Below are 72089 nucleotides of genomic sequence, written 5' to 3' on the forward strand. Positions count from 1 at the left end.
AGTGCCTGTGGGTGGAGGTTGAATTAACTAAATTAGGACAATGCATTGAAACTGTGAGTTTTAAGCCCACTAGATAGTGGAAAAACCATCTTTTCTAAAAGCCCACTCGAGGGTGGCAAAACCTGCATTTTAGCTTACTTGCGAGTAACAAACCATCTTCAAAAACGAACATGCAAAGTTTTGTTCCAATTTAGGCGATTTGGTCTATATTTGTTTGCTGTGCGCATAACATGGTAATTCTAGGCTAATAAATGGAATAAGAATACATAACGTTTTCAAAAACGGATATCACGGTTAGTAGAGGCCGATCTTCGGATCGGGCGAGAGGGGGTGCTCATAGCTGACCTTCCCCAATCGTACCCAAGCTCCCGAGCCGAGGCAACTTTGGTGATGACGGACACGTGGCCTTTGGCACCGAGTCAGGGTTTCCTAAATTCCCCCATAAAAAATATTTAGGTGGCGACTCTGTATCTGGCAAAGCAGTCCATGTTTGGCACTTCTTTCTAAAAATCTATTTTCCAAAACGATTTGCCGGATTTGGTCTCTTTGGTTCAGATTAAGAACCGTGACACAAATTGAGTCCGAACTGTAGCAATGCCCACGGGCACGTCCACAGTAGGCCTTTTCCCCTGCACTTTACACACAACACTCTTTATAATTCTTGATCTATATTTTTCATTCATGGATTCTAACTTCATCATCGGAATGTCGTCAGCCGGTAATCCCGATTGAGTGGCATCAACTATATTTATCTCTTGCAGGTTCATGGGAATATCTTCGTTGAATCTCAACAACAGTCCATGTGAGGATTATTCTGGGACTCATAGCACCGATAGCAGATAAGTTGATAGAAAATAGATTGAGATAGTTTGCTCATGTTCAACGGAGACCAACAGAGGTAGTAGTGAAGAGAAACGATGTAGTGATGGTAGATAGAAGTGTTAGGGGAAGAAGTAGACCTAGATTGACGTTGGCTAGTGTAGCAAATAAAGATATGAGTCTAATTTGACTAACAAAATGGCCTTTGATAGAGCTGCGTAGAGAAGAAGGATTTATGTAGCCGTTCTCATTTGATGGGACTTAAGGTTTGGTTTGGTTTAATCAAGGCATTGGTTAATAATCTGACTCCGGATAGAATCTTCGTTGCTAGGTCTTGGAGCGCCCGTGATAGAGAACAAATATTGCATCTATATTTTTCTTAATTTGTTCTGCCATTGAAATACCTCGTAATCGCTCGATGGATGGAAATAAGTTGGATATGGAATCGCAAATCTCTATTGGTTTCGACTTAGGAATTTGATTCGATTATCAAAATCATCATGTTTTTGGATTCAGGTAGTGACATGAGTTTGTTTCCCCAATCAGAATCATTGTCAGTTTGTCTTCTAAAATCTCGTGCAACCTTTCCCGCAACAAAGAAATGATCCCTTCCACCCATAGATTTCCACCAAGTCAATGGATGTTGAATCTCTTATTGAAGTGTTGAAAGACCAAAGGTATCGACCGATGTCAAGGCCAGCGATAGAATGATACATAAATGAACTAAGCCAAAGATGAATTGTTGGTTAAGCACTTGTAGTTGTCCATTCTGTTATGGAAAATCACTTCCAGTAAAAACTGGTTTGTTTCAAACCAACTGACGTTGTTTTGGAAAATCCCATGAAAATTTGCAGCACAATGTACTTGCAAATATCAAACCATCTGATTAGTGATGAACAATTCTTTAGAATGTCTGTGTTGAATCTGCTAGGAAGATCACAAACATAGATATATCAATATGAACATGAATCCAAAACATGTTTCGAGACAAGTTGAGTTGTGTTCTTAACCTGTTTAACTCCATCCTTGCTATCGGTAACTCCGTTTTCCTCATTCTCAGTGAGAGAATGAGACGTGAGCACTATAGGAAATTAGAGATTTAATGGCATTTAATTAACGACGTTTTATTAAATGTCACTTTTTCTAATAATTAACGGCGTTTTTTAAACGTCGCATTTGATATGAATCAAAACGACCCTGTTTTATTAATAGAAGGCGTTTTGAAGCGCCTCTAAATCCTGTCTCCCAACAAACACTATTTTGTCTCTCTAAACCTTTATTTCAAAACCCACCACTATCTAGTTCAAATCTATCACTCACTCAAATCTCTCACTCTCTTGCTCTCTCTCGATTCTTCTTCAGAGCGATTGCGATTTCGAAATTTCTCAAAGCCAACCTATCTGCATCCGTATGGCTTCAATCTCATAGTTTCTCAGAGCGATTACGATTTCGATTTTGAAGTTCGATTTCGAGCACTGTCGTCTACAATATCAGAAAAACCAATCGAATTCTTCAAAATCTGCTTCAGTTCCGTGATTTATCTCAGAATGACATCTCGGCGATTTCGATTTTGATTTCGAAGCTCTCTGTTTCTCTATTTCGAAGGTCTCTCTCTCTCTCTCTCTCTTTCTCTCGATTTCGAAGGTCTCTCTTTTGATTTGGTTATTGATTTTTGTTTGTGCAGATCAAGGCATTGGATATGCGGAGATCAAGGCATTGAGAGACGGCAGAAAGGTTTGAATCTACCGCTTTATCTCTCTCTCTCTCTCTCTCTCTCTTTCTCTATATATATATATGACTATTGTAAATTTGATTTAATGATTCTGTTTTGTTTGTGCTGGTTGTTGATTCTATTTTGTTTGTGTTGGTTCAGTGATTATATATATATATATATATATGTGGAGAAGTGGTTTGGAAATACTCTTCTGATCCTGGGGAATGCTCGTGATCCTCTTTCGGTCACCTAAAAAGGAATATACACTCCGGCGAGGGTGCCAGAATTAGCACTCCGACGGACAAGTCAGTAACCACACTCAGGAATACTTATATTATAAGTTAAGCACTACAATTCTCACATACCTCTTTCTGGCTGATGTTCTTTTATTTATATCTTTTCTTCCATGGGCCTCGGGATTAGGTTCATTTCCACTCATATTCGGCACATCCTATAATAGACCGACCCTCACTCGGCCTCTTGCCTAATCGGCTATTTGGCCGAATAGGGTTGGATTTGAACGTGCGAGCCAATTGCCGAGTGCTTCGAATCTCTACTCTCCGAGATTCGACTATCCGGAATGTCTACGACTTCCTCTTCTCGGCCCCCACAATATATATGTATATTATAACCCTCTTCTATTTTGTTGATTTGGTTGTTGCCAAGTTTTGATTCTGTAATGCGATAGTATTGCTCTGTTTCAGTGATTGAGGTTTTGTTTGTGTGAAATGTTTTGATGTTCTTGATGCTACTAGTTGACTTGGTTTATCATGAATTTGCTATGTTCAATGATCCACTAATCTAGTTATAGTTGGTGGTCAATAGTGTTGAATCAGTTTTGTAATTTGAGTTATTCAAACTTGAAATCTTGATTTCTAGCTTAATCTTGAGTTACCTGTAAACATATTGGTGATTTTGAAATGCATTTGAATTAATAGCATATATCCATTTCCCATTTTGATGTCTTTAGCTTCTATTGTTGTTGGTGAGTTGGACTCTTGAAGAAGCTCAGTACAAGGAAGAGAGTAAGAAAGAGAGAAGAAAATTCTTCTATGTTTTCTTGGGAAAATAATGTGAAGGAAACCTTTTTCAAGGCTACTCTCTCCCTGTTGTTCACATACACACACACACACAAACACACATATACACACACATATATATATATTAGGGTCTTGAAGAGGAAGAATAAGATTCTGTCAAAAGGATTCACATACAGAGTGTGAACATAGATTGGTTAGAGGAAAATGTCAATGTGAATTGGTGTGAAAGTGTTATGAACTCTTATGCATAGCTGTCTTTCTTTCATTTAATTTGTTAAAAAAAAATTAAGAAAACTCGTCAACACCATTATTGCTTGTTTCTTAATTGGAATTATTTGTTGTATTTTGTTTTCTTTTTAAGAGAGAGAGAGAGGAGGGGAAAAAAAACATGTAGGTAGTGTCAATCTGTCATGTAGATTTAGATGATATATTTTGTTTACTTTGTCATAATGAATTTGGTTTTTATGTTTTGGGAATCTTCCTTCACTTTGTATATAATTCCATTGGGTTTATTCTAAAATTTTCTGAAAATTTAACTAATCAAATTTTGTTGATCAGCATTATGCAAAGGCTGGGCTTAAAACATGCTTGGTGATACAATCCCAAGATCCTACTGCTGACTATCTTCTAAATTGTATGGTTGGAACTTCTCCAATCACATGCAACAACAACCTTTCGGCTGTAGGCTGGAAACTACTAAAGTGTGTTTTTCTATCTTCCTACACATTTCCCTATATCTGATAAATTGTTCCCAATAATTGTAGATGCTACTTGAACCTCTCAATCAGCTGAAGCAAGTAGATGCTTGTCTTAATATGACCCAATGAGTGCTTGAAGGGGTGGCTATGTAACAATCATTTTGATTATTTGGATTTCTTGTGTCTGAAAGACATTGTTTCCTCAATTATGCTTTTATTCATGGGCAGTTCTCATGTTTTCTTTTTTTTTTTTTTTTGGTGATATGGTAGGTGGTTAGAGAAGAGCTTGAGGTTCTCCCTAGCATGGATTCTATATTTTCAGCCTTAGCACTTCAGAGGCTTGTAGGATTCTCCGGGAATGTTACTCAAAGAAACCAGTAGGAAGATAAATTTGATGTAATTGTATATGATGGTATTAGTGCTGAAGAAACTATACGGATGATTGGCGCAACTAGCAAAGCAAGGTTAGGAAGAACTCTCTCTCTCTCTCTCTCTCTCTCTCTCTCTCTCTCTATCTATCTTCATGTGATTCTCTTAATCTTCGTGGAATCACATGTTTCTGTACAGATTGTAATTGAAGTATTTTCGGAACTTGGCTGAAAAGACTAACCTTGGGAGGTTGGCATTGACTGATGATATTGAAGGTAATGCAGTCATTTTGTTTTAAGAGGAAGTTTACCTTACTGTTTGTATTTTTTACTTTGTTTAATTCAATTCATTTTGCTTAGTAGAGTTTACCAAATATGGATGTTTGCACTGCTTTTGCAGTTGCGTTTAATGCGAACACCACTCAGAACTATGTTGGTTCTAGAAGTTTTATTCAAGAAACACAAGTGAGTTTCTAAACCTCTTCCTTGCATTTTTCGCTCATCATTCTTCATCACAACAACTGAAACCACTGCTCGTGCCACAGGGATCACATTTGTCTAAAACAGTGATAGTTAATCTATTCGATGCCTTTAGAGATTTGCTCTACACCGACCTTTTGTCATGTCTTATTTGCCTCATGTCAACTTGTATTATTGTTACATTCATCAGTTGCTGGGTATTGCAAATATTGATTTCTCTGTATTCACGTCTCATCTTGGTACTATTTTTGTAGATAACTAGTTCAATTTTAGGTAATTTGTTGGATGTTGTTGAGGAGGTACAGGTAACATGTGTTGAGCTTCAAAATCTAACCTACTCAAGTTTTTGTCCTCCATCTGGTAATATATATCCCTGCGTTTTTGTTACCTAGATGTGATGCTCGTTGACAAAATTAAATGTTTGATTCTATTGTGTTAAGCGACAATTAAGATCATCCTTGACAATTAAGGTCAACATAGTTCAATGCTACGCAGATAAAAGTTAATTTGTTACCTAGATGTGATACTTTTTTTTTTTTGTGTGTGTGTGTGTGTGCATGTGTAATGATTTATAATTGCTTAATCCATTCTTACATTAAGGAAAAGAAAAAAAACTATCCATGTTTAAATGCCTAAGTCGATTAATTTTCATTCATTCTATTAATATAAAAGAGGGCAGGGCATAGTCTTTGGCATCATAGAAATTTGTTCCTTCTTATTTTTATTTTTTTAATGTTACCTCTATTCATTACGAAAATATTACATATTTTGTCATGCATATGGATCTGTAGATTTTAATTTTATTCTATTGATTCTTGCAGTTGAGCAGCTTGAACTACATCTTCACTTCATTGATTTTAGCAGTGGTAGAAAGGTGGCCTTGATTCTTAACATTTCATGTTTAAAATGGTATAATTTCGTGCTTCAACTCAAATTTAGCAATGGCTCGACTTCTTGAGTTCCTTAGTCAAACTTGCAAAGCATCAGCAATGCATTTTTTAATCTTAGTTTTACCATATAACTATTGGTTGTTAGAGATGTTCGATTTATGTAGGAGAAGATGGTCTTGCATGGTGCATGCAGTAGATCTCTTCCTATTAGTCGAACAATCTGGATTAGATGTTTAATTCTAGAATGATTTGGCATTGAACCAAATTACTATTTGAGAATTGAGTTGAAAATAGATTTGGCAATCTGCTTAAAATCTTTTTAAAGTTTGATGGACCTGAAAACTTCCCACTGGAACACTTGCACATGAAGATGGGCACACTCTGTTGTAAACTTTCATAACAACTGCTTCTGTGTGAGCTTTAAATCTCTAATCTTTCCAATGTGTTTACTTTCTTATCAAAAGCTACTAGCCTATCATCCGTGCTATGTACGCGATAATTATAGATATTTATATTTGTTTTAGATTTTTTTTTGATATATAAATTATGTTTTTTAAGATTTTTTATAAAAATAATTTAACAATCTTATCACTAACCATAGTGTATGAGAGAAGTTGAAAAAGATACTGCAGTAATTACACACAGGTTGTATCTATAATTATTTGTATGAGGGGATTTTAAATGCTGATTAGGAGATTTTGACCAAATCAATAAATGCAGACATGTGGAAAGACATGTGGATTGAAAAAAATTAATAAATGATGATCAAGGGATTTTGACCAAATCAATAAATGAAGTTCTTTTTTTAAATAAAAAATTAAAAAAATTCAGATTGGGATATTGAAGCTCCCATAGGCCTTAGGGTTAAAAACTCCCTTTTGCTTAATATATAGTATACAACGTCAACTCCAAAGTATTTATTATGGTGGTACTTTCATTGATCTATAACTATATATGTATATATGTAACTGTTAGCACAAACATGCCCTAGAAAAGGATTTTATGTTACTAGAGATGGGGTCCTTTCATCGTGTAGAATACGTTTGGAATAAGAAAGCGACATTCCATAACTGTACAATGACATTTTTTTTATGACGTTTTTTGAAAACGTCGTGAAATCTGTCCAGATTTTTCAAATTCCAAAAAAATTAAACTAAAAAATCATCTAGTTTTGTGCGCTGGTTATTTCTTTTAAACAGTGGCTGAACTCAAGGCTATGATGTTCTTCTATTCTAATTGAACAGAGGCGTGACTTTAGGAAGAGAGAGAACTCGAGGCATTGGATCTTCGATCTCCATCAATTCTTCGGTTGTTCGATCTGAAAAATCTTGTTCTACTCTTGATTTGAGTGTATATCTTCCAGATTGTTTGAATCCCTATGATCTAAATCGATCTAGGGCTCAAGGTTAGGGTTTTTTGATATAGATTTGCTACATTCACACAAGATCTATAAAATTTCATGGTTAAAACTAACAATTTGGAATTGTTTTCTCTCGATTTAATTGATTTCCAGTTTTTTTTTTTTTTTTTTTTGCTTTTGTTTTGTGTTTTCTCCTTTTGTTTTTGTTCCTTTACTCTTTCTAGTCCTTGTGTGGAAAACTCTTCTCTTTAGTTGATTTGGAATTGTTTCCTCTCGATTTAATGAAGGGCTAAGTTTCAAATTTTGCTAAGACAAACTTAAGTAGAGAACATAATTACAATAGCTGAAAGAAAACTATATACAAATTTGACTTTGGTTTCTAAGAAAAAGTGAAGGAAATGAAATTTCAAGATTGAGCTGTTCTTGTTTTGGCTTGAAAAGAATAAGAAAACTCATAAGAACTTAGTCAAATAGTTCAATTAGGCTGAGTTGTGACAGGTTGGTGTACTCATTGCATTAATAACATCTGATTTGGGTTCTCTTAAAGACATTGTGAGTGAAAACATATCAAAGGATCGTGGATTCAGGGCACTTTCTGAGGCAAGCTACTCTTCACTAAGCAAACGTGAGCTTTATGTTCGACACAGTTAAGCATGTATATTAATTCGTTATAACTATAATGAATTTCACTTCAAAAGTGACAACTTATCCAATTTTTATTTTATTTTATTTGCAAACATATTATTTTTTGAGATTGCACTTAGTATGAGACAAGATTTACCAGTTTTTGAAACAATATTGTGTTTTTTCATTTTTTTTGGGTGGAAATTCTGTATGATGGTCATTTTAGCATCTCTGACTTTCATTTCTCTTGTAGGTGGTTGGAACAATATGCATCCTCTTCACTCTATCCCCTGAACTTGCACCACTTCTGGGGCTACTTATGCTTATTGTGTTTGTTTTAGTTGGTAATTTTTTGTTTTTTGTTTTTTGTTTTTTGTTTTTTTTTTGATTAGCAACAAAAGAAATTTTATTAGAAAGTAATAGTTTGTTCTATAATTTGTCTTTGAATTTCATGTTGTTTTCCTTCGCCATAAACATGCAACAGAAAAACTGTCTAGGGTTTTGTTTTCTCCTTTTTCATATTTTACAAATTCTTGGAAATCTTAAGCTGTGGATTTATATGCATTAAGATGTTGGGTAATTGTCTAATTGATGATGTTTCTATTGACAGGGTAAACAAGTACAATAAGTTTGAAGCCTAAACAAAGCTGTGGGAAGGACAACACAGCCTTTTTTATATGACTCGTGCCCGTATTTATCTTGATTTTAAGTTAGTATGATGTTGGTCACTAATAATTTTATTTTATTTTTGCCACTGAACCTGTAGAATCCTATAATATGATAATCACATTATGATCTGCACTGAAATTAAGGAGCTTCTCTAGCCCTAATATCTGTCTGGGGAGGCATTGATTTTCAAAGTGCTACATGGAGGACCTGGGGTAATGAGAGATAATTAATGAAGATCCAATTCTGCAGTGTAAGTGAACACTGAGAAACTTTAATATTACATCAGGTATCCAGGTCCACGGCCAATGCATTGTGTGCTTTTGCCTTTGTAGGGTACTGATATGCTCACCACAGAGGAAGTAAAGTACACCTGCTGTGTTTTTTGACCCCAAACTCTTGGTTTCCTTTTCCATTTATGAATGTAGAAAACTCCATGATTTACGAAAGGACTAACAATATTCATCCCTAAAAGGCCCTCTTTGTTGTTAGTGCTTGTAAAAGAGTGTTCATCACACTTATCCAACATCAGTAATCTATTTTTATATGCTGAAAATGTCAATTTAACTTTGAACAACTGTCACTTTGGAAATTATCTTCACTAGTTCCGATATGGTCAAGGTAGTCGTTTACTATCTTCATTACTTTGGAAAATTTTTAGTCAACAAATTCATGCTCTGTGCTGAGCATGAATATGTTTAAAATATTTTGTTTCCAGATTTTTATATTCATATGAATCTGAAATATTTAATCCAGCATTATTCTAATGAGAAGTCTTTTTTCTTCTATGATTTTAGGAGTTCAATAAGTATTATGACACAGAACCAGCTAAATACATCAGGCAATATAAAGGAATCAAACCAAGGATAGGGGCACCATACTCTTGTGATATCAGCTATGAACGATTTCTTGGGCCCGAGGTTTGTTCCTATTTTCTTTTCAATTTTTGCTTCTTTTGAACATCACAATGTATTTTAGTGGAATGATGAATCCAACACATCTCCGAATTTGATAAACACATTTTGGCTTGATTTGAAAGTCATGTTGAAAGTACTATATGGTTTTATTCTTGTTTTATTTTTGGAGATGGTGTTTTTTTAAAAAAGAAAAAAAAATTGTAATTTCATTCATTGGTAGCCTAGTTTAACTGAGAAGTGAAAATACATTCCACATGATTCTCATGACTTTGCTTGTTCATTTACCTTCTAATTGAAAGATCTTGCCATCCTCAGGGGTAGTTCAGTTATAGTGATTAGTCCCTCTTCTTGATTATTTATGAGCAAACAAAGATATGCTGACTATATTTACAATCGCGAGCTTATAGTGGGCAGTCCCTCTTCACCAGTCTCTCTATATTTCACTATAATTACGAGGTTGTCTTCTGGGATCTGCTGCCGCCCTTTGTACTGTCGTTGTTAATGCCCCCTAGTCTGTATAGTAAGAACATTTTAATATTATAATATAAACAAATCAAAATAATGTCGTTGTTAATGCCCCCTAGTCTGGATTCATTTTGGTCTATGTTGCTCTTCTTGTTATATCAAAATAATGTTATCATGTCACCTGTTCCTTATGGAATAAATATGTTAAATATATAAATGAAGTTGGAGCTGGTAAGATTGCAGATTGCACCTCTGTGACAGACATTTGTAACAGAAAGCTGATAGGTAGAGAAAATGCTTGATATGCATATTGCATCAAAATCTCCCAAAGAAGATAACACTTGGATTTAGAAGTTTGCAATCGTTTTTTATTTTTTCCATTTTCCTTTTCTTTCTCTTGTTTCTATAGTTGTTCAGGTACCTTCCTGGGATTCCTGTTCGAATTTGACTTATTATCTTTTATTCTTCCTGCTTATTAGGTATTCACTTGTCTAGAAGGGGTATGCTTTTATCAAAGAAAGATACTAAAACCTATCTTTATCAATCAATCTCGCTCATCTCAAAGATGCGGTATCACATCCAATTTGGGCTTTTTTACATGCTACCTTCAGCAAGAATTCTATGTAAGTTTGTTTCCAGCATTATGTTAAGAGTTACATCCTTCCTTGTTTTAGTTTTATTTCTTACCAATTATTTTCATGCATTTTTTGTCTTTAACGTGTAATTGCTCTATCATTTACAACCAAACCGTAAACTATATTCATATATCATCCTCATTGTAGTGTGCTTATTTTAATTTCTTGTTTGATTTTTTGTCTTCCGTATTATCTTTGATTGTTGTTCGAGCCATCTCTATTGTTGTTCGCCGATTTGGTCGCTTTCTTCGTGAACTATCTCACAGTACTCAATCTACTGCTGTCGTCGCTGCCTCAATTGCTAAGGTTTGTTGGCACATAGCGAAGGTATAGGTATAGTGGTTGCAAATTAAAACCACCCCAAAATAACATTCAAATTAACTGTCGAGTTTTGTTAATCACTCTGTTTTTAGTTTTTCTAGAGGGAATCTCTGAGTTCTACAGAAAATGATATAATATATTGTTATTGAAATAATGGCATTTAAAGTTTTTTGAGGAAAACTTCAAGTGTATTTATTTTATTTTATTTTATTTCAAGGACTCTACTGTAGAGCTCTTCATGGGCATCTTCTTACTGTCTGTCTTTGCTGTAATTAGTAATATAGAATTCGACTATTGACTCACTGGAATTGTTTTCAGTGTTTTTGGTTTTTGGTTTCTTCTTTTGCTTTTAAAGTTATGATTTTGGGGGATATGGTTTTAGAGATGGTTTAGAGATGGTTTTTGTTTAACCTATCAAAGTTATCATTTTACCTACCCAACTTCTGCTACATAATCTGATTCATCTATTTATTATTAGGATATAAAAGCATACCTCATCAAGATAACTAAATGTCATTTGTTATCATCACTATCATAGTTCTCTCCACTTAGCTCAACATAACAATGCACCAATTTTACTTGTTAGTTTGACTTAAAATCAATTCTCTTGCAGGTCTGCTGTTCTTTTATCCTCGGGTTTAGATTTCTTGTCCATTAATTAAGACTCTATTGTGATTGTCCTGATTGATTCTGTGTTTTTGCTATTTGTTTTATTTTCTCATTCCATTCTAATGTTGAACATTAGCACAATAATTTGGATGCTGAAGGTTCTTTGTGTTACATTAGAAGGAATTTCACAAACTTAATAGATTTTGTGTGGTAGTGATATGTTTCGCAACTTGCTTTAAAGCTGATATTTTCTACAAAATTTGTTTCTTCATGTAAAATTTAGGCAACTTGAGATAAGCTTTTCCTTCATAAAAGGTATACCTTATTTTACATAGATTAATGTTACACTTCTCTCTCAGCTAGGCTTACGTGATGCACGTCTTTTATGGGTAGAATTGGGATGTCTCTGAATTTGGGTCTGGCAATTTTAGAAATTTTATGTTTCTTTGCATAGAAACTGAATTGGGTTTTTTTGGGTATTGATTGATACTATGGGTGAAATTGAGGAAACTTCAGAATCTGTGTCTACTAGAGAATTGTGTTCCCAAGCTGTGAAAGCTAAGTCTTTTCATGAGGATAGTTTTTGCAAACAAGTGACTCATTTTGGGGAGGTTGGTCTTGGGTTCTTCTTTCATGCCTCGCTCAAACAGTTTGGAAAGGTTCTAAAAAAAATCTCATATTTACATACATCTATATACATTGACATTTATGTGTTTTGCAAATGTTTTTTTAATTTATTGCTCTCATCTCCTCTTTGTAATAGTGGATGGGTAGGACTAAGAAGAATAGTGGATGGGTAGGACTAAGAAGAAAGCTCTTCTCGCTGCGCTGGACAAGATCAAGGAAGGTGAGATATTGGAGTTTCTGTTTTTATTTTTTGTTTTTTATTCATCATTCTGATTTTTGTTTCCATTTTTTTGGGTGTATTGGGCTTTTAGAGATAGGTTTTTGTTTATTCTCTATTTTTTTTTTAATTCATCACTCAGATTTTGGTTATCTTTACCTTTTGGCAGAGCTAATGCTTTTTGGATTTATCTTTCTTCCATGTTCATCACATTTCTTAGGATTCAACAAAGTACTGTTATGTGACTGCAAACCTTAAGAGATCTCATTTGTGCACACAATTGACAAAAAGACGAGATAGTAACAAATTGGACAGGCACCGCGACACTTGCATTGAAAAGCAAGTGCTCATCATCTGAATCAATAACATGAAATTTCTAGTGCACTTGGATTTATGATTATTGCTTCTTGTTTGTTGAGTGCATACAGAGAATGCACACAATGTACTTCTCTCATATTCTGACATGTTTTCGTCTCTGTCCCCCTGTCTGTCTCTCTCTATATATAGGTATACCTATTGAACATTGGATTTGTTGAATAAGATGGTAGAGGTTGCAACAGCTAAACTGGTAAAGTGTTTCACCTTTCTAGTGCATCATATGACTTCATACATGAGTACTGGTAACACAATACAAATGTCAAAATATCACCTTTTTTCTCAGCCTGCTGTTTATGCTCACTCTTTATTCTCTTGATTTTTATTTATGCACATACATGCCTAATTATGTGTGTAGGGTCAGTCATTTGGTGGAACAAATGATTCCCAGAAATCTGTATTTGATTTGGTAGACTTTGCAGGGGATTTAACTGTTGAGGAGGACACAAATAGGTATGATTCTTCCCTATGGCAATGCAAGCACAAAATTATGGATTTTTGAACTTCGGTCACTAAATAAATCATCTAGCGCCAAAAGTATTTGCTTATTTATACATGTATAAATTATGTAATGGGGAGGCAGTATGCCTATTCTTCACTTCACATCCTGAGGATAAATGCTATGTGGATTGCAGATGTAATGTATTGTAGTTATTTGTTTGTTTGTTTGTTTGTTGTTAACCAAATTGTATATTAATGTTTGTTTGTTTGTTGTTATCCAAAGTATAGTGATCCCAGGTTTACCCTTGTTGTACAGTGATCCGGACATGTGTCCGTGGATGTTGGTAGTTGTTTATTTTCTAGTTTGCATCCTCTTTACTTTGTATATTGAGTTATGGGATGTGTTGGGCAGGTTTGCTACAGGTTGGTTGCGTTTGGGAGCCTAGTGTTGCTGCCCAGAATTTTGGTCCTTCGCTCGAGCGAGGAGTTTGTCGCTCGAGCGAGAGTGGTGTTGCGTCTGGTTCTGGACCTGAGAGTTGCATTTCCTGGCTCGAGCGAGCTTTTCGTGGCTCGAGCGGTCTGGGTTTTTCTTCGCTCGATCGAGAACTTCTTGGCTCGAGCGAGAGTTTTCTGTGTCTGGTCGCTCGAGCGACCAATCCTTCGCTCGAGCGAGCGTGTTTTATATCAGCGGACAGCAGCGTCTAAAACATCACTTTTTCAGTCCCTTTCTTTGATTAAACCCTAAATCCGACACCCTCTCTCTCTAAACTTGCACTCTCTCTAAGGTTTGATCTCCCTAGGGTGTTAATCTAGCCTAGGGCCTTTGTTAAAAAGATAGAGGGCGTTGAGAGCTTCGATTTAATCTGAAAAAGTTTGGATTTGGAGCAAGTTGATCTTGGAGTCTTCATCTCCATTTTGGCTTAAACTTCAAGGTAGGGATAACCTACTCCTCTCTATGGGTTTTGTCTTTAAATTTTGGTATTTTGAGATGTTGGGTTTGGTTTGGTAATTTTGTGAAAGTTTGGGGCTTTTGTGTAATTTTACAAAAGTTGGGGTTTTATTCATAATAAACCTGAATGCATGTTTGGCATAGAGAAATTGAATGAATGTTAAATCATTGATGAAAATGGGACCTAAGGGTTGAAATAGTAATTATGGATAATGGCCTAATTACATTGTTTAATTAATTGGGATAATTAATTGATGAGAAATGAGGAAATGAAATGTTGATTGAATATCCATTTGTGCATTTATTTTCTGTTTTAGAAATAACTGCTTTGGGCTATCGGTGGAGGATAGTCGTGATTGTTGTAGACAATGTATGTTGATTAGGCAAACTGAAACTAATCAATGGAATGTGTTATGGAACTTGACAGTTGCTAGAATACATTAATTGTTTGTATTGTGTGATTGTATATAGAACCAATGTGTTTATATACGTTATGTGTAGAGGAGGAGATAGGGGATGTACTCCGCGGTTTAGGGGAAGATAGGGGATGGACCTCTAAACCGGATAGGTATTTGGAGGAGATAGGGGATGTACTCCGTAGACAGAGCTCATATGCTTGTCTAGAGAAGTGAAGATAGAGCTCATATGCTTATCTTTGTGAAGTGAAGTGTGGATACAGCTTGTATGCTTATCTGTGGATATTGTTGATATACATATCTGTTGTAGAGTGTGGATACAGCTTGTATGCTTATCTGTGGATATTGTTGATATACATATCTGTTGAGAATGTGGATATAGCTTTTATACTTATCTGAATGTGAGATATAGTTTTTATACATATCTGTGGAAATGATGATAGAGCTAGCATGCTTATCTGTTGAAAAAGGGAAAATGAAAAGTAATTGGGACTTGTAAGTCGTTGACATAAATATGTAATTTATGTGATTGAATCAGTGTTGACCAACTATCAATTGCTAATGTTTTAGTCATTGTCCATGGTTGGTTTAGTGTATTTCTACTGGGCTGTGGCTCACCCTATATGGGAATATCATTTTCAGGTGCAGGAAGCATGCCACCTCCAAGGACATAGCTGGGAGGCTAGTGGCGGACATAGTTTTGTCGTTTTACTGTTGATGTATTACATGTAATTTCAAGCCAAGGGCTTAATGTGTAAACGAGTTAGAACTCTTTGTTGTAACCAAGTGTTAACTTGGAAAGCTGTAAGCCCGTAGGGCATTTTGTTATGAGGTTAACATGTAATACTTATGTCTTGGAATTCTAATGAATGAAAGGAATGCAGTTAGTTTAAATGTAAATGCATGTCTTACCTGATGGGTTTATTGTTATTATTTTGGGGGCGTTACAACTTGGTATCAGAGCGTACCGGGTTCGAATACTTTGGGTACGTGGGAAGTGATTAGGATCACAATGGGTTTGTCTCGCTTGATAGAGACTTAGATGTAGTATCATATGCTATGTGCTTAAATGCTAACATGCTTATGTGACTATGTGGGTATGGGATTTAATTTCTAGGATGTTGATTGGATCCTTGAGTTTCTGGAAGTCTTGTTGGAAAAGCACTTGATCAATGCTGTTTCTAACCGGAACTCTAGTAACGTCTTGGGACTATCATTATCCGGAAATGAAATTCGTAAGTGTTTATGTGTTTATGTGCTTATGTGGAGTGAATTACAGTTGTCCATGCATTAGGACGTGAGTGATTAGTTTCGGCACACCTATGAATGTGCTAACGTTCTGTGTTGCCTTTATTAGGATGTCAGGACGAGGAAGAGGTGCTAGGCGTGGTAGACCTGCGAGGCAGGAAGTACCGTTACAGGGTGAGATTCCGGCAGTGCAGGAGGGAGTTGGACAGGCCAATGTGGCCGAGCCAGTGGGTCAGCAGGCTATGGGTGCCTTGGCCAGAGAGATAGCAGGAGCTTTGGGTATTCTTAGAGCTGGGAATCAGGCAGCTGAGACAGGGCCTTCCTTCTTGAAAAGGGAGTTCTTCCAGTGTAATCCGGACGAGTTTATCGGGGATCCTAAAGAGCCGCTTAAGGCAGATGAATGGCTCGAACAGACAACGAAGACGTTTGAGATGCTTGGCATCGAGGACGGAGCACTGAAAGTGACCTTGGCATCCTTCCAGCTGAAGGGAGATGCGGGTCAATGGTGGAAGTACGAGAAAGCTCGTGTTGGTGGTACTTGGGAGGCGTTTGTGAATGCTTTTCAGGAGAGGTTTTTATCAGCAGTAGCAAGGGAGAAGCTGAGAGATCAGTTTAGTCGGCTTAATCAGCAGGGCTTGTCAGTGGCCGAGTTTGAGGCTACTTTTACCAGTCTGTCTAGGTTTGCACCTGAACTAGTGGCGTCTGAGGAACGCCGTTGCTATGAGTTTGAGCGGAAGTTGAGGCGGGGCCTCAAGTTGAGAGTTGGTGGGTCTTATATTCGAGAGTATAGACACCTAGTGGACGCTGCAGCTCATATGGAGCTTATGATGCAGGAGGAGGATGAGGGTCAGAGAGGCTCCAAGAGGAGCCAGGATAGTCAGAGTGATGGCAGGAGGCAGAGGGGTTATAACCCTCAGCAGTCTCAGGGTGCAGTCTCTAGATCGACCTTTCCAGTGCCGAGTGTAGGCTCGGGGAGAGGCAGTCAGGGGGAATTCACTTGTTACAAGTGTGGCCAGCTGGGTCACAAGGTTTCTGTTTGCCCGCAGAAGGGTGGGGGTCAGAAAGCTGCTTCTTCTTCAGCTAGACCGCAGAGTCAGAGTTTGGGCAGGGGGCAGCTCTTGATTTGTTATCAGTGTGGACAACCTGGGCACATGAAGAGGTTTTGCCCACAGTTGAGTGCCACTTCGGGAGCGTCTGGTTCTAGGCAGACGCAGGGTTTTCAGCCAGCTCAGTCTGTGCAGGCCTCGAGGGCCAATCCGGGAGCTTCGTCATCCCAGTCTGTGCAGCAGTCTTTTGCTCCGAGAGGTGAGCAGGTAGACCAGGGGCCTACGGGGCGCGTGTATGCTGTTACCGCGCAGGATTTAGTACCAGCTCCATCAGTAGTGAGAGGTACTTTTTTATTTTGCAACTCGGTTGCTAATGTGTTGATAGACACGGGTGCATCTCATTCTTTTGTATCTGCTGCATTTGCATCTGTTTTGGAATTGGAGTTAGCACAGTTAGCATCTCCTATTTGTGTGGTATCGCCTTTGGGTGGTGAGTTGATCCTGAAACAGGGTGTTAGAGGATGTGATATAGAGGTCGCCGATTATAGGCTTCCTTTTCCGTTTGTTGTCATGCCCATGAAGGGTTTTGATGTTATTTTGGGTATGGACTGGTTATCGTCATACCGGGCTGTTATTGATTGCTACCGCCAGAGGGTCACGTTATGTACCTTGAGCGGGGAGTGGTTCCATTTCTTGGGAGACCGGGTTGGTAGTGTTTTGCCACCGGGGTATGATTCGCGAGGGCGAAGTGAGCTTAGTAGTCTACTTGCTAGCTTTGAGAGTGGTGAGAGTGGTGAGACCCAGCATGTATTGCCGAGGGTGGTTTGTGAGTATTCGGATGTCTTTCCCGAAGATCTTGTTAGTTTGCCACCTCACCGAGAGATAGAGTTCTCTATTGATTTAGTGCCTGGTACGGCACCGATTTCTATGGCACCTTACCGTTTTGCTCCAGCAGAGTTGGTTGAGTTGAAAGTTCAGCTCCAGGAATTGCTTGATAAGGGCTTTGTTCGCCCTAGTGTTTCACCGTGGGGAGCACCGGCACTCTTTGTTAAAAAGAAAGATGGTGCCTTGAGATTGTGTATAGACTACCGGAAGTTGAATCGGGCTACGGTTAAGAATAAGTACCCTATGCCCCGTATAGATGATTTGTTTGACCAGTTGAAGGGTTCCCGTTGTTTCTCTAAGATAGACTTGAGATCGGGTTACCATCAGTTGAGGGTCAGGGAGGAAGATGTTCCTAAGACGGCATTTCGTACGCGGTATGGCCATTATGAGTTTTTGGTGATGCCATTTGGGCTTACCAATGCACCGGCAGTCTTTATGGACTTGATGAACCGGATTTTCCGGGAGTTCTTAGACCGCTTTGTGGTTGTTTTTGTGGACGATATCCTTATCTATTCGTCATCTAAGGAGGAGCACGAGGAACACTTGAGAGTGGTGCTTGAGTTACTTAGAGCCCATAGGCTGTATGCCAAGTTTGGGAAGTGTGAGTTCTGGCTGGGGGAAGTCAAGTTCTTAGGCCATGTGGTATCCGGGGAAGGGGTGTCTGTTGATACATCCAAGGTTGAGGCAGTGCAAGATTGGGCACAGCCTAAGAGTGTATTTGAGATCCGCAGTTTTCTGGGATTAGCTGGGTATTACCGTCGGTTTGTGAAGGATTTCTCCAGGTTAGCGTCACCGTTGACTAGGCTGACTCGGAAGGGAGTCAAGTTTGTGTGGAGTGAGACTTGTGAAAAGTCGTTCCAAGAGTTGAAAGTTAGATTGACCACCGCTCCGGTGTTGATTATTCCGGAGAGAGGGTTGGGTTATGCGGTTTATTGTGATGCCTCACGAGAGGGTTTGGGTTGTGTGTTGATGCAAGAGGGGAAAGTGGTAGCTTATGGCTCACGTCAGTTGAAAATACACGAGAAGAATTACCCCACACATGACCTAGAGTTAGCAGCTGTGATCTTTGCCTTGAAAATCTGGAGGCACTACCTTTATGGTGAGAGGTTCGAGGTATTCTCGGATCATAAGAGTTTGAAGTATCTGTTTACACAGAGAGACTTGAATTTGAGGCAGAGGAGATGGATGGAGTTCATCGAGGATTATGATTTTGAGTTGCATTATCATCCGGGAAAGGCCAATGTTGTGGCCGATGCCCTTAGTAGGAAAACCATTAGTGATGTAGCTTGTATAGCCATCCGGGAATGGGAGATGTTGGGAGCACTTGGCGAGTTTGATTTGCTACTGGGCGAATCTGTTGAGGCTGCGGCCTTGTTTTCTGTTGTTGCGCAGCCTACACTTGTGACTAGAGTGTTAGAGGCACAGAGAGGTGACCTTGAGGTAGAATCCCTCCGAGAGAAGATCTCCAGTGGGAAGACTGAGAAGGGTTTGACGGTGTATCCCGACCTGAGTGTGAGATACCGAGACCGTTTGTTTGTACCGGAGGCTTGCCGTGAGGAAGTACTCCGAGAGTTTCACCATTCGCGCCTTGCGGTGCATCCGGGAGGTACTAAGATGTATCTGGATTTGGGTCGCCAGTTTTGGTGGCGGGGTATGAAGAGAGATGTGGCTGTTTTCGTATCGAAGTGCCTTACTTGCCAGCAAGTGAAGGCCGAGCATCAGAGGCCAGCGGGTTTGTTGCAACCCTTGCCTATTGCCGAGTGGAAGTGGGAGCATGTCACTATGGACTTCGTTGTAGGTCTTCCGAGGACTCAGCGGGGTAGTGATGCTATTTGGGTGGTTGTAGACCGGTTGACTAAGTCGGCGCACTTTATTCCTATGCGCGTGAGAGATTCGGTAGATCATCTTGCCGATTTGTATATTCGGGACGTAGTGAGATTGCACGGGGTCCCAGTGACGATTGTCTCAGATAGAGATCCTCGTTTTACTGCTAGGTTGTGGCAGAGTTTGCAGAGTGCCTTGGGCACTAAGTTGACCTTTAGTACGGCTTATCATCCTCAGACTGACGGGCAGTCCGAGCGTACTATTCAGATCCTCGAGGATATGCTTCGGGGTTGTGTCCTGGATTTCAGTGGGACGTGGGAGAGGCACTTGCCATTGGTAGAGTTTGCCTACAACAACAGTTTTCAGTCTAGCGTCGGTATGGCACCGTTTGAGGCCTTGTATGGCCGACCGTGTAGGTCTCCAGTGTGTTGGGCCGAGGTGGGTGATGCACCTTTGTTGGGTCCGGAGTTGGTTAGGGAGACGACGGAGAAAGTTGAGCTTATCCGTAGGAGGCTTGTTACAGCCCAGAGTCGACAAAAGAGTTATGCCGACCGTAGGAGGAGGCCTTTGGCGTTTGAGGTAGGTGATCATGTCTTTCTGAAGATATCACCTAGGCGAGGCCTGATGAGGTTTGGGAAGAGTGGGAAGTTGTCCCCTCGGTTTATTGGTCCTTTTGAGATCCTTGAGAGGATAGGTGAGGTTGCTTATCGGTTAGCCTTACCGCCGCAGTTGTCCGGAGTGCATGATGTGTTTCATGTGAGTATGCTTCGGAAGTATGAACCAGATCCATCACATGTGTTGGATTGGACTAATTTAGAGGTAGATGAGGATGCCTCGTATGAGGAGAGACCAGTTCGGGTCTTGGATAGGCGGGATCAGGTCCTGCGTGGCAAGACCATTCCTTTGGTGAAAGTCTTGTGGAAACATCACGGAGTGGAGGAAGCCACTTGGGAACGTGAGTTGGAAGTCCGTGAGAAATATCCGGACTTGTTTGTTGATATGTAATCTTATATTTAAATTTTCCGTTTGTTGAACTTAAGAGCTTTTATATATGTCTTAAGTTGTAAAACATTGAAAATGTTTTGGTTATTGGAAATATGTTTTGGGAACTTGCCTCATATGTTAGTTGGATATAACATTATATCTGTTGAATATATTGTTGAAATTGGAAAGTTAGTGCATAATGTTGATGCATGTTGAAATTACATATGTTGTTTACATATTGTGATATGTCTCTTGTTAAAGGGATGGGATGACCGGTAATGGGTCGAATTGTTGAATGTTCAAGTGTAACATTGTTTAAAATGAAGAAAAACTTGTTTTTGAAAACTTGTGCTTAATTTCGGGGACGAAATTCTTTAAGGGGGGGAGGTTATAGTGATCCCAGGTTTACCCTTGTTGTACAGTGATCCGGACATGTGTCCGTGGATGTTGGTAGTTGTTTATTTTCTAGTTTGCATCCTCTTTACTTTGTATATTGAGTTATGGGATGTGTTGGGCAGGTTTGCTACAGGTTGGTTGCGTTTGGGAGCCTAGTGTTGCTGCCCAGAATTTTGGTCCTTCGCTCGAGCGAGGAGTTTGTCGCTCGAGCGAGAGTGGTGTTGCGTCTGGTTCTGGACCTGAGAGTTGCATTTCCTGGCTCGAGCGAGCTTTTCGTGGCTCGAGCGGTCTGGGTTTTTCTTCGCTCGATCGAGAACTTCTTGGCTCGAGCGAGAGTTTTCTGTGTCTGGTCGCTCGAGCGACCAATCCTTCGCTCGAGCGAGCGTGTTTTATATCAGCGGACAGCAGCGTCTAAAACATCACTTTTTCAGTCCCTTTCTTTGATTAAACCCTAAATCCGACACCCTCTCTCTCTAAACTTGCACTCTCTCTAAGGTTTGATCTCCCTAGGGTGTTAATCTAGCCTAGGGCCTTTGTTAAAAAGATAGAGGGCGTTGAGAGCTTCGATTTAATCTGAAAAAGTTTGGATTTGGAGCAAGTTGATCTTGGAGTCTTCATCTCCATTTTGGCTTAAACTTCAAGGTAGGGATAACCTACTCCTCTCTATGGGTTTTGTCTTTAAATTTTGGTATTTTGAGATGTTGGGTTTGGTTTGGTAATTTTGTGAAAGTTTGGGGCTTTTGTGTAATTTTACAAAAGTTGGGGTTTTATTCATAATAAACCTGAATGCATGTTTGGCATAGAGAAATTGAATGAATGTTAAATCATTGATGAAAATGGGACCTAAGGGTTGAAATAGTAATTATGGATAATGGCCTAATTACATTGTTTAATTAATTGGGATAATTAATTGATGAGAAATGAGGAAATGAAATGTTGATTGAATATCCATTTGTGCATTTATTTTCTGTTTTAGAAATAACTGCTTTGGGCTATCGGTGGAGGATAGTCGTGATTGTTGTAGACAATGTATGTTGATTAGGCAAACTGAAACTAATCAATGGAATGTGTTATGGAACTTGACAGTTGCTAGAATACATTAATTGTTTGTATTGTGTGATTGTATATAGAACCAATGTGTTTATATACGTTATGTGTAGAGGAGGAGATAGGGGATGTACTCCGCGGTTTAGGGGAAGATAGGGGATGGACCTCTAAACCGGATAGGTATTTGGAGGAGATAGGGGATGTACTCCGTAGACAGAGCTCATATGCTTGTCTAGAGAAGTGAAGATAGAGCTCATATGCTTATCTTTGTGAAGTGAAGTGTGGATACAGCTTGTATGCTTATCTGTGGATATTGTTGATATACATATCTGTTGTAGAGTGTGGATACAGCTTGTATGCTTATCTGTGGATATTGTTGATATACATATCTGTTGAGAATGTGGATATAGCTTTTATACTTATCTGAATGTGAGATATAGTTTTTATACATATCTGTGGAAATGATGATAGAGCTAGCATGCTTATCTGTTGAAAAAGGGAAAATGAAAAGTAATTGGGACTTGTAAGTCGTTGACATAAATATGTAATTTATGTGATTGAATCAGTGTTGACCAACTATCAATTGCTAATGTTTTAGTCATTGTCCATGGTTGGTTTAGTGTATTTCTACTGGGCTGTGGCTCACCCTATATGGGAATATCATTTTCAGGTGCAGGAAGCATGCCACCTCCAAGGACATAGCTGGGAGGCTAGTGGCGGACATAGTTTTGTCGTTTTACTGTTGATGTATTACATGTAATTTCAAGCCAAGGGCTTAATGTGTAAACGAGTTAGAACTCTTTGTTGTAACCAAGTGTTAACTTGGAAAGCTGTAAGCCCGTAGGGCATTTTGTTATGAGGTTAACATGTAATACTTATGTCTTGGAATTCTAATGAATGAAAGGAATGCAGTTAGTTTAAATGTAAATGCATGTCTTACCTGATGGGTTTATTGTTATTATTTTGGGGGCGTTACACAAAGTGTATATTAATTGAAGGTTGAACCATGAGGTGCTGTGATACAATGAAGAATAATCTAAAACTTCACCAATTCGGTACCTTATTAGTCTGTGAAAGTCTGGAATCTGATTGAGTATTATGTATGTTGATTACATTGTCTTGAATTTGGAAAGAGTATCATGTATCATGTATCTTGTATGTTGAATCAGAAATAGTAAACTACTGGTGATGCAGATATGTTTATTTTTTACCCATCTTTTGTGGATTGTGTTCTCTTTGTTGTTTCTACCTCTAATTTAATGAATTTGAGCATTAGCATAAAGCTCTTGTATTCAATCAATTAGTATCCTTATGGTGTATTTTGAAAAACATAAAAATAAAAAGAAAAAAAAAGCATATTATTGCTATTTTTCAACTTTATTACAGGTACTTTTTTTAGTTATAACTCAAAGAATTAGTACAATTTCAAAAAAGAATAAACATGAAGCTATAACTACCTTTTTCAAAACGCCATTATAGTATAGTGCCAGAGATTATATTTTTAAAATAGAAAAAAGTTATCACGGCGTTTTTAAAACGTCGCAAAATACTGGCGTGATGTCATTTTATGATTATGTAGCATTTAGCGGCGTTTGTAGAAAACGCCACCTATACTAATATAACGACGCTTTTAAAGCGCCATGAAGATACAGCGATGGCCGCATCTTCGGCGCTTAGTACTAAACGTCGCAAAAAGTATTAGCAGTGTTTTTTAAACGCCTCTAAAAGTCAAATTTCCAGCTGTTGGAGTCTTGAAAAATGAATGAATTTTTGCATAGTTGGCAAAGAAATTGTTGTTGTTGCTACCTGAAAATGAAGCTGAAGAGAAAAAACAAAGCAATAGAAACCGTGAAATGAAGAAGAAAACGAAACCAAACCAGGAATTGTTGTTGCAGGTGGTGAGATTGATAGAATTCTTCATGTGACTTGTATTGATTTTTTAATTAAAACAATCTCTGTTAGACAATGGCTCAATCAAAATGTGACCAACAGAGAGAGATTGACAGAGTTTTAAATAGCAGTATTAGGAGATTAATTAGTAATAGTATTGGTAGTGTTGAGAATATGTATGGGTAATCAATCATTAATATTTATTTTTTTTAAAATAAAATAATTAATAGCTGCAAGAAAAAACTTTAATATAACCATTAGTCAACTATGTTTTCATACTTACTGTGAATCAACTGATACTCATGTAATTTTCATTTTCAGCTATATATCATTATCCTATTTTAACTTATTTTCTTAAAAGAAGTTAACTAATTGTGTTTTGTTGTAATTTTAAATTTATTTATTTACTTTTAGATTATTTAATTAAAAAAAAAGTGAGATTATGGCTGAGCAAAAAAAGAAAAATCGCAAATCGATCCGATCAAAACTAAACTGCTCGATTTAGTATGGTTTTCTCACTCGACGATTTGGCCTTGAATTTTAAAATATTTAAACTGTACTTCATGATTCAATCTGTGATTTTATAATTATATACCATACCGATTATATATATATAATTTGTTAACCACCATAAACACTCAAATATCTTACTAAACATATACATGAGTCACATTTCGGTACTTTTACAAGTACGTTATTGGATAGTGGTGGAACTAATTCTAAACATTTATGTAAACAATTCTTAGGTTGTAAATAATATTTTAGGATTATATTGTGAATGATAATAATATTTCTAAAAATCATCGCCCCAAACCGAGCCGTGCAGATTCTTTGGGAAGTTAGAGACGTGCTATAGTCATATGTGGGGCATCAACAGAGGCCTTACCATAGTGCTGGAGAAAGGACTCACTGAAATCGTCATCGAAACAGACTCTACCATGGCTCAAGAGTTACTCATGAATGGGCCACCTCAGAATTGCCCATACACATAAATTGTGGAAAACTTGCACCATCTACTCCATTGGTGAAACTGCTCCGTCTGCCATATTTTGCACGAAGCTAACCAATGCGCTGATAAACTCGCCAACATGGGAGCTGATCAAGTTGAGCCACTAGTGGGACTAGAGGAACCACCTTTTGAAGTCAGAAGTCAGATTGTAGCTGATATGGTGGGAACGGAGTATCGGAGGATCTAGCCTCTGAATCTCCCTCCACCTTAGCTGTGTTTTGTTGTTTCTTTCTCTTCTGCTGCACCCAAAAAAAAAAAATAAATAAAAAAATAAAAAAATCTCGGGGTCCCCTTTCTTTTTTTGACATATGTGTATCGTTCTTACGAAAATTGTATTGTTACTTTTTTTTCATATAAATATAAGAGAAGCTGAATATATTTTGGTTTTCCTCAGTTAGTACAAGAATAATGAAGAAACAAATACAATCAAGTTGCTTATCCCATCTCAAACCCAAAGAAGCCATTTCAAAACAATAACCAAATACAATCTCTCTCCAAACCAAAAAATATTATCCAAAAAAAAAAACTATTCTCAACAGCAAATTCAAAACTCAGTACTCTTCCCTCTCTCTATCTCTTGCCTAATTTTCTCTACTCTATCAAGAACTCCCCCAATTGCTATGTCAAATGCATCTTCAAGGGTCTCCAATCTTGACATTGGATTTGCATATATGATTCTAGGAATCAGCCTCACAACCTCTTCCCTCATTGTTGTCCCTTCTTCAGGTATCCAACTCAAAGTCTTCTCAATATTCACTCCACTCAGGTTTCTCAGAAACCCATTTGTCTAATTCAATGGATGCTGCATCTCTTATTGAGGTGTTGAAACCCCAAAGGTATCGACCGATGTCAAGGCCAGCGTAGAATGGTACATAAATGATTGAAGCCAAAGATGAATTGTTGGTTAAGCACTTGTAGTTGTTCATTCTGTTGTGGAAAATCACTTCCAATAAAAATTGGTTTGTTTCAAACCAACTGATATTGTTTTGGAAAATCCCATGAAAATCCGCGGCATGAGGACCGAGACCCAGGTTTGATATATACTTGCAAATATCAAACCATTTGATTAGTGATGAACAATTCTTTAGAATGTCTGTGTTGAATCTCCTAGGAAGATAATAAACATAGATATATTAACCAGAGCATGAATCCAAAACATGTTTGGAGACAAGTTGAGTGGTGTTCTCAACCTGTTTAACCCCATCCTTGCTATCAGTAACTCTGTTTTCCTTATTCTCAGTGACAGAATAAGAAGTGGAGTCTTGAAAAATGAATGAATTTATATAATTGGCAATGAAGGTGAACCTATTGTTGTTGTTGTTGCCTGAAAATGAAGCTGAAGAGAGAAAACAAAGCAATAGAAACCATAAAATGAAGCCGAAAACGAAACCAAACCCGGATTTTTTGTTGTAGTTGAGGTTGATCGAATTCTTCATGTGACTTATATTGATTTTCCAAGCAAAACAATCTCTGTTATTTGTTTAGTTGATGAATTGTCACTACAAAAGCTATAGGGAATGAGGAGACAAACTCTTAGACAATGTCTGAATCAAAATGTGACCAAGAGAGAGAGATGGCAAAGTTTTAAATAGTAGTGTTAGGATAATTAGTAAGGGTTTCGCTACTCTCAAGTTGGGATCTCGATATGAGAGAGCATTTAGATTTCATTTGATAAAATATTTTATATCAAAAATCAAGATGATTAGACATCGACAACTATGTATTTGAATAATATTTATTTTAAAAAATGGACAACAAATATAATTTCAATAATTATGATTTATTTTTTGTAATATAAATTTGATTCAAACATAAAGTTACCGATATCCAATCATCTTGATTTGTTGTGTGAACTACTGAACGAGTCCTAGAAAGTGAATGGTTCAAATCATCGAAACTGGGTCTATGGTGGGCTCTATGGATCCCTTAAGTTTTATCAAGTTGAGATCCCATCATAGAAGCCCAACCCAACACTGCTGGAAATTAAGCTAGGTACTAAAAACATCGCTAATTCTTTTTGTGACGTTTAGTACCAAATGCCAACAACATGGCCGTCGCTATAGCTTCATGGTGTTTGGAAAACGTCGCTGTATTAGAATAGGCGGCGTTTTGCTGAATGTCCTATCCTAACGGTACTGTGACGTCACTATGATTTTAGCGACGTTTTTCAAACGCTATCATAGATTTTTTTAATTTTAAAAATTCCAACCGTTAGTATGATAGTGGCGTTTTAGAAACATCGTCTTACCTTTTTTTTTTTTTTTTGAAATCATACTAATTTTATGTGATTGAACTAAAAGAACACCCTGTAATAAAACTGAATAGCACTAACATGAAATAATGACTCTCGTTCAAATAGCAAATACAGCATTAATTCACTTTCCTATTCAATTTAATATCCAATCACCATTACCCACAAAATAACATATCTAAAAATTGAATTCACAATTCTCAATCAAAAAATTACTACCTTATATACAAACCCACAAAATAACATTACCCTCTTCTCTCTCTCACCACTCCCCCATTTAATACAAAAAATAAGAAGAAAGTGAACCGAAACACCCAACCCCCCAGTCAAATCAGAGGAAAAAAAGAAAAAAGAAGAGAAATAAAAATCCAAAGGAATTCCCCATCCATCCTTCACCGTCATTTTGAATCGCTCTCCATGCTGCTTCCCATGGCCTTCAATCCTCTCGGTCTCTGCTAATCGTAAAACATAATAATAATAAAAACAAAGCCAATAAAAGACGTGTAGTGAATGTTGGAAATGGTTATAAAATTCGGGATAAAACCAGAATTTTTTCCTAAGTTCGGTCTATTTTTTAGGTGGGCCCCGAGTGTCGATTTACTCGGGTCAAAGTGGTAACGCGTTCTATGCCGCGTTGTGATTCACGTGTTATATTTGGTTGCTCAAAACCATTACCGAGTGAATGGGAAATTGAAGCCAAAGTGTGCTCCATGGAAATGGAGTTTTGGTGGAAATTCCTTAAGGTTGTAAATTGGCTTGTCCCACATTGATTTGGTGGGAAGGTTTGAAAGGGTTTATAAGGCTTAGGGTGAGATACTTGGGGTGTGCCCCAAGGGGTACCCAAGTGTTTTAGAGGGAGAGGTTATGGGCAAAATGGGCTAGACCCATTGGACCCAAAAATCACCACACGCGCGCGCGCGCCGCCGCCGTCCGTCCGGCTGGGCGCCAGGCTTGGGCGCGGGTGCGTGGTTGGGTTGGGCTTCTAATCTTTTTGGGCCAAAAACATTTGAATTTAATTTTATTTTTTATTAAAATAAAATCCAAAATTCAAATTAAATTGGTTTGGATTTTTTGTTCATCCAAACAGGGCCCTTCCCGTTTTCAAACAGAAATAAACTGTTTTGGAATTAGTGCACACCCAAACAGGGCCCTTCCCGTAATTGCTATCTGTTTGAATTGTTGAATCTGTTTGAATTCAAAACCCAACAGGTATCATACCTGTTCAATTCAAAACCAAGAGCCACATACCTGTTCAATTCAAATCCAAGAGCCACCTTCACATCTATAAATAGGACCACCCTCATTTGATGTTTTCAATTCAGAAATTTCGTATTTCACTTCTGCTATTTATATTCTTCATCTTGCTGCATTTTATTTCCGAAAGAAATAGTGTAAACACTTAGTGTGTTCGTAAGGCAAACAATTTGTAGTGCTGCTATTGTTTGTGGTAGATCATTTCATCCTGGGAGATAGACGTCCAAATTCTGAAAGCACCGTGGAGAGGACGAATCTGTCTTAAGGACACAGTGTCAAACACTGGACTTGATCAGAAAATAATTCAAAGAAATTAAATCAAGTAAGTTATTTAATTTATTTTCAGTGTTGTTTTTATTTATTTAAATCAGATTTTAATTTTGTTTTTGTAACAAAATAAAATCTGTTTTTATTTATTTATTTTTATTTCGAGTTTGATTTTTGTTATCAAACAAATTCTCTCCTTTTTCTTTATTTCTTTAAATTCTATTTGTTGTTGTGTACACAATAGAATTAAATCTTTTAAATACAGTGAAGATTGTCCTACAATCTTAAGACAGATTCCTTTTTGGGTATCTTCATTGTATTTAATTTTCTGTGTTTTCAAATTAATATTCTGGTTGGAAAAACAAATAGTGATTTATGCTATTTGACAGATAGTAGTAATATACTGTCTCTTTTCTTTGACAACAACTAGTAGTACGATACTGGTGTCATTAACAATTCAGAATATTATTTGGTATTACAGAAAATTCTTGTGATATTTTATTTTTCTAGTTTTAGTAACAAGGAAAATAAAATTAATTTGTTGTTATAATTTATTTTCTGGTTTTAGTAACTAGAAAATTATTTTGTGTTTTAATTTATTTTCTAATTTTGGTAACTAGAAAATTATTTTGTGTTTGTTCTGATTTTTGTAATCAGATAAGTTTTGTGGTATTTTATTTTCTAGTTTTAGTAACAAGAAAAATAAAATGATTTTGTGTTATAATTTATTTTCTGGTTTAAGTAACTAGAAAATTAATTTATGGTTTGGTTTTCTGATTTTTGTAATCAGATATTATTTCGGTATTTTATTTTACTAGTTTTAGTAACAAGGAAAATAAAATTATTTTGTATTGTAATTTATTTTCTGGTTTTAGTAACTAGAAAATTAATTTTGTTAATCAATCATGTAACTTTGTGACTCGGTCACAATCTGTTAATTTTGTAAGTAACTTATGGTTTCGTTTGGTAGACCACTTATTTTTGAATCCTTTGTGAAAAGGTATTAATTATTTTGACTTTATGATAGTTCATCATGAGTATACTTGGAAGCATTTGTTTCTAGAGTAAAATATTAGTTTTACAAACTAATTTTATTTTTATTACAATGTGGATTCATAGTCTTGAATTGTTTCTGCACTTGAGTCGGAATATATATATATATATATATATTCACAAGAACATTTTAATGCATATTTAATTTGTTTATTTATGTACAAATCAAACTTATTAAATGGAGGTATGTTTTGTCATTTTAAAGTTTAATGTTTAAATGCGTTGGATTTTATTTATGATTTGAGAATCCTTTTATTTCATGATGCAAGTGATAGGATCGTGCATGATTAATTTATTTTGTTAATTCATTATTTTTAGTTGATGCGTTTGATATGCATGTATGTTATCAACTCAAGTTATTTCTTAACAATAACTTCAAGTGATTTGGAATGATAAATTGTTATGTCGATTTTGGTCATAAGCAGGTTAATTTGAATATTTCTAATCAATTTGAATGGGTGTTTAAACACCAGAGAAATTTAAACATGAAGATGTATGTATTTATATCAGTCTGTTTAATTGGAAAGTAATTTAAGAAATTTTTATGTTGATTATTGAATTATGTGACATGAGATGTCATTAATAATTATTTGTGTAGTAGAATTTGTTAAACCATGAACCATTTTTTTAATATGGGGGTGTATCTCTTGCATTAGTTGAGATAATTTAATTTTCTTCTGTCACAAATATTTTTATGACAGTGACATTTATTTGTTATTGAGTTGCAAGAATGCATACAATCAAATGGGTTTTTGAATTGTTTGATTCTTAGGCAAAAATTTTTATGAGGATATGATTTTGTCAAAACATTAATTCTGACTTGAGTAGTCATAATTATTTTGGTTTTTTCTTGAATTTGTTTTAAAATTCATTGATTTATATTAGAAGTGATAGGGGTGGTGAATATGATGCACCATTAAATGAATTTTGTGCACAACATGGCATTATTCACCAAACTACAGCCCCTTATTCTCCACAGCAAAATGGAATTGCTGAAAGGAAGAATAGAACCCTAAAAGAAATGATGAATGCCATGTTACTAAGTTCAGGCTTACCACAGAACTTGTGGGGGGAAGCAATATTGTCTGCTAATTATGTTCTTAATAGAATACCCCACAAGAAAACCAAAAGCATTCCTTAAGAATTGTGGAAAGGTCGACCACCTTCCTACAAATACTTAAAAGTGTGGGGGCGTTTGGCAAAAGTTGAAGTACCTGTTCCTAAAAAGACTAAGATTAGACCAAAAACAGTAGATTGTGTGTTTATTGGTTATGCTCAGAATAGTAGTGCATATCGGTTTCTGACTTATAAATCAGATATACTTGATATAAATGTGAACACTATTATAGAGTCAAGGAATGCTGTGTTTTTTGAACATGTCTTTCCTTACAAGAAAGGACAGGAATTAAGTTCACAGAAAAGAACTTATGATTGTACACAAAGTCAAGAGACTAATGACAATCAAACACAAGAGACTAGTAATAGTCTTGACTAACAGGATTTAACTAATGATGAACCTAGACGAAGTAAGAGAGCAAGAACATCAAAATCCTTTGGTCCAGATTTTCTGACATACTTGTTAGAAAATGAACCTCAAAGCTTTAAGGCAGCAATGACAGGTCCTGAAGCACCTTTGTGGAAAGAGGCTGTTAATAATGAAATTGAATCCATTATGCAAAATCATACTTGGGAATTGGTGGATCTTCCACCAGGTTCTAAACCTCTTGGATATAAATGGATATTCAAGAGAAAAATGAAAGCAGATGGTTCAATTGACAAGTATAAAGCAAGGCTTGTTGTTAAAGGTTACAGACAAAAGGAAGGTCTGGATTATTTTGACACATATTCCCCTGTGACAAGAATAACATACATTCGCATGCTTATTTCTATAGCAGCGTTGTTGAATTTAGAAATACATCAAATGGATGTTAAGACAGCTTTCTTAAACGGTGATCTAAATGAAGAGATCTATATGGAACAACCCGAAGGGCTTGTAGTATCAGGGCAAGAAAAGAAAGTTTGTCGACTTGTAAAATCCCTTTATGGATTAAAACAAGCACCTAAGCAATGGCATGAAAAATTTGATCAAGCAATGCTTACTAATGGGTTTAAGATAAACGAATGTGACAAATGCGTCTATGTTAAAAACACTGACCAAGAATATGTCATAGTTTGTCTTTATGTGGATGACATGCTTATCATCGGAAGCAGTCAAAACATGATCAAATCAACTAAGAAGATGCTTAACAAAAGATTTGATATGAAAGATATGGGGGTCGCAGATGTTATATTAGGAATAAAAATTACTAAAACATCTGACGGATATGCATTATCTCAATCTCATTATATTGAGAAAATTCTTGATAAATTTATAAAGGATGATTTGAATTTAGCTAGAACACCTGTAGACATCAATCTTTATTTATCAAAAAATAAAGGTGATGCAGTGTCTCAGTTAAAATACTCCCAAATCATTGGAAGCCTAATGTACCTAATGAATTGTACTCATCCTGATATAGCTTATGCTATAAGTAAATTGAGTAGGTACACTAGGAACCCTGGAGAAGACCATTGGAAAGCGATCATTCGAGTTCTTAGATATCTAAGATTTACTCGTGATCATGGTTTGAACTTTACTCGATATCCAGCAGTACTCGAAGGTTATTGTGATGCCAATTGGATATCGGATACTAAAGATTCAAAATCCACTAGTGGATATGTCTTTACTCTTGGAGGCGCTGCTGTTTCTTGGAAGTCCACAAAACAAACTTGCATCGCACGATCCACAATGGAATCCGAGTTCATTGCTTTAGACAAAGCAGGTGAAGAAGCAGAATGGCTTCGTCACTTCTTAGAAGACATTCCAATGTGGCCAAAACTTGTGCCAGCTATTTGCATTCATTGTGATAGTCAATCTGCAATAGGCAGGGCACAGAATCATATGTATAATGGTAAGTCACGACATATTCGTCGTCGACATAATACCGTAAGGCAATTGTTGTCAAACGGAATAATCTCAATAGATTATATAAAATCTAAAGAGAATATTGCGGATCCGTTAACAAAAGGTTTGACAAAAGAGCTAGTGTATAGTTCATCGAAGGGGATGGGATTAAAGCCTATTACATAAGAGTCGTCATAATGGTAACCCTACTTATATGACTGGAGATCCCAAGAACTAAGTTCAAAGGGACAACTAAGTTATGTATGGCTCGCCAGAAATCACCAAGGGATTAAAATTCCTACCCATTCCTATGGTGAGAGTGATATCTGCAACATATGTTGTCTGCAGGGGTATAAGGATAAGCTTTACTTTTAATGATTACTTATATCTTGATTAAGACATAAAATCAAGATGAGTATAAGGAGATACTCACAATAAGAATCACCTATATGAGTGTTGAACTGGGGCCGGTTCTATGAGAATGAAGAGGCTAAATTCTCTAGAAACACTTATGAAAACCAGGTGCGTTCAAGGCCAAAATGAACACAACAGTGAGAACCACGATGTGTTAGAAGATATTTTGTGTGAAATCTATTGTCTTGGCTTACACAAACGGCTGAACAATTCAAGGCATCGCGTCCATTGGTTAGCCAGTAAGTCCGATAGGTTATCACTAGGGAAGGTTCAAAGCCGAAAACTACCTATCCTGATGTAAGATATTTTCGACTTATACTCTTTCGTTAAAACTGCATATTGTTGCATTTCCGTTGTCATCAAATTCCATTCATGTGGGGGATTGTTGGAAATGGTTATAAAATTCTGGATAAAACCAGAATTTTTTCCTAAGTTCGGTCTATTTTTTAGGTGGGCCCCGAGTGTCGATTTACTCGGGTCAAAGTGGTAACGCGTTCTATGCCGCGTTGTGATTCACGTGGTATATTTGGTTGCTCAAAACCATTACCGAGTGAATGGAAAATTGAAGCCAGAGTGTGCTCCATGGAAATGGAGTTTTGGTGGAAATTCCTTAAGGTTGTAAATTGGCTTGTCCCACATTGATTTGGTGGGAAGGTTTGAAAGGGTTTATAAGGCTTAGGGTGAGATACTTGGGGTGTGCCCCAAGGGGTACCCAAGTGTTTTAGAGGGAGAGGTTATGGGCAAAATGGGCTAGACCCATTGGACCCAAAAATCACCACACGCGCGCGCGCGCCGCCGCCGTCCGTCCGGCTGGGCGCCAGGCTTGGGCGCGGGTGCGTGGTTGGGTTGGGCTTCTAATCTTTTTGGGCCAAAAACATTTGAATTTAATTTTATTTTTTATTAAAATAAAATCCAAAATTCAAATTAAATTGGTTTGGATTTTTTGTTCATTCAAACAGGGCCCTTCCCGTTTTCAAACAGAAATAAACTGTTTTGGAATTAGTGCACACCCAAACAGGGCCCTTCCCGTAATTGCTATCTGTTTGAATTGTTGAATCTGTTTGAATTCAAAACCCAACAGGTATCATACCTGTTCAATTCAAAACCAAGAGCCACATACCTGTTCAATTCAAATCCAAGAGCCACCTTCACATCTATAAATAGGACCACCCTCATTTGATGTTTTCAATTCAGAAATTTCGTATTTCACTTCTGCTATTTATATTCTTCATCTTGCTGCATTTTATTTCCGTAAGAAATAGTGTAAACACTTAGTGTGTTCGTAAGGCAAACAATTTGTAGTGCTGCTATTGTTTGTGGTAGATCATTTCATCCTGGGAGATAGACGTCCAAATTCTGAAAGCACCGTGGAGAGGACGAATCTGTCTTAAGGACACAGTGTCAAACACTGGACTTGATCAGAAAATAATTCAAAGAAATTAAATCAAGTAAGTTATTTAATTTATTTTCAGTGTTGTTTTTATTTATTTAAATCAGATTTTAATTTTGTTTTTGTAACAAAATAAAATCTGTTTTTATTTATTTATTTTTATTTCGAGTTTGATTTTTGTTATCAAACAAATTCTCTCCTTTTTCTTTATTTCTTTAAATTCTATTTGTTGTTGTGTACACAATAGAATTAAATCTTTTAAATACAGTGAAGATTGTCCTACAATCTTAAGACAGATTCCTTTTTGGGTATCTTCATTGTATTTAATTTTCTGTGTTTTCAAATTAATATTCTGGTTGGAAAAACAAATAGTGATTTATGCTATTTGACAGATAGTAGTAATATACTGTCTCTTTTCTTTGACAACAACTAGTAGTACGATACTGGTGTCATTAACAATTCAGAATATTATTTGGTATTACAGAAAATTCTTGTGATATTTTATTTTTCTAGTTTTAGTAACAAGGAAAATAAAATTAATTTGTTGTTATAATTTATTTTCTGGTTTTAGTAACTAGAAAATTATTTTGTGTTTTAATTTATTTTCTAATTTTGGTAACTAGAAAATTATTTTGTGTTTGTTCTGATTTTTGTAATCAGATAAGTTTTGTGGTATTTTATTTTCTAGTTTTAGTAACAAGAAAAATAAAATGATTTTGTGTTATAATTTATTTTCTGGTTTAAGTAACTAGAAAATTAATTTATGGTTTGGTTTTCTGATTTTTGTAATCAGATATTATTTCGGTATTTTATTTTACTAGTTTTAGTAACAAGGAAAATAAAATTATTTTGTATTGTAATTTATTTTCTGGTTTTAGTAACTAGAAAATTAATTTTGTTAATCAATCATGTAACTTTGTGACTCGGTCACAATCTGTTAATTTTGTAAGTAACTTATGGTTTCGTTTGGTAGACCACTTATTTTTGAATCCTTTGTGAAAAGGTATTAATTATTTTGACTTTATGATAGTTCATCATGAGTATACTTGGAAGCATTTGTTTCTAGAGTAAAATATTAGTTTTACAAACTAATTTTATTTTTATTACAATGTGGATTCATAGTCTTGAATTGTTTCTGCACTTGAGTCGGAATATATATATATATATATATTCACAAGAACATTTTAATGCATATTTAATTTGTTTATTTATGTACAAATCAAACTTATTAAATGGAGGTATGTTTTGTCATTTTAAAGTTTAATGTTTAAATGCGTTGGATTTTATTTATGATTTGAGAATCCTTTTATTTCATGATGCAAGTGATAGGATCGTGCATGATTAATTTATTTTGTTAATTCATTATTTTTAGTTGATGCGTTTGATATGCATGTATGTTATCAACTCAAGTTATTTCTTAACAATAACTTCAAGTGATTTGGAATGATAAATTGTTATGTCGATTTTGGTCATAAGCAGGTTAATTTGAATATTTCTAATCAATTTGAATGGGTGTTTAAACACCAGAGAAATTTAAACATGAAGATGTATGTATTTATATCAGTCTGTTTAATTGGAAAGTAATTTAAGAAATTTTTATGTTGATTATTGAATTATGTGACATGAGATGTCATTAATAATTATTTGTGTAGTAGAATTTGTTAAACCATGAACCATTTTTTTAATATGGGGGTGTATCTCTTGCATTAGTTGAGATAATTTAATTTTCTTCTGTCACAAATATTTTTATGACAGTGACATTTATTTGTTATTGAGTTGCAAGAATGCATACAATCAAATGGGTTTTTGAATTGTTTGATTCTTAGGCAAAAATTTTTATGAGGATATGATTTTGTCAAAACATTAATTCTGACTTGAGTAGTCATAATTATTTTGGTTTTTTCTTGAATTTGTTTTAAAATTCATTGATTTATATTAGAAGTGATAGGGGTGGTGAATATGATGCACCATTAAATGAATTTTGTGCACAACATGGCATTATTCACCAAACTACAGCCCCTTATTCTCCACAGCAAAATGGAATTGCTGAAAGGAAGAATAGAACCCTAAAAGAAATGATGAATGCCATGTTACTAAGTTCAGGCTTACCACAGAACTTGTGGGGGGAAGCAATATTGTCTGCTAATTATGTTCTTAATAGAATACCCCACAAGAAAACCAAAAGCATTCCTTAAGAATTGTGGAAAGGTCGACCACCTTCCTACAAATACTTAAAAGTGTGGGGGCGTTTGGCAAAAGTTGAAGTACCTGTTCCTAAAAAGACTAAGATTAGACCAAAAACAGTAGATTGTGTGTTTATTGGTTATGCTCAGAATAGTAGTGCATATCGGTTTCTGACTTATAAATCAGATATACTTGATATAAATGTGAACACTATTATAGAGTCAAGGAATGCTGTGTTTTTTGAACATGTCTTTCCTTACAAGAAAGGACAGGAATTAAGTTCACAGAAAAGAACTTATGATTGTACACAAAGTCAAGAGACTAATGACAATCAAACACAAGAGACTAGTAATAGTCTTGACTAACAGGATTTAACTAATGATGAACCTAGACGAAGTAAGAGAGCAAGAACATCAAAATCCTTTGGTCCAGATTTTCTGACATACTTGTTAGAAAATGAACCTCAAAGCTTTAAGGCAGCAATGACAGGTCCTGAAGCACCTTTGTGGAAAGAGGCTGTTAATAATGAAATTGAATCCATTATGCAAAATCATACTTGGGAATTGGTGGATCTTCCACCAGGTTCTAAACCTCTTGGATATAAATGGATATTCAAGAGAAAAATGAAAGCAGATGGTTCAATTGACAAGTATAAAGCAAGGCTTGTTGTTAAAGGTTACAGACAAAAGGAAGGTCTGGATTATTTTGACACATATTCTCCTGTGACAAGAATAACATCCATTCGCATGCTTATTTCTATAGCAGCGTTGTTGAATTTAGAAATACATCAAATGGATGTTAAGACAGCTTTCTTAAACGGTGATCTAAATGAAGAGATCTATATGGAACAACCCGAAGGGCTTGTAGTATCAGGGCAAGAAAAGAAAGTTTGTCGACTTGTAAAATCCCTTTATGGATTAAAACAAGCACCTAAGCAATGGCATGAAAAATTTGATCAAGCAATGCTTACTAATGGGTTTAAGATAAACGAATGTGACAAATGCGTCTATGTTAAAAACACTGACCAAGAATATGTCATAGTTTGTCTTTATGTGGATGACATGCTTATCATCGGAAGCAGTCAAAACATGATCAAATCAACTAAGAAGATGCTTAACAAAAGATTTGATATGAAAGATATGGGGGTCGCAGATGTTATATTAGGAATAAAAATTACTAAAACATCTGACGGATATGCATTATCTCAATCTCATTATATTGAGAAAATTCTTGATAAATTTATCAAGGATGATTTGAATTTAGCTAGAACACCTGTAGACATCAATCTTTATTTATCAAAAAATAAAGGTGATGCAGTGTCTCAGTTAAAATACTCCCAAATCATTGGAAGCCTAATGTACCTAATGAATTGTACTCATCCTGATATAGCTTATGCTATAAGTAAATTGAGTAGGTACACTAGGAACCCTGGAGAAGACCATTGGAAAGCGATCATTCGAGTTCTTAGATATCTAAGATTTACTCGTGATCATGGTTTGAACTTTACTCGATATCCAGCAGTACTCGAAGGTTATTGTGATGCCAATTGGATATCGGATACTAAAGATTCAAAATCCACTAGTGGATATGTCTTTACTCTTGGAGGCGCTGCTGTTTCTTGGAAGTCCACAAAACAAACTTGCATCGCACGATCCACAATGGAATCCGAGTTCATTGCTTTAGACAAAGCAGGTGAAGAAGCAGAATGGCTTCGTCACTTCTTAGAAGACATTCCAATGTGGCCAAAACTTGTGCCAGCTATTTGCATTCATTGTGATAGTCAATCTGCAATAGGCAGGGCACAGAATCATATGTATAATGGTAAGTCACGACATATTCGTCGTCGACATAATACCGTAAGGCAATTGTTGTCAAACGGAATAATCTCAATAGATTATATAAAATCTAAAGAGAATATTGCGGATCCGTTAACAAAAGGTTTGACAAAAGAGCTAGTGTATAGTTCATCGAAGGGGATGGGATTAAAGCCTATTACATAAGAGTCGTCATAATGGTAACCCTACTTATATGACTGGAGATCCCAAGAACTAAGTTCAAAGGGACAACTAAGTTATGTATGGCTCGCCAGAAATCACCAAGGGATTAAAATTCCTACCCATTCCTATGGTGAGAGTGATATCTGCAACATATGTTGTCTGCAGGGGTATAAGGATAAGCTTTACTTTTAATGATTACTTATATCTTGATTAAGACATAAAATCAAGATGAGTATAAGGAGATACTCACAATAAGAATCACCTATATGAGTGTTGAACTGGGGCCGGTTCTATGAGAATGAAGAGGCTAAATTCTCTAGAAACACTTATGAAAACCAGGTGCGTTCAAGGCCAAAATGAACACAACAGTGAGAACCACGATGTGTTAGAAGATATTTTGTGTGAAATCTATTGTCTTGGCTTACACAAACGGCTGAACAATTCAAGGCATCGCGTCCATTGGTTAGCCAGTAAGTCCGATAGGTTATCACTAGGGAAGGTTCAAAGCCGAAAACTACTTATCCTGATGTAAGATATTTTCGACTTATACTCTTTCGTTAAAACTGCATATTGTTGCATTTCCGTTGTCATCAAATTCCATTCATGTGGGGGATTGTTGGAAATGGTTATAAAATTCTGGATAAAACCAGAATTTTTTCCTAAGTTCGGTCTATTTTTTAGGTGGGCCCCGAGTGTCGATTTACTCGGGTCAAAGTGGTAACGCGTTCTATGCCGCGTTGTGATTCACGTGGTATATTTGGTTGCTCAAAACCATTACCGAGTGAATGGAAAATTGAAGCCAGAGTGTGCTCCATGGAAATGGAGTTTTGGTGGAAATTCCTTAAGGTTGTAAATTGGCTTGTCCCACATTGATTTGGTGGGAAGGTTTGAAAGGGTTTATAAGGCTTAGGGTGAGATACTTGGGGTGTGCCCCAAGGGGTACCCAAGTGTTTTAGAGGGAGAGGTTATGGGCAAAATGGGCTAGACCCATTGGACCCAAAAATCACCACACGCGCGCGCCGCCGCCGCCGTCCGTCCGGCCGGTCGGGCGCGGGTGCGTCGTGTGTGGTTGGGTTGGGCTTCTAATCTTTTTGGGCCAAAAACATTTGAATTTAATTTTATTTTTTATTAAAATAAAATCCAAAATTCAAATTAAATTGGTTTGGATTTTTTGTTCATCCAAACAGGGCCCTTCCCGTTTTCAAACAGAAATAAACTGTTTTGGAATTAGTGCACACCCAAACAGGGCCCTTCCCGTAATTGCTATCTGTTTGAATTGTTGAATCTGTTTGAATTCAAAACCCAACAGGTATCATACCTGTTCAATTCAAAACCAAGAGCCACATACCTGTTCAATTCAAATCCAAGAGCCACCTTCACATCTATAAATAGAACCACCCTCATTTGATGTTTTCAATTCAGAAATTTCGTATTTCACTTCTGCTATTTATATTCTTCATCTTGCTGCATTTTATTTCCGAAAGAAAGAGTGTAAACACTTAGTGTGTTCGTAAGGCAAACAATTTGTAGTGCTGCTATTGTTTGTGGTAGATCATTTCATCCTGGGAGATAGACGTCCAAATTCTGAAAGCACCGTGGAGAGGACGAATCTGTCTTAAGGACACAGTGTCAAACACTGGACTTGATCAGAAAATAATTCAAAGAAATTAAATCAAGTAAGTTATTTAATTTATTTTCAGTGTTGTTTTTATTTATTTAAATCAGATTTTAATTTTGTTTTTGTAACAAAATAAAATCTATTTTTATTTATTTATTTTTATTTCGAGTTTGATTTTTGTTATCAAACAAATTCTCTCCTTTTTCTTTATTTCTTTAAATTCTATTTGTTGTTGTGTACACAATAGAATTAAATCTTTTAAATACAGTGAAGATTGTCCAACAGTGAATAGATAACAAAAATAATTATGAGAAGTTCAAGCTACTGAATGTTATTTTAAATAGTCACATTAGGTCAAATTAGCGTTGGGTATTTCAAACTATTAGAAAGTACACAATCCCATGTCATAGTCAACGTAATGTTTCTCTGTAAAAAAAAAAAAAAAAGCTACAAAAGATTACTAAGAATATTAATGCCAAAGCACAAAGAAAAAAGTAGCTACACACATGTCACACCATCAGTAACGAAGGCAACTAAAACACGCATTTACTATGTTAACATGAATGCAAATACAAATTTGATAGCATGTACATTCTTAATGAGAACCAGGTTAAAAATTGCCTCACCATGTTACACAACCACACACCTCATCATGTACATTCTTAGTGAGCTTTAATACCATATTCAAGGAATTGACATAACAAATTACAAACAGAGAGAGAGAGTATTTAGTTTCTTACGAGCCAAATTCCAAGCAAAAACTTTAATCGTAAGTGGCACATTCGCTTTTCAAATCATTTTATGTGAGTCAAAGGTTGGTGCATCCGACATATAAATGAGTTCAGAATGTATGTTTGCACAATTACCTCCATTTCTGATTAGTAACTACAAACCTTAAATTAAATCACCTAACTCAAGAAACTCATTACCAATGGACGTAAGGCATAAATAAGGTGCAAGTAAGGAAAATTTCGGAAACATTTAAGTTACTCATATGCCCCTAAGACAAAGAACATATAATGCAATTAAAGAAGCGGAAAATGAATTAAGCAATTTGAAACTAAAAAAAAAACTTTTCCCAATCAGCTGGAATAATAAGATAACCAGATTCACAACAAACTTACAAACCTCTGTATGTTCCAGTTATGTTCCAAGCAGCAAATGGGCCAAATTCATTCTCATCTTTTCTAATAGAAAGCTACTGCAAGACGTGATGACACGGAAAATAGAAAGAACATTCTCTGATTCAATAAAACTTAGCTGCATTATAAGAGCGCGTGTTAGCAATATTTATGTCAAATAGCTAAATTTTCAACAGTCAAATGCAATGTTTAAAAAAATGAATTACAAATTCATATATATAAATAAATTGAAAACAATATTGAAAATGGTCCGTATAAAATATTATGGTCTGTATAAAACATCATGGTATATCAAAAATAGGCAAAGTCACATGCCTAAATATGTCGACATCCTAGCTTGTGTAGGCTCTTCCGTCAGCAGCATATAGTTACAACAACACCGCTATGGAGCTCGAAAAATCAAAGGCTCAAATAGCTCGAAATCCCAAAACGACGTCGTTTTAGGACTTTTTTTTATTCTCTTACCGGTAAGATAATATTTTCCGTACCATTCGAGTCATTCGAGCCTCAGTTTTTCGGGCTACAGAGCATTTTTGTAGTTACAATTATTGCAGAGGAAAAAGGGCTTATACCTTATCTTCTAAACTCGACATTAAAATTAAAAAAAATAAATCATACACATTCTCCAGTGTAAATAGCATAAGAATGATATTTCATTCCATTTTATTTTATTTTAGCGACATGGACTATTCTTAATTTTTTATAATTTTGTTACCAACAGAAAAACTAAACACATAAATATAATGAAATACAAGTATATGAACAAGATTTTATCAAAAATTCTTAAGGAGTGAGGATAGTAGCTTACTGCATTCTTCATCTGAATTAATGTGTGACGTTTGCATGGATGAAGTACCTGTCAATGAGACGACAACAATGGATTGTGGCCATTTTTTCTGCAATGATTGTGAGCACTTTGCTACTTGTTTCTTTTCTCTTCTTATTGCAAAAAACTTATTGGTAGACCTAACAACTATCACAATCGATCTTTAATAAAAACTATAATTCTACCAGCTATACTATTTGACTTAAGATACTTAGAGGAATGAGTCTTCCATCCTTTGTCTGTTTTATGGCATTCCATTATTAATTTGGCCAATTTACATTTGCTCAATACACTCTTTTTTTTAGATTCTAAAAAATCCAACCCAACCTCTTGAAATACTATTGGCAAATCTAAATTATCTAATCAAGTGAGAAAAATACTGCTTGCAATTTAAAAAAAAAAAAAAAAAACTAACATATTACTCGCGCTATGCACAAGTATAAATAACTAATTAAAAATTAGTCTTTAAATTAAAATAATAATATAAAATTTATTTAAAATATTGTAAAAGTGATTTATAATCAATTAAATTTTATTAATTTTTATTAGAGTTACACTAAGAGAAGATTTTTATTCTAATGTCATTAATTGTATTTCTTAAGTTCTTAATAAAAATCTGCATGCCATAATTTCATTGGTAAAATTTAAATAATAAATTACAAAAATTTTATTTTCAATAAAATATAAATACATTTCATTTTGTAAGTTTCGTAATTTTAATTTTAGTAATAAATTATATTTTTTAATATACTAAATTTTTCTTATTTTGTTATTGTTACAACTCTTATGTGAAAATGGATTAAAATTGACTTGTGGTGTTGGACTAAATATTAGAATTGACTTGAAAATTAGTTGACTGAATATTTATGCCAATGTGACATTCACCTAGTCATTAAAAATTGTCTTGATTGTTTAAAATTATCTTTATCGGTTTATAACCGAGATAAGTTAGTTTGAGGGTTCTAATATTAGATTAAATATTAAAACCGAGCTTAGAAAATTTAATTTGAGTCGATTTTTTTTTTCCAACAATTCTTGGTTTAAGCATATAATACATCTTATTTTAATAACTCAATATAATAATAAAAAAAACAATAATCTTAATGTTTATGGTGCTTTTTGTCAATCAATAAAAATTATTTATAAATATTAAGAGAATTACATTTGAACAAATTCTAACATAAATTTTTTACTTTAAAACTCTAAGACCTACACATTTTGTTTGATTCTATCTACATCACTAATCTTTGGAGGTTTAATGATTTTTTTTTTTTTAATGGAATGTCAATTTGCTATAATACAGATATATAGATTGGAATATCGATACATATAAAATTATTAAACATTAAGAAAAAAAATCTATGAAAGATGTAGATTAATTCCTATATTTTAGTAGTATCAAAATTCAAATTCAAATTTATATTTTAGTTAACTTTCCTTCTCAATTTCTAAATTTAAATTTTTGAATAAATTAATTAACTTTCTTTTTGAAATGTGTAAATCAAGGCATATAAGTTATTTAAAATTTTAAAAAGATTAACTAACTTTCTTTTTAAATTTAAATTTGTAAATGAATTAATTACCTTTCCTTTTAAAATGTGCAAATCAAGTCATAGAAACTATTTAAATTTTTAAATAGATTAATTAACTTTCCGTTCAAATTTAAATTTTTAAATGAATTAATTAACTTTCCTTTTGAAATATGTAAATCAAGGTACAAAAGCTATTTAAATATTTAAATAGATTAATTAACTTTCCTTTTAAATGGATTAATTACTATTTTTTTAGATTTTTTATAAAAATAATTTAACAATCTCATAAGTAAGCAGAGTGCATAGTTGAAAAGGATGTTTCAGTAACTATGATAGAAGTCAAAAAGGCTTGTGAATTGAGAGAAGTCAATAAATGCTGCGATTTTTCTTTTTTAAATCAAAAAATTAAAAAATTACGATTGGGATATTAAAGCTCCCATAAAACTTGTGGGTTAAAAATCTCATTTTCCTTATATAATATATAGATTTATTTTTAATTACATTTTTTAAATAAGTGTGATTATATGTTTTTTAATCACTCCCCAAATAGGTGTGATTGTATAAAATATTTTAATTTGATTTTTATATAAAATAATACTAACATATCACCTTTATGCACGGATTGTGTTTCACTACTTTGTCTTTTTTCTTTTTTTTTTTAAATGTCTTCTTTTTCTTTTTCTTTTTCTTTTTCTTTTTTATATTACATTAAAGTTTAATATTTTGATAATAATCATATGTGTTTGACTTTTCAAAGAATTCATATGTGTTGAACTTTTCAAAAAAAAAATTTATACTTGTTCTTAACGCATTAAAGTGATATTATGGAGAATAATAATCATATGTGTTTGACGTTTCAAAGAATTCATATGTACTTCACAATTATTTCTACATATGTGAATTGTAATTTTTAAATGTCTTTTGTTTTTCTTTTTTTTTTTAAATGTCTTTCTTTTTTTTCTTTTTTATATTATATTAAAGTTTAATATTTTGATAATAATAATATTTATTGGACTTTTCAAGAAATTCATATGTGTTGAACTTTTCAAAGATTTTTTTTTTGAAAAATTACGAATAGGTCCTACTTTTGAGACTTATTACCCATCAAGTCTTATTGATAAATTTATCAAGTGATAAATTTATCAATCTCTTGTTTTTATGAATAAACTATAGTGATAAATTTATCAATTTCTTATTTTATAGTGATAAATTTATCATTTAGGACCTGTAGATAAACAAGTCTATTTAATAAGGCTAATTGGTAAGTATCTCTTTTTTTTATACTTATTCTTAATGCATTAAAGTGTTATTATGAGGGTAAGGCTTGAGAATTGGAAGAAACTAATAAATGCTGATTTTTTTTTTTTAAATCAAAAAATTAAGAAATTTAAATTAGAATATTGAAGCTCCCACAAAACTTGGGGGTTAGAAACCCCTTTTTCCTTTATATATACTAACATTTCACCCATGCTATGCACAGATTGTCCTTAAAATTATCTATATATGTGAATTTTGATTTTTAAATATATATATTTTTTAAATGTCTTCTTTTTTTTCTTTTTTATATTATATTAAAAATTAATATTTTAATAATAATCATATGTGTTGAATTTTTCAAGAAATTAAATGCCTTTTTTTTATTATATTATATTAAAATTTAATATTTTGATAATAATCATATGTGTTGGACTTTTCAATAATTTTTTTTATGCTTTTTCTTAATGAATTAAAGCGTTATTATGAGGGATAATAATCATATATATTGGGGCTTTTCAAAGAATTCATATGTGTTGAATTTCAAAGAATTTTTTTTTATGCTTGTTCTTAATGCATTAAAGTGTTATTATAAGGGTAAGACTTGAGAGTTAGGAGAAGTCAATAAATGCTCAGATTTTTTTTTAAATCAAAAAATTAAAAAATTTAAATTGGGAGATTGAAGTTCCCCCAAAACTTGAGACTAAAAATCCTCTTTTGCTTAATATATAGTATAGATATATATATATATATATATATATATATATATATATATATATATATATATATAGATAGATAGACTGTATAATAGAACCTAGATTGTCCTTAAACAAATGGCCAAGGATGGAAATGATGGGCATGGTTAAGTTAGATTGCCTTTAGACTTGAACCCATGTTCTCAAACTTCGCAGCCTGTTCATTCACTATCCTAGCAATCACCATACTTGTTAGAATTTACCATACACTCACTCCACCTACCACCTCCACTATCCCTTCACCTACTACTATCTTCTCTTCTATATATAGGAGTTATATAGGAGTTGTAAAATATCGATCAACAATCAATCAATCAATAATACAATTCTCTTTATACATAAATTCTTACATGGTATCAGAGCAAGGTTAGAGATCTTGGTGTTCTTTGCCTTCCGGCGGGCGGCAACCTTGCCTTGACCGCCCGCCGGGTCTCAACCAATTCAAACCTCCCTCTCTCAATGCTATTCAACCACCACAGGCCCTTTGATGAAGCTGAAATGTGTTCATTCACACCATCTTCCTCTTCTTCTTGTTCCTCTTCCACCTCCGTCACCTCTGTCTAACCCTTCTCCGGCAAGGGAACGACCTCAACTTCCACCCCCACCTCCGCTGCCCGTGAAAGTTGATCCTCCAAGCGTCACTCTGGATAATCTCTTTAGGCAGCCCCAAGCGATCCCCCGTATCTACTACTTACCGTTGTCTGACGAACAAGTTGCGGCAAAGTTAAAGTCGCCGGAAAAAGGCATCAAGCAGTCTGCTGGTGATGTTACTTGTAGGGAAGAACTGTTCCAGGCACCGATGGTACGGAGGAGCAGGTTCAAGTTCGGTGATGGATTTTGGTTTTTTTTTTTTTTTCTTCTCCAAGAGCGCTTAGGGTTGAGACTGAGTTTCATTTCGGCTTAGAAATGCACCCCCCACGTCGTTATTTCCCTCTTTGTGAGTGGATTGGAACTCAACAATGGTCTCTGTTTTCATCTTTTTCCTAGAGGTCCTACTTTATTGGAACTTGCATTGTTCTTTTTTTTCTTAAAAAAAAAAAAAAAAAAAAAAAAAAAGCAACAAAACCAAGCCCAGATCTGAATCGATTTCTCTCTCTAACGACCTTTACAACCACTCTTCTCCTCAATAAATTATTCTTCTTTGCCACAAATCCCACCTTTAGTAAACCCAACACACCATTCACACACACACACACCATTTAGAGAGAGAGAGCCCACTTCACTTTCTTTTTCTTTTTATTATTATTTTTTATTATTTTTTTTATTTTTTTATTTCTCACTTTCACACCCACTAATCTTTTTTTTCATCTCCATTCATTCATTTTTATGCACGCGCGCCTGCTTTCTTTTACTATATTCTTATTCTTCTTTTACTACACAACCCAAAAAAAAAAAAAAAAAAAGCTCTCTCTCTCGGGTTGCATTTTGAGGCGGGGTGGGGAGCTGGGCACCCATACACGAGGCGCACACACATCTCATCATTACATTTCACACTTTCCACACCACCCTTCTCCACTCATATTTTTTTATATTTATTTTTATTCCATCTTTTGACCCGGCCACGAACCACACACTGTTTTGTACACCCATCATCATCTTTTTCTCTGTTTTCTTTCTCTATTTTCTTGTATTATTATTTTTTATTAACAAGAAAAAAAAAAACAAAAAAAAACAAAAAAAAAAAAAAAAACAAACAGAAGAAGAAGAATTGCTACCATACTCATTTTATTCATGTTGGGGCTCACCCCGATCACCATTTTACAACAACACACAAAAAAAAAAAAAAAAAAAAAAAAACAAACAAAAAAAAAAAAAAAAAAACAAAACACCCGCACCCACACCCACAGTGGGATTTTTTCTTCTCTACTCTGCTGCAGGTCTCTTCTTCTTGCCTCCGTCTTGGACGGCCCTTGACGGTGTTGCCTCCGTGTTTCCCACTCCACTGGGCACGATCACTACTCCTTGCTCCTCCACTGCTGCATATGGCGGACCTCCAAATCGGAACATCACGGTGGCCTTCCGCTTCAACTCCTTGTTTTCTGCCCTTAGCACGCTTATCTCTGCTCGCGCATCCTTATACATGCGTTGGAGCAGAGCCAGCTGGGAGTTTAATTGCTGCACCTCATTTGTCCTACTCTGCAGCCGGTTCGACAAGTTTGTGACCGCCGTCATGCTTTCCACACATGCCTTCAAAGTATACTGATTGGCTTCCACATCCGACTGCACTGCCATTCTTTGCTCCACAGACCGCATCGGAAAGTTCAGCGGAGTAAACTCCGGGGCACTCGGTTGAGGTTCCAGTGCCACCGCTCCAGTTCTCTCTCTTGTTGACTCGTTGAGGTCGGGAAAGAGGGTGAGCAGCCCGCGGGAAGACGATGAAGCCATTTTCTCAGACAACAGAGTGATACGGAATATCTCTCTCAGCAATCTCTCTCCGAAACTCTCAGAATATCTCTCGCAAGTTTTTTGTCTCCGCCTTTGCCTCAGCCTCAGCCTTCGTCTTATAGCCGAGGCAGCCACGCGCATCGCGCGCCTCATACCCCCAGCCGACAAACAGGCGCACCAACCAAGGCACTCACGTGCCTCGCCATGATGAATCCGGCACACCTTTTAATGAATTGGGCACGCCTTTTGATGGCACGCCTTTTGAAAAATTGGGCACACCTTTTGAGGGTGCAACTTCACCAACGGTCCGACATGACCCTATAAACTGTCCCGACATTTGATTCCGGTTAACATCTACAACGGTCCGACATGACCCTATAAACTGTCCCGACATTTGATTCCGGTTAGTCTTTTTCAACGGTCCGACATGACCCTATAAACTGTCCCGACATTTGATTCCGGTTAGTCTTTTTCAACGGTCCGACATGACCCTATAAACTGTCCCGACCTTTGATTCCGGTTAGCATCTCCAGTGTCCTCTACACCGTTATGACACCGCCATCCAGTGTCCTCTACAACGTTATGGCACCACCTTTCAGTGTCTTCACCAACGGTCTGACACGACCATACAGTGTCTCCTATCTTTTTTTTTTATTTTTATGTATTTTCATGTTTTGTTCCTCTCTTCAAACTCAAGTTGGTTAGTTTCTATCCTCCTTGAGTTTGCGGGGGGCTGTTAGAATTTACCATACACTCACTCCACCTACCACCTCCACTATCCCTTCACCTACTACTATCTTCTCTTCTATATATAGGAGTTATATAGGAGTTGTAAAATATCGATCAACAATCAATCAATCAATAATACAATTCTCTTTATACATAAATTCTTACAATACTAACTGTATGTATTTTTTTTAATTGTTCTAATACGATTAATATTTCTGAGACTTCACTTATCAAGAAAATAATTTTGAGTACTTTAATTCATTATTAATAAACTAATTGGCTCAATATTCAGGGCCATAAGAACTCCTTTCATACTTAAGCTGTAATTCCCATGGATAGTGAAATGATAATAAAAAATTAAGAAAAACTGGTTAGGATAGAAATTCCTTGAATGTTTTTCTATCTTATCTATACTATATATTAAGCAAAATAGGATTTTTAATCCCAAGGCTTGTGGGAGCTCCAATCTCCCAATCTAAATTTCTTATTTTTTATTTTAAAAAAAAAAGCTCTTAGCATTTATTAACTTCTCCCAACACCCAAGTCTTACCCTCATAATAACACTTTAATGCATTAAGAACAAGTATAAAAAAAATTCTTTGAAATCCAACACATGAATTCCTTTATAAAGTCCCAACACATATGATTATTATCACTCATAATAGGATTACCATCTTTGTACACAACAAATGTGGCCCAGTCCTGTGGGCAATTCAACAGGATGCCAATTCCCAACCTTGATTCCCACAAGCAAATGTGCACTAGATGTATAATCATCACCTATATTGAGGCCCATGAAAAAATTGGCTGCCATCTCACAAACAGTGATGCTGGATTAGATGTATATCATGCAAAGAGTAGCTCTGGTACCACTGGAGCTATTTGGTTGATTTCCTAGTGAATCTAAGCAGCTTAACAGACAATTGAATACAAATCGGAGAGAAATGAAAAAAACAGAATTGACTCCAAGGAAAAAACTGCCATTCAAGAGGAACTAAAATATTGAGTAGTCTGACATAATACCATGATTCAGAGGCATTAATGACATAATATACAGAAGAATGAGATAAAATATGAGATCAAAAGTTCACAGACATGCAGATGAGATCAAAAATATCATCCTGCTGAATTCCCATAAATGAAAGAGGCAAAGCAAATACCAAAGTTAGAGCAGATATGCCATCTAAAGGTACCACGAAAGTTGACCAAATAAGCCCGATGTTGCCTGTCCACAAGAGGATAATAACTCACCCAAAACAGATATAGCGTATAATAGAGGATCGATATATCTCACAAGAATCAAAGCAACTAGTCATTAACATGATATAACTCACCCAAAACTAGACCACCGATACCCCTCATAGACACGGTTACATATAAGAACAAATATGTTGAAAACCCAGAGTATAAATGGAAAATACTTTATGTATCCAAATATCTGCAGAAACAAAAATCTGATAAAATATGACAACAATTAGAAGCATTACTTGATGGTGCTGATATTGATGCTACAAAATTCAATCCAAAGAATACATTATAATTTAAATTTTTAAAAATAAAAGGAGTATTATATAATTTTAACATCCCCACAAATTCAATGATTGTGCAACCTATCACTGTGCCTTAATGTCCAATAGAAAATTTTGAATTTAGCGAAACTTGAAAATAAAATTTAACATATCCAAAAAAGCGATTATACCAATAGTAATTTTTTTATGAGTAATGCTACAATGACCATCTATTTCTACCATCATATCTTACCATATGATGTGTCAATCTAATTGTCAGCATTGCATTGGAGATATACGCAAGTTGTGGGACCCATTAAACCAGTATTGTGTTGGCCCATAGTCTAAAAATAATCAATTAAAGAGATCCTTAATTTTTACCCAAAGAAAATATGAATAGCACGTTTATCATGTTTTGTATATGTTGTGAAACAGTAATGGTAAAGTTGTTGATTTGGATACTATTCGGTATAATATTTTGTATGATGACAATCATATCATTTGATGAGTTTCACTTTATATATTTATTTTACTTTTTTGATGATCTAATTAGTATAATTTAAGAAGTGATGTACCCATATATAGTTTTCAAACGTGATCGTCTTAAACACAAGGGAGGTCCTCTCTCTAAAACCCTTTCCGTCCTTTCAACTGAATCATCTTCACAACCAAGATCAATTTCTAGTTTGTTGACTGGTACGATCCCTTTTTCTCTTCCATTTTTGCCTCGTCTTTTTTCCCGTCACCGGCTTTATTTCTGTATTATTTTCTTTATTTTTTTTAAATTTGTTTTGTGTATTCATCACCATTCGAACTACTTTCACTCTTTCTATGAGCTTTTCTCAACTTATTTTCTATGGTGAGCACTTTATTAACTTATGAAAAAAACAAAAAAAAAAACAGGCATACTCATATTTTTTACTGAACTTTTAATAGCTTGCTTGACATGTTAGTTCTAAGGTACTTTGCAGATGCATCTTCTTCCGTGTTTCACAGATTGCAAATTATAGTTTAATGAAAAACGAGAAATAGAGATTACAAATGGGGTGAATGCCTGTATTTTCCACAACCAGATTTTTGTCGAAGGTTGCAAATAGGGTGTTGCCACTTGCACACCTCAACTCCACAAATACTAAGCAGAATTCCCTCAAACAAACCACAGCCAATGAGATTACAGCAAAATCACTATAGTTTCTTGACAGAAAAATCACAGCAAAATCTAGCAAAATCAAATGAAATGGCTTTTGAAACAGAGGAAAATCACAACAAAATCTCATCTGACTCCTCCCAGGCCCTCCACCACAGCAAAATCAAAGCAAAATCAAATGAAATGGAGAAAATTATGGTTACCAACTTACAACATAAATCTAGGAGCCAAAATCTTAAGCTTTGTCAGGGGATGAAAATAAAATCAAGGTCTTTATCTAAGAGGCACAGAGAGAAGATGTTTTCAAAACATGTAGATATATAGGAGGATAAGTATATATTCACTGATCTAACTATCCTCCTAAAATGTTTCAAGTTTTGAGTACTGATACTTATTTTGAGAAATTCTATTCAGAAGTACGGTAGATTTATGATCCTACGATAAAACAAATTGCCAAATCCCATTCAACAGATATGCAGACAATTTATCAACAATTTCTAGAAAAAGAAACATTCATTCAAGATTGAATCAAATAAAAAACAAAATCATGACAAATATTAACAAAAGGGCCCAAATGCTACATCAAGCAACAATTCATTTTTGTAAGTGTTAATGTACACCTCCTACACCACTAAAACCTACCACTACCACTACACACCTCCACTACTCCTCACCCACTCCACCTACCACCTCCACTTTACCTACTACCACCACCCACTCTACACCTACTACTCCCAAAACCTCTCTATATATAGGACTTGTAATATACAGATACAAATAACAATACAACAATCTTGTAATATACACATCAATATATATCAATCAATAATATACATCTTAATTTATTTTACATGGTATCAGAGCTATAGGTTAAAGTTCTTGGTGTTCTTCGCCTTCCGGCGGGCGGCAACTTTGCCTTGACCGCCCGCCGGACCTCAACCAATCCGGACCTCTACACATACCTTCACCACCGGAGGGAGCCGCCGTTTTCCAGATCTCGGAATTCCGAATGCAGATGTCAGTTTTGCCACCACGATTGTCGCAACAATCAGCACACCCACATTCTTTTCCGACCTCTTTCTAGCAACAGTTTTCCGATCACCGTCGGCCACAGATTTCTCGAAATTCCCAGGCAAAGGGGGTTTCTTGGTCATGCTTCTCCGCAAATACCGCTGCTTCTATGTCCGACCCGTCATCACCGGTGTAGATGGGACTGTGTTTCTCAATCCCCCGAACCTCTTCGAGTCCCTTCTCTTCGCAGATCCCCCTTTTCTTTTCCCTCTCTCCCATAAGACCCACACAGCACACAACACTCACTCAGCCACCCACGCACACAGCACACCCAGCACCATACACCCACTCCATACACACCCAAGATCTTCCCACACCATGCACATGCCACCCAGCTAACACACACCTCTCTCTCACCCACGGCTCTCACACACGCCACTCACCCATGCACACTCAGCCACCTCTCTCTCACCCACGGCTCTCACACACGCCACTCACCCATGCACACACCCAGTCACCATCCACTTCTCACACACGGCACTCACAGCAGACACACAACACACCCACATGGTTTAGAGAGAGAGAGGACACACACTCCACACACCCAACACAACACACAGCTCTCTCTCACACTTTAAACACACACGCATACATATTGATACACATTCACACACCCAAGAGGGACACCCAGCAGATGCATACACGCTGAACACATACACACACAAGCTCCACCTCCCTCCCTCTCGGCATGCACACCACCACCACCACTACCATGCATACACACCCACCGAACCCAGCTCTCTTCTCTCTCTAGATTCCTAGGTTTCTCTCTCCCTTTACACCCTCTCTTTTTCTTTCTTTTTCTTTTACTAATATTTATCTCCACTAAGCCCACTTTAATCACATCTCACGATTCCCACTCTTTCTTTTGTCAGACTCCACACCACCCACAATATGCTGTCGCGAGAACCCACTATTCATCCCACTAGGAGTATATAAAATCTATATATCTTAAAAAAAAAAAAAAAAAAAAACAATTTACACATTTGCACAACACCCATATTTATTCATCTCCGGGATCAACCCCGTTCACAATTTTACACAAAAAAAAAAAAAAAAAAACGCCAACCACAAAACAAAACAACAAACCACCACCTCCACAGGCGGGATTTTTCTTCTCTACTCTACCGCCGGTCTCTTCTTCTTGCCTCCGTCCTGGACGGCCCTTGACGGTGCTGCCTCCGTGTTTTCCACGCCGCCGAGCACGTTCACTCCCTCATACTCCTCCACTGCAGCATATGGAGGACCTCCAAATCGGAACATCACGGTGGCCTTCCGCTTCAGCTCCTTGTTTTCTGCCCTTAGCACGCTTATCTCTGCTCGCGCATCCTTATACATGCGTTGGAGCAGAGCCAGCTGGGCATTTACATGCTGCACCTCATTTGTCCTACTCTGCAGCCGGTTCGACAAGTTTGTGACCGCCGTCATGCTTTCCACACATGCCTTCAAAGTATACTGATTGGCCTCCACATCCGACTGCACTGCCATTCTTTGCTCCACCGACCGCATCGGAAAGTTCAACGGAGCAAACTCCGGGGCGCTTGGTTGAGTTTCCAGTGCCACCGCACCAGTTCTCTCTCTCGTTGACTCGTTGAGGTCGGGAAAAAGGGTGAGCAGCCCGCGGGAGGACGATGAAGCCATTTTCTAGGCAACAGAGTGTTACACAGTATCTCTCTCAGAAATCTCTCTCAGAAAACAGAATGTTACAGAATCTCTCTCAGAAATCTCTCTCAGAATATCTCTCGCAGTTTTTTTTTGCCTCAGCCTCAGCCTCCGTCTTATAGCCGAGGCAGCCACGCGCATCGCGCGCCTCTTGACGCCAGACAAACGGGCACGCCAGCCAAGGCACTCACGTGCCTCGCCATCATACCTGGCACGCCTTTTGACGCATCGGGCACGCCTTTTGATGGCACGCCTTTTGACAGATTGGGCACACTTTTTGAGGGCACGACTTTTGAGGGCTCGATATCTACATCCATGTATATTTTTTGGGCAGCCTATATACACACTCATACAGTGTCTTCTACACCGGTCAGCTTTATCAATCCCTTTTCAACCTCAAATAGGTTTTTATCTTCACACCTATTTGAGTTTGAGGGGGAGTTATACACAGTATCATGTTCAAGCCACCTCATGGCGCACTCCCTAAGTCGCCCCCTTGGTGCACCACCACAATTTGCTACAACGGTCCGACATGACCCCGTAAACTGTCCAGCTACAACTGTCCAGCTACAACGGTCCGACATGACCCCATAAACTGTCCCGACATTGATTCCGGTCAGCTTCTACAACGGTCCGACATGACCCCGTAAACTGTCCTGCTACATCGGTCCGACATGACCCCGTAAACTGTCTTCTACAACGGTCCGACATGACCCCGTAAACTGTCCTGCTACAACGGTCCGACATGACCACGTAAACTGTCTTCTACATCGGTCTGACACGACCACACAGTGTCTGCTACAACAGTCCGACATGACCCCATAAACTGTCTGCTACATCGGTCTGACACGACCATACCGTGTCTCCTATCCTGTTTTATTTATCAGTTTATTTTTCTGTTTTGTTACTCTCTTCAAACTCAAGTTGGTTAGTTCCTATCCTCCTTGAGTTTGAGGGGGGCTGTTAATGTACACCTCCTACACCACTAAAACCTACCACTACCACTACACACCTCCACTACTCCTCACCCACTCCACCTACCACCTCCACTTTACCTACTACCACCACCCACTCTACACCTACTACTCCCAAAACCTCTCTATATATAGGACTTGTAATATACAGATACAAATAACAATACAACAATCTTGTAATATACACATCAATATATATCAATCAATAATATACATCTTAATTTATTTTACAGTAAGAAATCTAGCCAATGATGGATCATTTTTGTAAGAAATCTACAAAAAAAAAATACAAAAAATATACTATTTTTTTGTATATATTTTTATTTTTCCATAAATATAGTACATCGAATAGTGATACTTCAAATCCAGTGCTCAAGCTCAACTTTTCACAAATTTTCGAATCGGCATGGTCAAATATGATGTCTCCAATCCACAATCAATGCATGCATATATATCATGGATCGTGTATATATATATATATATATAGAGAGAGAGAGAGAGGGAAATGAAGAGTTTCAGAGAGAGACGGTGGAGCTCACCTTAGTAGACGATGGTGGTGGCGGTGGAGCTTCGAAATCGAAATTGATCCGTTGAGATTGATGAGCGATCCGTTGAGATGAATCAGCCAAAGATGAATGGATCCGTTGAGAGGGTTTAATGAGAGAGAACGAACGAGAGACTGATGAGTGAGTAAACGAGAGACTGCTGAGTGAAGGAGAGACTTTTTGGGTTGGTTTGGGAAGTGTTTGATTTTTTGGACTTTTTGATTTTTTGGCGATTTTAGTTTGGTTTAAAAAAGTTTAGTTTGTAAAGAGTTTTTTGACTTTTTGATTTTTTAATTTTTTTTGAAAAAAGAGTGTAGTAATTATAGGTTAAATATAATATTTTATTTTTTATAATTAAAATAATCTATTTTATCTTTTGTGATTAAAATAGTAAAAAAGTCCAATCTAACTCTTGTTAAACGGAGCCAATAATTGTTAAAAAACATTCCCTCAATTAACTAGCTTAAGAGAGGACATTTGAAGGCGTTTTTAAATCCCTTCAAATATTGAAACGGTGCCATTTTCATCTTACAAAATCATGACGTTTAGTATTACAAAATGTGACGTTTATTAAAATGTCGTTAAATAAACAACGTCATAGCTCATATTTCCTGTAGTGCAATTTGTAATTACTGTAATAGTATTAGGAGACTAATTAGTAAAATTCGGATTGTGATCATTTCCATTCTATATTTGTAATGAAAATGTTTCATTCCATCATCTAATGATGACTGTAGTGAGCTTTTTTTAATTTAAATTAAATATAAATTTACATTCCTATTTCATAACTATTAGATATGTAATGAAAATCATCCATTACATATATGGAATGGAGATGATCAAAGTAAAATTCTAACCAAAAAATTATAAACTAATCATCTCACTCACGCATCATTGAGTTTGGAAAATAGATCTAAAAAGTAAGCTTGTACGTCATTTTAATATACGATATTAAATAATCAAGTGATGCAATCGGTTATATTTTTTAACTAAAATATTTATTGTGAATGATGATAATATTTTTCAAAAACAATCAGTGTGTTTGGTTTAAGTTTTCTGGATTAAGTTTTTTGAAAATTGAGTTTTTTGGTTTTTCTATTTTTTTGTTTTTAGTGAATATTTTTAAAATTTTAAACATTTTTTTTTACTTTTTTAGATGCACCTTACTTAGATGTATCTAAAAAGTAAAAAAAAAAAAAAAATTGTGAAAAAATATTTTAAAAAATTAAGGCTCCATTTGGTAAGCATCTCAAAATATAATTTTACCCATTGATTTGAGTATGTTGTTTGTTTGGAGTTTTCAAATCATAATTCTACACCCATTTCTCAAAACTCAATTCAAAACATAATCGTTACTTTTCAAAATTCATAACCAAACATATAATTTAAAACTCTTTTCAAATCAATATTTTAAATATTTAAATATTTTAAAAATATTTTAATTTTGTTAAGATTTTAAATATTTTAATATTTAAATATGTTACGATTTTTTTAATTTTTTAATTTTTTAAATATTTTTAAATATTTTAATTTCAAAATATTACGATTTTAATTTTTTAAATTTTAAAATATTTTATAAAAATAAATTCAAACTTTATTTTATAAAAATATTTTTAAATATTTTAATTTTTTTGTTATGTATTTGGTTATGATTTGAGTGTAGAGTTGTAAAAGTAATATGAAATTTCGAGTTATGTGTTTAATTATGAGTTTTAAAAATAATTTCTTAATTGAGTTTTATTTTATGTGTTTGGTTACGATTTGACTATAGAATTGTTTTTAAAATTAAAATATTAACATTTCAAATTATTTAAATTTTTTGAATATTTAAATTATTTAAATTTTTACGATTTAAATTTTTTGAATATTTATTTTAATTTTTTAGATTATTTAAATTATTTAAATATTTATGATTTAAATTTTTTGAATATTTATTTTGAAAAAAAATTATTTCCTTTGTAGTATTTCAATTAAAAAATTGACTAATGTTATTTTCTGTTAATAATAATTTTTTTCATTGAATTTTAAAAAGAGTTTGGTTATGAGTGTTGATCAGAATTTTTAATAATGTGAAAGTAGTGTGTTTTGTTATGAGTTATAATAATTTGAATTAAATTTTGAAAACTCTTTTCAAAACTCACAACCAAACAAATTTTCTTACTTCACATGTCAAATCAAACTTTTAAAACTCAATTCCACACTCAATTCAAAACTCAATTCAACACTCTATTCAAAAATCATAACCAAACAAATTTTCTACGTTCAAATCATAATTCCACAACTCACAAATTCAAAATACAACTCATACTCTCAAATCATATTACAAAACTCTACCAAACACAACCTAAGAAATACATAAAAATACAAAAAAAATGTACTGAATTCTTGTATTTTTTTATATTTTTGGTATTTAGTGAATTTTTAAAAGATTTTTTTTACAATTTTTTTTTTACTTTTTAGGTGTATTTATGTTAGGTGTGTCTAAAAAGTAAAAAATTTACATAAAATATTAAAAAAATTCATTAAAAACAAAAAAAAAAACACGAAAAATAAGAAAGTAGAATTTTCTAAAAATTGTTTTTAGAAAAATGGAACCAAGCAGGCTTAAATAGAACTGAACTACATTTTAGTGGTTTGGTTTGATTTGTTTCCAAATTTTTCATGATTCAATTTGATTACAAATTTCATGAAACTCTAGGTTATAGTTTGATCTTAATTTACTCTTAAATCAAACTAATTCCAACCATGCTCATCCCTAAGCGAAATTTTCTTAATTACAATTTGTTATTGTTATTCAATTTATTTGAAATCTTTAAAAGCATATAGACAACGGTGCCGCATTTATTTTATGAATAATGTTTGAGGGCCACAATTTTTGTGGCTCAAATGGCTTAAAATTGCCAAAACGACGTCGTTTTGGCATGTTTTGTGCTCAAAACGACGTCGTTTTGACAGTTTTGAGCCATTTGAGCCACAAAAATTGTGGCCCTCTACCATTACCCTTATTTTATTTTATTTATTTTTGTCTTACTTCTAAGTATAAAAGGACTTCTGAGTTTACTTTCAATATTTACATAATAAAAATACGGTGGTGTCATATGTACAAATTAGTATATTAATACTAGTTATGACATTATTATTGACTCCACTATAAATTACATTATAAATCCCAAAAACCTCTTAAATTATATCGCATCATCAATTGGTACACTAGTTAGTATACTAATTGGTACATATACCATTACTCATAAAAAAAGAGTAGTATTGCATGCACTGATTAGTGTACTAACTACTATACCAAAACTAGTTATGACATTATTATTGACTCCACTCATCATATAAATTAGGGGTGAAATGAAAAATCGGTAAACCGATTGGACCGACCGGACCGAACTGAACCGGCCGGTTTTGGTCTGTTTTTTTTTTTCTTGTTTCGGTCTGTTCGGTTATGTTAAAACAAAAAACCGAAATTCGGTTCGGTTTTCGGTAATTATAATTTGAAAACCATGCACACCAAATCGCACCGATATATACTCCCTCTTTTTTATTACTATTATGTATTGTCCAGCTATTTTTTATTATTATTTTCGTGCAGGTCATCTGTGTATTCAATTCCAATATTCAAAATAGCTTTCACACTACCCAATGTTTCACATTGCACAAAATAAAAAAATAAAAAAAACTCTCTCTCTCTCTATCTAATTATTACACTACTCGACAATAAAACCAAGTTTGGCTACAAAGAAAAAAGTGCACTTATTTCATCTTTTTATCTTTTTTGGGTCACATCAATCAACATCTCCTCTCTACTTTTTCTACACATAATACAAAAAAAGTCAAAAAGTGCACTTATTTAGTCTTCCCAAACTAGGCCTAAATATCATGGTCTTGGGTTGGATGTTTCTGGGAGTAATTGTAACTCTCTACAAAACAAATGCTCTATCTCTCCTCTCTTTCTCTCTATATGTTTGTGTGTTGTAGAGAGTTCTCAGATGAAGGTTTATATGCTTCATCTTCTTCCTATGAAATATTTTGTGGGTCTTCCATCTTCCATCTTCATCTTCTTCATATGAAGGTTGGATCTCTCTCTCTCTGTCAAAACCCTCTCATCTTCTTCCATCTTCCATCTTTTATCTTCGTCTTCTTCATGTGTTCACCAATGGTCTTTTACCTTCAAGAAAAGATTTTGTTGAAGATTGAAGAACCGACGTGTACCGATCGAACCGCACCGCCCCAACGTAAAACCGCTTGGTACGGTTCCTACTAGTAATTCGGTCTGTTCGGTGCAGATCAATGGAAAACCGAAGGGTGCGGTTCGGTGCAAAAATATCTCAAAACCGGACCGCACCGCACCGATTTCACTCCTAATATAAATTACGAATATCAAAAACATCTTCAATTATATCATATCATCAATTGGTACACTAGTTAGTCCACTAATTGGTGTATATAATATTAGTTTAAAAATAATTGTTTGATAGTTTATCTAAGAGAGATTTATTAGAAAATCATTTTCAAGTGTTTATATCCCAATTAGTTCATAAGATATTTTTGTATTCCAATAAGCCATATTATTTGAACATTTGATCTATCAAATCTTAATTCTCATCTTTAAAGTATTTTATGGACATTTTTATCCTTTCAAATATTGTTTAAACGGTTAGCAATTTGGTGATGTGAACATTCATATTTTACAATGTGAATATTCACATTGACATGTTAACATTCATATTGACGGTGTGAATATTCACATTGACGGTGTGAACATTCACATCACAGAATATTCACACTATAAATGTGAATATTATTAGGGATATTTTGGTAATTATATCACTCATAGGATTTATTGGAATAAAAGAAAATAATGTGGATTAAATAGAACATAAGTAGATAAAAAAGGATATATGAAAAAGTGTCCTCTTATTTAACTAAACAAACTTAATTTTCATAAATTGTCAAAAAATTTACTAATAAGATTTACAATTATTTTTATTTTTTGAATTAATAATTATAAAAATTAATTCATAAATAATATTAATTGAATTCAAGTATTACTATTGAGATATATTGATTGATATATAACAATAAAGGTTGAGCTTCTATTTTGTTCACATCTTAACATATGAAAATTTGCAAGGTCTATGGAGCCAACCACATGTCTTGTTTCGATAATTCAAATCGTTCATTTTGTAAGGCACCTAATATGTATCATTCATAAATAAAAAAAATTAATTCGACCTAATAACCATAACTCCTTTAACTTATCGCGTTTATATACCTAAGAAAATGGGCAGTAAATATATTTATGAAAATAGACAATTTATTTTTTTTATAAAAAAATACGATTAAATAAAAATATTACGATTATTGGATTGAGCTATTCTTTTTCATAAATATACATATTGAATGTCTTACAATATAAACGATTTGAATTATCAAAATAAGATTTATGATAAAACAAATGAGTCCTTTAAATTTTTGTATGTTAAAATGTAAAGTTGAGAAGTTAATCCTAAAAATAAAAGCACATAGAAAGAACCGCATTTTTGGCGGGTGAATTGGGGATGGGAGGACTTGTCTTTTTTTAAAAGAAGATTTGTGTACATATTGAAATTTCATATATATATATATATATATATATAAGCTCTATTAAATTCATATTCTCCACAATTTTGATTCCTATGGCCAGCTGGTTTTGATAGTGAAGCACCACTTGGCACTTGTTAATATAATACCCGTGCTCATATTAATTGCGTTAAATTGGTATATTTCTCGACATTCTTCATGCAAAGAGGGGAATTTGTCATTGCGATGATTTAGGCTTATTTTAAGAAGATGAGTATAAATATTTTTTTTTTTTTTTGTTTATTATAAAGATGATGGGTAAAAAATAAAGAGTTGATCTGAATAAAATAAGTCAATAAATTAATAAATTGACTTATAAACTTATTCTAAAAAAAGCCTTAATTTAACCATTGAGGATAATAACTCAATAGGGGGTGTTTGTTTCAGCTTTTCAGAGTTAATTGGCTTTTAGCTTTGAAAAAAGTTATTTTGGACTGTTTGGTTAAACTTATTTCAAACAGTTTTTGATTCTAACAGCTTTTTTTAACTCAAAAAAGATGATTCTCAGAAACTGCTCACCCTTGCTTCTGATTATCAGCTTTTGTTTTGGACATGTTAATTTATGGTTATACTCTTAAATTTTTTTATTTTTTATTTTTTAAAAAATAGAAAAAGACCTAAATGGACTATAGATTATTATTATTATTTTTTATGAGAAATGTAGACAAATAAAAAATAAAAATTAAGTGAAAAAGCTATTTCACAGCTTATTTAACAAATACTATTCAGCAACTTAAATCTATAATCCAACAGTTACACCAAACAGATTAACAATTTCTGATTAAAATTATAATCTATAATCTGTTAAACTATAATTTATAAGCTGTTTTAACAGTTACACCAAATAGGACCTAAGTTAGCTTGAGGAACCGTTAGAATTTAAAGATTTCATCAAAAATTTACGGCTGCTTATCAAACAAAAGCTACGAGAAAAAAAGAAAAAAAAGAAAAAAAAAGAGCAAAAAATAAAATAAAATAAATAAATAGGTATAACTGGCAACATATCTACAATTGAATTCAAAAAAGGATAAGCCTCCGGCAAAATGTTGTAACTAACTCACAAAATTTTAAATGTTTTATTATATTAATTTATGATAAAGGGATGTTTTGGTAAGTTTGTAAAAAATTAATTTTTTAATTTTTTTTAATTTATTTTATCTTTTTATAAGTAAGTTATTTGAGAAGTGCTATGATCATAAAAAGCTGAAAATTAATTTTTTATCAATTTCTTAAAAGACTCTTAAAATTATATATTTTGTGATTGGTATTATAAAATTTTATGGTAAAATTATATGTTATATTCAAAAATCACTTGGACCCTTAGTTAGAGGTGCTGGGCTCATTGGTAATTGGGCTAAAAAAAAAAAACTTTTCTTTCTTTTTTTTTTTTTGTTTTTTGGTCTTCAGTCAACCCTAAGTCGACATGTCGCACTGAAAAAGTCGCTGGAGTCGTCCGTAATGGGAGCGGGAAGCATTGTTGAATTATTTTTATGTTAAGTGCACATGATTCCATACCATAAAGTTTCGAAAAAGTATCAGTTTCCGAGTTTGGCGGCGTACCCTTTGAGTCCAGAAAACAAAGTACTGTCACTGCCCATGTTTGCGTACAACAATGGAGAAAATAAAAGAAAGAAATCTAGAGAATTGATTTAGCTCTGCGTGAAAATTTCTCATCTCTCTGTTTCCAATTTTAAATAACAAGGATAGAGATCATTAATTTTGGAGTTTTAAAAAGACTATTAATGACATGACATTCAATAAAAAAAGAAAAAAACATAACACCAAGGTCAAAATATCAAATTATTCCTAATCGAGCTCACTGCCACATCATTAATGATAGCACTAATTAATACTCTCATTCATTTTCTAATTTTAAATGACATTGACTGCTCATGTATAGGAACCGAATCAAAATTTAATCATAATAAAAATTAAAAGACAAGTAATATTTTTTACTATATAAATAAATATATATATATATATATATATTATATATATGTATAATTCGATATATATAAATTATATATACATAAAAAAAATTAATATCATATAAATAATCCCTAATAAGATGAAAAAAAAATGCAAAATGAAAGAAAAATAAGAGATATGTATATATATATATATATATATATCTATTTTATATTAAGAGGTCATTTTATTTATAAAATCATTTATATATTTTGAAGTATTATGACAAACATAATTTTTTATAGACACCGGAGGGCCATGGTCTCCAAAATGTTCTCCTAATTTCATCCATGCTCATATATTACATGTAAAGTCGAGCGATTGTTTGGAAATTTTTAAAAGGAAATAAATTACTAATAAGTTACAAAAATAATTTTAAATACATGGAAAATTTTGTAAAATTAATTTTAAATGTTGTAAAATTTAGGGCAATCGACCTAAGTTTATTTCTAAATCTTTTGAGTCATTAGACTCAAACTCTAATACTTTTGGATTAAAAAGATATAATTTTTCCAAAATGATAACTATTTGTTAATATCAACCTATTTGTCTATCTCTTGAAATCACTCAATTTGTCTATTTGTTAAAATTCACTAAGCCTATTTTGCTATTTGTTAAAATTTACTAAACTATTAATTTGTTGAAATGTGACACATCACTCATTCAATACCCTATATGTTGAATATTACACATTTTTTTACTTCACCACCACCACCACCTGTGGCCGCTAGTCACGGGTGACTTTCCAACTCTAGCAAAATTTTCCAGCACCTTTTTCAGAAACTTTTTGACATGTTCTTATCACCAAATAAAATTTTACTTTCAATCTAATACTTTATACCCTCTTTAAATTAGCTTTTCACTAATTTTCTCTAAAATTTATCATTAACATGTATATATTTTTTTAAAGTTACACTGAAATGAAGTTCTCCCATTTTTATAAAAAAAGTCGTATTTAGTTTCAATTTTTTTTTAATGATTTTATTTTAAAGTTATGTTCATTTTTTATTTTTATTTTTATTTTTTTAAGTTTTTGTCGAATCATCTTGAATAAACGAATTTAAAAAGTAATTTTTTTAAAAAAAATTCCAAAATAATTTAACAGTCAAAATAAGCCAAGAAGTTTTAATATTTTGGGCTCATTTTTATCTTTTTAATTTTTTTTAAAAATTTTTTTACTGTTATTTTTTTTTTCAAAATTTCCGATTCCTCTTGTCAAAAAAAAAAAAACTATTAATTTTTTTGATTTTTTAAAAAGAAAAATTCACTAAAAATGAAAATAATAAAAAGCCACTAAAAAAAATAAATCTCAAATACCACTCAAACTGATTTTTACATAGATTTCTTTAGTTTATATAATTCATAATAAAATTAAATTGATTTGATAATTATAATATTTTTATTTTGTTTGCATCTGGAAAAATGAACAAGAAGCATGTTTTTAAAAGTATGTTTTTAAAAGTAGACATAAATTTTTCTTAGACAAACATAGCAAAACGAAAATGTTACAATTATCGAATTGATCTTTTTTTTTTTTTTTTTTTTTTTTTTGTCTTTCATAAATAATATATACAGAGCGTCTTATAAAATGAATTGTTCAAATAATAAAAACGGGACTCGTGTGGGTTCCCGACTCTTTAAATTCTCCCAAATTTAAAATTTGAACTTAAAAAATTTAACCAATTAAAAATATATAAATTAATGTAATTGTGTTGGGTTTTACTATTGTAAAATAAAGTGTTCATTTTGTATTTTTTTTTTCACATAGGGTTCCCATCCTCCACAACTGGATCATTTTTTTCTCCGCCTTGGGGGAGTAGACCTCCAAATGCAAAATGCCTCCCCCAAGAACACGAAACTAAGCAATCACATGTGCCTAAAATGTTGTAATATTTAACTAAAAATTAATTTTAAAATACAAGTTTTTTCTTTAAGATTCAAACTACATTTATTCCAACAAATTTTTTTATTCAATTAATATAATAATTTTAAAATGTTGGTTGCATGAATTTTATTATGGAGTTAAATGGCTACATTCACAATTCATTATGCATTTACTTTTACATAACAATTGGGTGGATTTATATTGCAATTACTTTATATTTTATGGATAGAATTGTTACTTATCTATACTATTATATAAGAAAAGTTAATAGATGGCCTATGTGATGTACGAGAATTTAGTTTTTAAAATAGAAAATTGATTTTGAGTTTTAATACCTTGTGTAGAAAATTTTAATAATCAAAAGTCAAATACAAATAGATTTGCTAATAGTTGATAAAAATTTTGTCACTATTTGTGGGATCCTATGTAAAGTACTTATAAAATAAATTCTTTTAAAGTTTAAGGGGAAAAAAAGAAAAGAAAAGAAAAGAAATGTATATTCTCAACCTGAAATCAAATTCTTATTTGTGTTAATCAATTTTATTAAAAATCATGAATTCCACTTATATTCAATTTTTTTTTTTTCTGAAAAAAAATTAAAACAACGAAAAATTATATAATATACAAATTTTGACTTGATTATAACTCATGGTGCATTATTTTGGTTATTAATCGAAAGATTTTTACTAATTTCTTATGTTTTTGATTATGTCTAAAGTGGTGTATCGGGTCTTTAATTATACTTAAAGTGGTCTTTAATTAATTTTTTTATATAACAATATTTAAGTATTTTATTACACGAAAAGTGTTTAAGGTGGGTTGACTCAAACGTATGATTTATGCTCATATCAGTAAGATCGTAAGAGTTATTTACATTAATGTGTAAAAAATTATAAATTCAAATTATAAACAGTATCCTCTCAAAAGAATCAGCACAAAATCTCTATAACTTTTAATAATTTCAATTCTCAAAGGGATTCTGGTTATTAATTATGTGACACATCATAATAACTACAAATTTTTCATTCTAGCCAAATTGTTTTTGCATATCTTTTTCTGACAAAACTCATGAAGATGCATTATCAGTAATACTACAAATAAAAAAAAAATTATGCAAAAATTATTAAAGAAACATCAATAGGTGCCTTAAATATACACAAGCATTTTCGATGAATCGAAGTTCATCAGAGCTTCACTGTCTCAAAATCAAAGTTCATCTCAAAATTGAAGTTCATCTCAAAATTGATTCAGATCAGTGAGCTCCACTCTCTCTCTATCTCTCTGGTGTCTAAACCCTAATTAGATTCATAGATTCAGATTGGTCTCAAGGAAACAGATCAGTGATTCATATAGCGATCCTAGTCTTCCCCCATTTGGTTGTGGTATCCAGACTTAGGTTCCGTGGAGCTTGTTGTTGTATAAATCTTGTTGTCATCCTGTAATTCCTTATTTATGAGTTATAGGATGTGTTAGGTAGATTTGTTACAGGTTGGGAGTGATTGGGAGCAAATGGTTGTTGCCCAGATTTTGGTGTCTTCGCTCGAGCGAGCACTTTGTCGCTTGAGCGAGCTCTTTGTTTTAGATCCCTCGTTCGAGCCAGAGTTTGTTTGCTCAAGCGAGAGTTGAGTTTTGTGTCTGGTGGCTTGAGCGAGAAGTCCTTCGCTCGAGCTTGCGTCTGCGTCTGGTTCTGGACCTGAGAGTTGCATTTCTTGGCTCGAGCGAGCGTTCCTTCGCTCGAGCGAGCGAGGTGTATGTTTTGAGTTTCTTCGCTCGAGCGAGCATTCTGTCGCTCGAGCGTGCTTCTGGGTTACAGACCTGAAGCTTCGAATTGTTGGCTCGAGCGAGACTTGCTTCGCTCGAGCGAGGGTTCTTTGTGTCTGGTCGCTCGAGCAACCAATCCTTCGCTTGAGCGAGCCTGTGTTATATCAGTAGACAACAGCGGGTAAACACTTCACTTTTTCATCTCTCTTGATTTCAAAACCCTAGATCCGAGCTCTCTCTCTCTCTACACACATTCTCTCTAGGGTTTCATCTATTTTTAGTGTGATTTTACCCTAAGTTCTTTGTAAGAAAGTTAGCGGGTTGTGTGGGCTACATTTTAATCTAAAAAATCTTGGATTTGGAGCACTTTGGATTTTTGCCATCTTCTCCTTTGGGCTTCTAATTTCAAGGTAGGGATACCCTACTCCATCTTATGAGCTTTGTCTTTAATTTTTGGCATTTTGATATGTTAGGGTTGTTGGGTAATTTTGGAAAAGTTAGGGATTGATTTGTAAATTATAAAAAGGGGGTTTTCATAGTATTAACTCCTATGGATGTATGAGACCAACAAAAATGGAAATTAATGTTGTTGTATTGGTGAAATCAAACCTTAGGGTTGATATGTGAAATATGGGAAAATGCCCTAATTATTATGATAAATTAATTTGTATAATTAATTTTGGGAAATGAGAAATTGAGTTGAGAATATTGAAATTGGAAAATTATGAGATTAAATGGTGTAGTTGGATTAATTTATCACTCACCTATGGAAATGTTGATATTATATCCGTTTGATGCATTTATTTTCAGTTTAGAAATAACTGCTTTGGGCTATCGGTGGAGGATAATCTTGATTGTTGTAGACACTGTATGTTGATTAGGAAAAACTAAAACTAATCACATTGATTATGTCATTGAATATGACGGTTGGAATAATACATTAAATATGTGTATTGAGTGATCCCTGTATATGATAATTGTTTATATACTTAGAATATGTGTAATGTGTGGGAGGAGATAGGGGATGTACTCCATGATTTGAGGGAAGATAGGGGATGGACTCTCAAACCTATTTGGGAGGAGATAGGGGATGGACTCCATTAATACAGTAAATATGTGTATTAAATTGAAGTATTGATACAGCAAATATGTGTATCTATTGTGAAGTATGAAAGTGTTTTAATATGATATTGATACAGAAAATATGTGTATCTATTGTAAAATATGGAAGTGTTTGTATATGAGTTATAGTCTCATTAAATTGTTTGGCCAGGGTCTGAGCCATGTATATGAAATGATTTGGATAAGTAAAGGAAATTGGAATGTAACATGGACACAAGTGTCATGGAACTGTATTGTAATATAACTGGTTTATAAGTGTTAACCATCTATCAAATGCTATTGTTTTAGTCATTGCTGATATTTGGTTTAGTATATCTCTGCTGGGTTGTGGCTCACCCTATATGGGACATCATTTTCAGGTCCAAGTGATATGCCACCTCCAAGGACATAGCTCAGAAGGTTTTGGGAGTTGAAGACTCTTTTTGTTGTTTTGTTATCTTTTGTTGTATTACATGTAAATTCAGGCCAAGGGCTTAATATGATATGAGTTAGTACTCTCTTTTATGTAACCAAGTGTTGACTTGGAAAGTTGTAAGCCGTTGGGTATTTACTTTTGTTATCAACATGTAATACACTTGTAAGGACTACTCTGATGAATGGAAAGATGTTTATTTCTCTTATATCAATGCATGTCAGGAATGGTGGGTTTTGGGTATTATTTTGAGGTAAGGGTGAGCAGCAGATATACCAATCTGCCAAAACCGACCAAACCGAACCGAACCGATCTGCCGCATTTTGGACGGATGTGTGATGACGAGCGGATGGTTGTGGATTGATTTTCTCTAATCCGCCAATCTGGAGGACGAATGGCGGATTTGAAATTCCTTTGCTTGCAACCGAACCGCCAAATCGCGAGCACCCTTAGTAATTTATAAGACTTTGTGTTTTCAGTTTGTTTAAATATTCTGTTTGTATTTTCAATTAAAAAGGAGTTTAAATATTTTGTTGAAAAAAAGTTTTCAACTTGAATATGTTTTTTCAATTGAAAAAAAATAAACGTTTTACTTATCTATATTTTTTGATTTTTAAATCTATCTCTAAAAATAATAAATAGAAAATATGATATACGCTGGTTCGCTTTTGTTTTCAAAATTAGATATAGATGTAACAATACAGAGACATACAATCTCTACTACTGTTCTGTTCATAATTTTGGTGGTTTGAATTGTTTTTATATTTTAAGAATCACAGATTGTAATACTTTATGTGGATGAGGCATGCTGTGATTGTAGCATGTGGATGAGGCATGCAGTGATTGTGATATTTAAAAATTTCAAACTTTCTTTCTTTGGATGAGGCATGCAGTGATTGTAATATTTTTTTAGGTCATTGACTGTTATACTTTTTTTTTTTTTTGAGGAAGTACAAAAGTTGAATTATGTTGAAAATTTATAAAATTTTAAACTGCCAAACCGATTCGCATCCATCCGCCAAACCGCCAAACCGCCAATCCGCTCAATCCACATCCACCAGATTGGCGAACGAATGCGGATTGATTTTCTCTAATTTGCCAATCTGGCGAACGGATGGCGGATTGAAGGTTCTGTGGCAGCAACCGACCCGCGCCCACCCCTATTTTGAGGGCGTTACAACTTGATATCAGAGCCTACCGGGTTTGAATACTTTGGGTACGCAGGAAGTGGTTAGTACCACAATGGGTTTGTCTCGCTTGTTGGAGACTTAGGTATGATGTTATGTGCTTATGTGATAACATGTTTATGTGACTATATGGGTATGGAATGTAGTTTCTAGGATGTTGATTGTATCCTTGGGTTTTTGGGAATCCTGTTGGAAAAGCACTTGATCAATGTTGTTTTTAACCGGAACTCTAACAACGCCTCAGGACTGTCATTATCCGAAAATGAAATTCGTAAGTGCTTATGTGATTATGTGCTTACGTGGAGTGAATTATTGTTGTCCATTGCATTAGGACGCGAGTATTATGGCTTCGACACATTTGTGAATGTGCTAACATTCCTGTTACCTTTATTAGGATGTCAGGACGAGGACGCGGAGGTAGGCATGGCAAGCAGGAGGTGCCTATACCGGATGAGATTCTGACACAGCAGGAGGGTGTTGGCCAGGCCAATGTGGCCGAGCCAGTGGGTCAGCAGGCCATGGGTGCCTTAGCCCGCAAGATAGCAAGAGCATTCAGGGAATTCGTGGGCATTCTTAGAGCTGAGAATCCAGTTCATGCCCAGGTTGTTGATGCAGGGCCTTCCTTTCTAAAGAGGGAGTTTTTCCGATCTAATCCGGATGAGTTTTTGGGAGATCCGAAAGAGCCACTTAAGGCTGATGAGTGGCTTGAGCAGATGACGAAGACGTTTGAGATGTTTGGCATCGAGGACGGGGCCTTGAAGGTGACCTTGGCGTCCTTCCAGCTGAAGAGAGACGCGGGTCAGTGGTGGAAGTTTATCCGGGGCCGTATTGGTGGTACATGAGAGGCTTTTATAGATGCTTTCCAGGAAAAGTTTCTATCTCTCACTGTCAGGGAAAAGTTGAGAGATCAGTTCTGCCAGCTAAAGCAGCTAAGTTCATCAGTGGCCGAGTTTGAGGCCGCATTTACTAGTTTATCCAAGTTTGCACTTGAGCTTGTGGCGTTAAAAGAACGCCGTTGTCTCGAGTTTGAGAGGAAATTGAGGCATGGGCTCAAGATGAGAGTTGGCGGGTCTATGACTCGGGACTATGAGCGCCTTGTGGATGCTGCGGCCCATATGGAGATTATGATGCATGGGAAGGATGAGAGGTTGAGGGGCTCCAAGAGGAGTCAGGATGGTCAGGGTGATAGCAGGAGACAGACGGGTTCTAACCCTCAGCAGTCTCAGGGTGGTTTTGCTAGATCTACCTTTCTAGTGCCGAGTGTAGGTTTTGGGAGAGGCAGTCAGGAAGACATTACTTGTTATAAAGGTGGCCAACTGGGTCACAAGTCTCCAACTTGCCCGCAGAGGGGAGGAGGTCACAGAGCTGCTTCATCTTTGGCTCGACCTCAGAGCCAGAGTCAGGGTAGAGGCCAGTCGCTCTCTTGTTACCAGTGTGGTCAGACGGGGCACCTAAAGAGGTTTTGCCCGTAGTTGAGTGCCACATCGGGTGCGTCTGGTTCGAGGCAGACGCAGAGTTTTCAGCCAGCACAGTCAGTCCAGGCCTCGAGGGCCAATCAGGGAGCTTCATCGTCCTAGTCTGTGCAACAGTCTTTTGCTCCTAGGGGTGAGCAGGTAGAGCAGAGACCTTCTGGGCGCGTGTATGCTGTTACCGCACAGGATCTTGTACCGGCTCCATCAGTTGTGAGAGGTACCTTTTTGTTTTGCAACTTGATTGCTAATGTGTTGATAGATACGGGTGCATCACATTCCTTTATATCTGCTGCATTTGCATCTATTTTGGGGTTGGAGTTGGCGCAGTTAGCATCTCTTATATGTGTTGTATCACCTGTTAGAGGTGAATTGATTTTGAAACAAGGGTGTCGGGGCTGTGATATAGAGGTCATCGACCGCCAGCTTTCATTTTCCTTTGTAGTTATGGCTATGTCGGGTTTTGATGTTATTTTGGGTATGGACTGGTTATCGTCATACCAAGCTGTTATTGATTGTTACCGCCAGAGGGTCACTGTTTGTACCTTGAGCGGGGATTGTTTCCATTTCTTGGGGGATCGGGTTGGTAGTGTGTTGCCACCGGTGTATGATCCGCGAGGGCGGAGTGAGCTTAGTAGTCTCCTCACTAGCTTTATGAGTAGCGAGTGTGATGAGACCCAGATTGTGTTGTCAAGAGTGGTTTGTGAGTACTCGGACGTCTTTCCCGAGGATCTTGTGAGTTTGCCACCACATCGAGAGATCAAGTTCTCTATTGACTTAGTGCCCGGCACAACGTCG

General features: G+C 34.9%; 1 long non-coding RNA gene and 1 pseudogene across 3 annotated transcripts; both read right to left on the reverse strand.

Moving 5' to 3' along the window:
- Positions 1-1097: 1097 nt before the first annotated feature.
- On the reverse strand, positions 1098-26396 carry LOC145795847 (putative xyloglucan galactosyltransferase GT14; annotated as a pseudogene).
- Positions 26397-27316: 920 nt separating this feature from the next.
- LOC114265066 (uncharacterized) lies at positions 27317-52211 on the reverse strand. Of its 3 annotated transcripts, XR_014335405.1 has the most exons (4): positions 50290-52211; positions 50116-50180; positions 41461-41592; positions 27317-27663 (listed from the first exon to the last, which is right to left on the reverse strand). It is a non-coding gene; the product is annotated as an uncharacterized LOC114265066 (long non-coding RNA). The 3 variants fall into 3 exon arrangements; XR_014335403.1 differs by having other exon boundaries at positions 50116-52211; XR_014335404.1 differs by having other exon boundaries at positions 41457-41592; positions 50116-52211.
- Positions 52212-72089: the final 19878 nt, after the last annotated feature.

This window comes from Camellia sinensis, chromosome 7 (assembly GCF_055761805.1).
Source record: "Camellia sinensis isolate YWXY chromosome 7, ASM5576180v1, whole genome shotgun sequence".
NCBI lineage: Eukaryota > Viridiplantae > Streptophyta > Magnoliopsida > Ericales > Theaceae > Camellia > Camellia sinensis.